This window comes from Triturus cristatus, chromosome 7, assembly GCF_964204655.1.
Source record: "Triturus cristatus chromosome 7, aTriCri1.1, whole genome shotgun sequence".
NCBI lineage: Eukaryota > Metazoa > Chordata > Amphibia > Caudata > Salamandridae > Triturus > Triturus cristatus.
In genome coordinates, this window is record NC_140590.1 from 373,519,388 (window position 1) to 373,591,476 (window position 72,089).

The window sequence follows — 72,089 nt, forward strand, 5'->3', positions numbered from 1 at the left end:
GTCGCATCTCCGTGTCTTGTTTAGCTAGCCACGCCAGCAGCGAACCCGTCTTGTCGCGGTCTTTGTGCATTCGAGTCGCATATGTCCGAAAGTTGTATCGCCGCATATCCGCGCACGCTCCTTGATATTCCGATTTGGCATGGGCAAGCTGCGTTGCCACTGCCACAGATTGGTTGGTGAGTTTTGTGGCGTTAGCAAGCCGTTTCTCGGCTTTATCGAGGGCCTGTTCCAGGGAACGTTTCACCCCGACGCGCTGTTGAATGCAGTCTCCCCTGGCCACCACCTTGAAGCTGTCCCACTCAATCAGGGTGGAGGATGCCGACCCCGCATTTCGGGCAAAGTATTCTCGGATACTACACTCTTGTTCGTGGGTGAAGACCAGATCCGCCAGACAATCGCGTGGGAGGCGCCATGTGGGGACGGGGGGGTGTGGGGGTCTCCATTGAAGACTTAGCACATGTGCATCATGGTCGGATAGGACTCTACCCAGGTAATCCGTGTGACGGACCTGAGGGAGCACCGCTGCCGTGCATAAGAACCGATCCAGCCTGACTCTGAGATTGTGAGGAGCAGAGTAGGAGTACATGCGTGTATGAGGGTAATGCAATCGCCACGCATCTGTGAGTGACCAATGTGCTACCCATGCCTTAAATCTATCGATTTGTCTGTAAGTAGGGGAACGTGGCAGTGGGGGGCTGGAGCGGTCTAAGTCGGGATCCAGGACGCAATTGTAGTCTCCGAGTATCCACGGCACATGCGTGAATTGGGCCAGGATTTTCGTAAGTCTGCCCCAAAACTTATCCTGGTCAACATTCGGAGCATATATGCTTCCCAATAGGACGGCTTGTCCGTCGAGCAGTCCCTCCAACAGGACAAACCTACCCTCCCCGTCTACCACCCGCTGGAGCTCCCAGAACGGAGAACCCGGTCGAACCCAGATCAGCGCGCCGCAGGCAAATGATGAGTATGTTGTAGCGCATTTCGCCTGCACCCTGCCCACCTCCGCTGCATTAAAATGGGTTTCTTGCAATAGGAGTATGGATGTTGCTTGGCGCTTCGCATAGGCATAGATCGCATAGCGCTTGCGGGGGGTGTGAAGACCACGTGCATTTAACGTCTTACACTCGTCCTCTGTGCCATGGGTAGTACGTCTAGTGTGCGGGCCGAGGGAGCTGCCGGTCCGAGTGGTCGTTGTATGGGGACCTAGGGGTTCGCTGCGCCGCTGCCGAATAACGAGCCAGTGATCCCGGCCGCTGGGGCATTTGGTCATGTGGGTGTAGGGTGCCATGACGTGTGGGGTGCGTAAGAACTGGGTAATAAACAAACGGTATGCTGTTGTAGGGGAAACCGTCCCAATGCAGGGGACTCATCGTCCGAGAGACGGTGTGTCCAAACTTCCCCCTGTAACGCCGGGGGAGTGAACCTGTTCTATATGGTGGGGGGTGGCAACCTGAAGCTGCGCGTCCATGCGTCTAGCAGGCATGGAAGAGGATCATTACGCGTCGCTAGGGATGTGCCAGGCTCGATATCTGCAATAGTGGGTGCATATTGACTATTACTCATAAGGATACAAAGTAGGCAGTCTATTGTTCTTGGGTGCATCATGGTGAGGAGGGAGACACCTGTCCATCCAACAGTCCTTCCGCCGTTTGTGGGGTGACCCCAGAGGGCACCACGTAGCCCACCCCTGATGCTGTGTCATCACTGTCATTTTCACCCTCTGAGGAGATTTGTGGAGGGCGATCAATGGAGTCGGTCTGCTGGGTGGATCGGAGATCTATGACCGCCTGTAATGCTTCCCGCCTCTCCTTCATAATCTGCTCCAGATCCGGCGAGTCATGGGTACCAGAGGTTACTTTCATTTCTGTGTGACGAGGCTTCATGGGGTGCCTTTTTGCTCGGAAAGTGTTGTAGGGGGGCCGTTTCTAGGGCGAGTATCGGGCGTCCGTGTGCAGTGTTGTTCCGCCCAATCGTGCGCCGCCTCGGCAGTCGTGAAAAAGACTGAAGAGCCCTTGTAGAGAACCTTGAGGCGAGCTGGATAAAGTAAGGCGTACTGCATGTTGTTGTCCCGCAGTTTCCGCTTTACGTCCAGAAAAGTGGATCGCTGCTGTTGCACCGCTCGAGCGTAGTCTGGGAAAATCATTACCTGCTTGTCCTCTATTCGGAGTGGCGCCGCCTGCCGTGCCGCTCGGAGCACCGCGTCTCGATCTCGAAAGTGCAGGAATTTAGCGAGCGGTGGTCGAGGGGGCGCTCCGGGAATGGGTTTCCGGGCCGGCACCCTGTGGGCTCGTTCGATCGAGAAAAACGCGGTACGGTTCGCCGCTGGGGTAAAGGATTTAATCCAAGAGTCCATATAGTCTATGGGGTTTGTTCCTTCGATCCCCTCCGGCAGCCCCACCACCCGAATATTACAGCGTCTCGAGCGGCCTTCTAAGTCCTGTGCCCTTTCCTCCACTGCAGTCAAGCGAGTGAGGATGCCCTGGATTGTCGACTGTTGCTCTTTCAGTGCGGGCTGCATTTCCTCCAATGTCCGTTCCTCCGCACGTACCCGATCCGCCAGCTTGCGGTGATCATCCCGGAGCAGATTAACTTCCGTCGTCAACGTGCCGAGCCGTTCCTCCATCGAGATCCGGGAGAGTTCAATAGCTGCGAGGACTTTATCTAGTTTGTCCGAGATGGAGAGATCCGACGAGGGCGCGGTATTGGTGGACCAAGTAGAAGTTTTTGGCATCTTTTCCGGAGCAGTCTCCGGCAGCGCACACTGTTGCGTGGACCTTGGTTTCCCCATGGCTGAGTGGTGCCGGGGAGGCGGGCCCCCCCCCGGGTGCGAGAACCGCAGGCCCGGCTGGCCTCGGCGCCGTATCGGGTGTAGGAGGCGGGGATGGGCACACCCGGCGCGAGTGCAGTCCCCCAGCAGAGGGGGGGGAAGTCTCAGATAGGAGCTGGATACTCTTGTTCGCCCAGGGGTCCAAGTGTGGGGCAGTGCACGTTGAGTCAGGCGGAGGAGGGGGGGCCCCACAGGAGCGTCTTGGTCGGCGAATCACCCCTCCACTATGGCGTCTCCGAGCCAAATATACGGCAGGGCACCCCGAAAGCGCCCCAGCGGACCGACAGTGCGCCCCCGTCACGGATATAACTGATCGTTGTCGTCCTCGTAGGTCATGGGCCCCTGTGGAGTGAGCGCAGCGAAGCCACGCCACGTACAGGCGGCCCCGTCCAGGTCAGACTGGCAGCGAAGTTTGGGGTCACAACGGCTCCATCCCCGGGCACGGTCTCCTTTGCCCCCACACCACGCACCTTGCACTCCGTGTACGTGCAGCATCTCGGGGGCAATCCGCTGCGCCTTCCGCCGGGGGGGGGCCGTCACCGCAACGCCCCACAAGGCAGGAGCTCCCGCCGCGGGCCGCCGAGCCGCTCAGGCAGCACCTTTCGCCCCCACCCGGGCAAGTCCAAAAGCTCCCGCCGATGAGCAGCGCCGCCGTTCTACCTCCTTGGTCTCAGTCACAGCAAGCCCCCGGGGCCGTCCAGCGGGGGGGGGATGAGGAGGTGGGGGAGGGGAGGCGGCCAGGCCCGCTCCCGATCCCCGTGTGATGACCACTTGCACAAGGGGGGCCGGCTCGCCCCCGCACCCCAGCCGAGTTTCCGTGGTCCGGGCTCCGCTGCGGGCAGGCGCGGCTCTCTCACGCCCGCCGCTGTCCCCCCGTATCCTCGGCAGGCCGTTCACCGAGCCGCTGGCGCCATCTTAGGTGTCGCGGTGCAGGAGGCTCCCCGCTTCGCGGCTCCGTCCAGAATTGATCTCTCCGGTGTCTGCGAGTCTCCGCTGGCACCGCACCCTCAGCTATGTAGGTTCCGCCGGATCTGTGGCCGGCTAGCAGTCCCTGCGAGACACTCTGGACATCGATATAGGCGCCCGAGACGGGAGCCTCAGCAATTCATGTCCGCCATCGTGGCTGCCGAAGCCACGCCTCCCCACATGGAGTCATGTTATGCAGAAAATCAAATGAATATGAATGTACCACCAAAAATGGGAAGGAGATTACTGGATGCTTTCTGGGGGATCCACCACAGGAGTTACTCAAAAAGGAAGGTGTTCAGGATTTCACTAAACACAGGAAGCTGTTGAATATGCACGAGGCCACCCGGCATGGATTTTAACTAGCTCAGGTTCTTTAATTACTATCCAATAATGTGAGACCGCAGATATGGCAGGCTGGGGTGAGCATCTCAAAGGGGCTGTAATCAGGGAGGGTACTTTACAGTGCAGTGACAGACTGAGCGAAGTACAAGGTGACAAGACTGGGGTGGCCGAAGGAGCCAGCCTACTTGGTACCAAAGGGCTGTGTCAGGCGGCCGGGATGTTCTGCAAATGTAGAGACTTTGTACGAGCCTCCACGAGAACCAGTGATGGGCCAGCAGTCGTTTCCCAGTGATGCGACATCCAAGCAAGTTAAAGGCTGCCCTGACCAGGCTCTCAGCCCGTCAACGTCACTGGTTTTCTGCTCCGATGGGCAGCAGACAAGAGTTTGGGGAGGGTAGCAGCGGAGGGGGGTGTGAAAGGGAGAAGATGAAGGAATTAAGTTAAGTTTGGTGCCACCACTTAAAACATGAAAGAAAACTGTGGGTCTTAAATGCAGAGGGGGGCGGCGTGCGGACAGTCCTACGCTTCTGCATTTTTTTGTATTTGGGGAGGCAGGACCGCAGGCAATTCGGATGGCGGCAGCCTGGTAAGTATTCTTAATTTTAGGAGTCGGAGATAAATAATGGCCGGAGTGTGGTGGGGCAGGTAACGGGACAAGCGTTTAGAGGACTCGGGCGATTCCCTGGGACGACTCTTCCCCTGTACACAAAGCATAAACTTGTCGATAGGCAACTGATGCTTTTCAGCTTGAGGTCAGGTTGAGGATGTTGCACAAGCAACTAGCAGCCCTGAAGATGCAAGAACAACCTTGGGATGTTCAGCCATTGGCAGATGCAGTGACAGAGGGCTGAGTTGATTGAGGAGGGCTCCAAGGTGAAAAAAGGGGGTGCGGGGGAAGAGTCCAGGATATTTAGAGGTGTGGCTCCGATTTGGCCATCCTTGAAGGTGGGTCTAGGATCTCTTGCTGGGTAGATCACGAGGCGAAGTCTGAAAATAACGAGAAGTGAGACTGGTTCAGGACTGATGAGCATTTGGGTATTGCCGTCCTATAGGTCATTCAGCCTACTGCAAAGAACCGTTCTAGGAGGGCAATGTACAGAATTGGAGGGGACAAACAAATCTTCGCTTCCCGCCACTGGGCTGAGGAACTGCTTGCTCACCTGACGTGTACTGGTGTCACTCACTCCTCATCACTTGGTTTCTTGCCTCAGAGTTGCTTTCTCAATTTGAACTATCTTCTCAGCTCCAGTCGGTGCCATCAAGCCTGCTATTGCTAAAGCCTTAATAAAAATAGCGCCCCCTCATATTCCCGTAGGCAGATGAACCCTCCTCCCAGGAGTCTGAAAGATGTGAGCAGATTAGAACACCTCAGATACTAGTAGCAGCCATGAGAGAGGTCTGCTGGCACTGGTTCCCTTGCGAGTCTTCAAAAGGACTGTCAAGTCACCTTTCAATACGACCTCACACCCAAGGCATATCCCATATCTCACAAACCGATGCATAACCAATCAAATAACTAAAAAGCTCATTCAAATATTTGTTAGTATTACAATATAAACCATATAGACCTGCCTTGCTATAAAAGGGAAAATAAAATAGTGAGGGACAGTAAGAATATTGGAATCAAGAGGTAGGATCAAACATCAGAATGCGGGAACAACGCCTTTGTAAAATGGGAACAAGGAGACACAAGAACCAGAGGGGAGTTGAACCCCAGGATAAACAGGAGTACTCAGAGCAAGATTACAACAATGCAGCTATTTTTAAACCTTATAATCAAGCCACAAATGGCAGCTCAAGGCTCATCCAATGAAAAATTGCATACATTCCTAGACCCCCAGCACAATCGACGAAAATGAGAATACCTCTGCAGCTTGATGCGACTGGTGGCCCCATTGCGGCAATACTATACAAAGGCAACCAACATATCAACGCCATTAAAGTTTGGAAAGCAGGTTAAAAGCAGTCTCCAGTGGTGCACCTTTTAACAGAAGGCGGAAGTGGTTCTGCTTAAAGAGACGTAGTAGGTTGAATAAGGGGCTTTCTACAAAGCATAAATTTCAGTATGCAGTAGGATGATCACGGATCAGTATGGACAGATAAACTGAAGCGATATTCTGTAGGGTAAGGAACATCAATATGTTACAAATGTAGTCAGAGGTGCAGAAGGTGCTGTTTGCTTAGAAACTGTGGAGGCAGCTTTGCAAGCAGAAAGAAGATGCACATCTCGGTGGATTAAAAGGAAATTGGATGACTCCGCAGATTTTCGGGAAACACGTTAAAGTGAACACAGGTTGCTCTTGCCAGCAAAGAAGGAAGCAACTATCTACGGTAATACACAACGGATGAGAGAATGAAGGGGCTGTGGGTGGAGAGAGGAGACTGGTAGTTCTAATATCTGGGTAGATCTAGAACTGAGGAGAGGGAAAGCCTTCCAGCGGCAAGATCGGATTAGTACAGGACTCCACAATAAACCTGAAAAGGACGAAAGTGCTGTACATAAAATAAGCAACCCATAAAACTGAAGCTGGAACTACCTTATTTGGTACTGGCCTATTATAAGCTCAGAGCAAGTGAGTGCTATTAAGTTAGCTTCCTCTCCAATCACACGGGGTACTTTTCCGCGTTAAATAGTGGGTTCCATGCTAAGAAAGGTCACACTTTTGAACCGGAGCCTTGTGTCACAAACAGGCAAGGTTAAATCAGAGTAATTTTATGTCTCACTCAGATTAACATAATAGCTCTTCACAAACGACAGATACAAATCATGTTATTTTTTTGTTTTATTATATTCATTAAACTCTATGAAACAGTTTATGCAGTCTTGGTGGCCCTGGTACGCTTCTTCTTAACCACCACAGGCTTCTGGCTTCTCAAGATGGCACTGGCACGACGGAGAGCCGCCTAGAATAAATTAAGAGTGTTACCAAAGAACTGAACATGTTCAATAACTTAGCACACAATTACAGCAAGCAAATATTACAATGTGCAAAAATGTGTACATTACAAAATCAGACGCAGTTTAGAGTGCAGTGCAGAGGAGAGAGTTGGTAAAATACAATCACTGGCTTTAGATGGAAGGGACTGACCCAAACATGTAAAGCCCAGTTCAAGTCCTACCTTAGCTTTACTACACTTTCGAAGAATATTACTATACCCAATTTAAAGGGTGCATAAAGGTGGAGCATTAGGAGTGTCGAAAGGAGTAGGTGTATACCGAACGTTCGAGTAAAAGAAATGCACATCTGCAGTAACTGAAGGCTTCTGGGGGAGGTGGTTGGACGCAGGTGAATCTGCAGCACTACATGCTACAAACGGAAGCTTACAAGGTAAGTAACATTAAGTTTGTATGATGTGTGGCTGTAACTAAACATGCTCTGCATACACAGTAAAAAAGTACACCCGTAAACTGGGGATAGCTGAAGGATGTTGCAGAGGACAAACAGTTCTTAGGACAGCTTGGCCAAATCTTGTTTGCTGCCGTGCCACAGTGCTTTGTGAATGTGTGTAGAGCTGCTTTACATATGCCAGCTATGGGTGTGTTTCCAAGGAAAGCCACAGTAGGTCCATTTTTGAACGTGGAATCAGGGTAGGGAAATTATTTTTAGCCCTAAAGTAGCAGGCTTGGACACATTTGACAATCCATCTAGATATGCCCGCCTTTGAAAGAGCATATCCTGTGTGGCTTGGTCAAATCAAGAAACATCTGCTGAGTTTTGTGAAAGGGTTTGGAACTACAGATCTACACGAGGGGATGCTTGACATCAAGTCTGATTGTGGGTAGAAGACTGAGTTCAATGCTTTGATTAAGATGAAATGAGGATACCCCTTTGGAAAGAATGTGGGGTTTGTACTAAGGACAATTCTGTTATGAACATGAAAGAAAGGTTCTTCCAGGGTGAAGGCCCGGAATTCACTAGCACTAATGTGATGGCGACACAAAGCAACTTTTCAGGAAAGTGTAGAAAGTTCCTTTAAGGGCCTACTTGGTTCTCCCTTATTGTAGCCTAACTGTACGTGGTAGGCCGCATTGCACTATTACAGACACCTTTTATTTTGTGCCATGATGTTTTTGAAATATGCTGCACATGTTCTTGTTATTCAGTTCTTCCTGGGATTCAGTCTAATCATTGCGGACAAGGTCGAACAACTTAGTGCCCTGTTTTTCTGTGCTCGGTCAAGCAACATCTCCTAACGTTTTAGGCAACACAAAGGCACAGCTGCTTTCCAACACTGCACTTGTTATATAAACTGACTTCTCATTTGGAAAGTAGAGGAGAATTCTAGCAGAGGGTAAAGGTCCAGGAAAGAGGGCACCAGCCTTGCGCAACCTTAGCTTGCATCTATGATTCAGACCACATAACTACAAATGCCAAGTATGGCGTTCTGTTGTAATTTCATAGAAAACTGATATAACAGCTCATGAAGGGTAGGATTAGACATACAATTCATCATGGTAGGGCTTTTCTTTGTACACAGTTTGCACGTAACGTTGATTAATTTGCTCAGTTGTAAATGTTCTTATCACAGCACAATTGCTTCATATTAGAGCACACTAGTTTCAATAAATATTGTAAGCTTTCCTTGTGTCTTTCTTTTGTTTAATATGGACATGCATGAGTGAGAAACAAAATGTAACGATCTGTTTCCACTGTTCCCTTGGGGAGCAGAGAGTTGTGTTCTAGGTTGCCAATTCACCTGTTACTCTGGAAAGGTTAGGAGGGCAAGCAAGGCACTGTGAACTGGTCAGATAGGTACTGATGTGGTATGGTGACTTAATCCCTACATTCTGGAGTCCTGTGATCACAGACAGTTCTGTTTACAAACAGAATCCCTGTAACAAAAGAAATTGTAAGGGGCGCAAGTGTAAAGGTTCAAATGGAGAGCCCATTTTTTTAATCTACTTGTTCAAGGGACAAGAAGTTATAGAAATCTACATCTCCTTTAAAAATCACTTGTCCCACCGAACCCTTCATCAATCTTATGGGTTAATAGAGAAACTAAGTTTTTGTTTCGGTGCATGAAGTCTGAAATAAAAACAATGCTTTGCAATAATGCTAAAGTAAAATATGAAAGGTGGTATCATACCTATATACCCCGAAATACAACAAATGAAGCTTTTAAATTTCTCTTTACTTAGTTCCTACTTTCTCTCTGGTTAGGTCTCTCCCACCACGGTGAGCAAACACTAAACCCTGCTGAACACACATACCCTTGCGCAAAGAAACCCTGTAGGCACACCCTGGCAAAGATGCATAATGTCCCCAACACAAAACATCTTGCACAGATATGCAACCCCAGTGTAAACAGAATACACTGTTTAGATTGTTCATTCACTGCAGACAAACCCTCCAGGTGCACACACCCATACACACAATCACCCCATAGATACTATGATAAAAGATGGATATCGCACAGACCTGCATTAGGCCACACAGTACAATGTGTTCAGCAAACACATACCTCAGGAATGCCTATCATCCTGCAAACCCACCTCACAAATGTTGACTGGATCTTGGAATGACATGAGGAAGTAGCTTGTAGTGCTGTTCTGAGAGTGGTCTGGTTTGATGGATTATGACTAAAGATGACCATCAATCCAGACAACTACCCAATTGGTCATGTTCCTTTAAAGTCTTTGGGTCCAGTTTCCAGCTGGGAGGGCTTTCCCCCTTTTTGTGGAAGGTTACTGCACACCAGGTGTTTGCATCAGCATATTTAGAGGTAAATAAGCTGCTTCTAAAGTTTTTTGTGCAGTACATCATAGCTCCAGCTTCTCTTTCTTATAAACCATGTAACAAATGCAGCAAAAAATGTCATAGGCACAGCTACACATCTGTTCAATGTGGGCATCGGTAGAGGGGCAGCTCACTCTGGCCATTTCAGGCGTCATGGTCTGCCCTTGGCCACTGTCTGATCACTTGCATATGGCTCAAGTTAGAGATTGAGAGAGTGAGGTACATAAGCTGCAGCACTGGCAATGCCCATCATGTGTCTGGGGCAGTCTAACTTGATCTAAATTTTCCAGTTCTCCCAAGCCCAGCATATGTTAACCAGACCTTACAGAGGTAGAAGCCTGCCAAAAAAAACCCCGGAATTTCCAAAAACGCACAGGAGCCTTTTTTCAGGAGCCATTTACGATAAATACTTTGATTGTATTCATCTGATCCCTATTTGGCAAGATTGTGGTTATTTAGAATCAATGTAACAACTGCTAGTAAGTGTGAGTTTAAAAACATGTACTGGATATTATCGGGGAAGTAGGGAAGTACCCAGTCTCATGGTATAATTACCAAAATGCAATTTGGTACTAAACGTATACCCTTTGCAGTGATCTGCAATCTTGGATCTACTCTGTTAAACAGTTTGATCCTGGAATAATCACACTCATACTTCTGTCCACTGATCTGACAATATTTGAAAACATTTTCAGACATGCTTATTGTAAAAAATAAAAACCAAACTTATATTACATTCCCAGTACAGGATCCCGGCATGGTTTTCATTCACTAATTCAGGGCGGTTTAATGGCAGGTGCCGTCATTGAATCTCAGTAGTGGATTGTGCTCCCAAATAGCGCTGTGCAGCAGCTCATCCCTCCAAGCCCCCTACAGGCACTTTTACAGATCATGAAGGGCTGAGACATGCTCGTCTCGTGAGGGGTTAAAAGCGGTTAAGAACCAAGAAATGCAGGACAGTGGCCATCACGAGGTGCTTCTGTGCGGGCAGTGGGACAGGAGGCTGGATTGCAGGAAAAAAAACCGCAAAATTGGAGACAGCAGGCCCAGGAGATGACACTGCAAATCTTCGCCACCTGTACACACGGACACTTTCTCATGCGGTTTCCGTCTGTCTCACACATTCGAAACCTTTAACAGACTGTCTCTTTCAGACATGCACTCTTTTGCAGACACTCAAACCTTTTTGTTTCGCACAAACTCATCACTTACATGGTTGCACGTGCTGAGCTGGCTGCAGGAAGGGGTGCAACTGTGGAAGGCTTTAATCATGTCATGATGGAGACGGCCCGCCCAGCAAGAACCGGATTCAATCAATCATGTCATGATGGAGACGGCCAGCCCAGTAAGGGCAGGGCTCAATCAATCATGTCATGATGAAGACGGCCAGCCCAGCAAGGGCAGGGCTCAATCAATCAAGTCATGATGGAGACGGCCAGCCCAGCAAGGGCAGGGCTCAATCAATCATGTCATGATGGAGACGGCCAGCCCAGCAAGGGCAGGGCTCAATCAATCATGTCATGATGGAGACGGCCAGCCCAGCAAGGACCGGATTCTATGGCAGGACCGGAGGCTTCGGATTATGCTAATATCTCTCTTCGCTTTATTACAAATGAAACATCCAGCAGCCAGAAAGATAAAGAAACCTAGTCATCAACAACAAAAAACTACAACTCCCTACAACCAGGGAGATACGCAAGTCCATAGTCCTTCCACTATTTCCAGTAACCGGCAATCATATTCCCGTTTGTCTCCTCTCCTCCTCTTTCTTCGCTGCTTCGCAGCCAATTAAGTGCTCTCCTATTCTTATTCTTTATTGTGGCTATATTTGACAGGTTTCATCTCGCTCCTTACGCGGCTTCATTCCGGTCAGTGTGGTGCGTGCAAAGCCCGCTAGAGGGACTTAGCCCTCTCGTTGCGGCACTCCTCACAGAGGAGTCGCGCTGCGATAGACACGAGCGGTTTGCCTTACCCCTGTCTGCCTCACCTGGACGCCCGAGTATTCAGGTTGTAATTTCCCGCAGATTCTGACCTGTACGCCCCGGCGGGGGTCCGTAATAAGCCTTTCCGTCTGGAATTTGGACGTGCTTCTTCGAGCGTTGTAATAAGCACAAGTCCCGCTTGCACCTTAGTGCGCGATCGCGCACCTGCCAAATATCACGAATCTGGCGGTAAACGCGTAGGGAGGCAGCAAGCCCGGTCAGGTCGTTGAGGGCTACGCGCGTAGGGAGTCTGTGCTGCTCCTATTGTGACCTTTTGGTTGCCCAAACTTTGTGTAGTCTACCAGCCTGCCTTGGCTTTAGTTGGGGTTTCCCTCCCCTGTAAAATTGGCGGTGTTTTCACCTCTGAGTTACTTCCCTTATCCTGAGCCTCAGCTCGGTTTTTGATTGTGGGTGTGCTATTGGTGTAACTATGGCTGATCAGGCTGAATACTATGAAGAAGAGGTCCAGGGTTTTTCACCCTGGGACGATTATTTCTTTGAGGCGGTACACACCTCCATTTATAGAGTAGTCAATGAGGTGGTGGGACCCATGGAGCAACGTCTTTCCCAGAAAATTGTCCAAGAGTGCACTTAGGTGACGGCGCGACGCTCTGATTCCCCGGCCGATCCTTCCTAACAGCTCGGGGAGAAACCTCCACCTCCTAAAAAGCATTGCATCGAAGGTGTAGACGTGGGCGCGTTCAAACGCCTCAGGTCAGCTTTTGGCAATTCGGCAGGGCCATCTGTTCCTCGCCTTTACCGGCAGACGTCCCGCAGGAGCCTGTAGAACCTCCCTCCCCTCTGGACGATTATGGCATGCAAGGGGATACCGATGACTAGGCATGGTCTTCACAGCTGTGGCTCCCGTCGGCGACCCCTTCCACCACCACTTCTGCGGTTCCGTATGATTCGGACATGCTTAATCCCGATGAAATTATGCACCCCGCTCGGCGGCTTGGGTCCCTGGGGATAAGGTGGCTAGTAGGCTTCGGAACCCCTGGAGGAGGCGGCTCGGGGTTGCCTTCGTGCGGAATGCCCGAGGCCCTCGTTGGAGAACAAGATTGCTTTCTTGCCGGAACTAGACCCGAAGATGGACACCTTTTTCGCTAAGTTTGTGAAAGATCCGCGGAAAGGCAATGACAGGTCCTGGCGCTCCTGTCAGGATAAGTTGCTGGACGCCATCGGCCCCATGACTAAAATACTAGATATGGCGGAAGAGGCGAAGGTCTCGGGGTCTCCCATCTCTGCTGAGGTCCTTTCTAATTGGGCCCAGCGTGCAATCATATTTCTGGGCAACGCTAATTGTGCTTTATCTACCGAGCGCCGTCGCTGATCAAACTAGACCCCAAACTAGGGGACTTGGCATCCTCGGAGGCAGGTGCTGTGGCTCAAGGGGGTCTCTTTGGAGACCCCTTTGTTAAGGAGCTTGGTAAGTTTGTGGCAACTTTCACGTCGTTGGACAAAGCGCAGACCAGTATCAAGCGGTTCTTTAACCAGCGGGTTTTCTGTGGGGCCGGGAGAGGCTGGGGCCGCTCTCCCGGCCGAGGCTATCAACAGAACTCCGGAAGGGGGCAAGGCTCCGCTCGTGGTCAGTATAATACCTCCGCAAACTTTAACAACTTCTACCCGACAAGAGGGCAACGTTTGAGGACGCGGGGCTTCAAGACCATCTCTGGTGCCAATTCCTCCGGTAAGTGTACTTCCGGTGTCTCAGGTCCGCATTGGGGGTCGACCAGCGGCTTTTCAGGGCGCTTGGGCGGACATAACTTCAGACGCTTGGGTTCTCCAGACCATTCGAGGCTTTCATATAGTTACAGGGGGAACCTCAGCAGAAGGCTCCTCGCCAGATTTCTTTCGGCGCACTAGATGCTCAGTTCATCGACAAGTGGGCTGTTTGCCGAACAACGCTACATCCCCAGGGGTTCCTCAGCAATATATTTCTGGTGGACAAGGCCTATGGTGGCCGTCGTCCGGTGATCAACCTCAAGGAATTCAACGGATGGTTTGTTTATCGACATTTCAAGATGGAGGGAATCCATCTTCTACGAGACGTCCTTCTGCCGTCCGATTGGATGGTGCGCCTGGACTTGAAGGATGCCTATTTGGTGATCCCTATCCATCCTCCACATAGTCTGTTTCTGCAGTTCTGCTGGAGGGATTTGGTGTACGAGTTCACCGCCCTTCCGTTCGGTCTGTCTTCGGCACCATGGTGTTTCACCAAGGTGCTCCATCCGGCGGTGGAGTTCCTCCGCGCTCAAGGCATTCGCATGATCGTTTACTTGGACGATCTACTACTCATGGCGCAGTGCCCGAGGGTCCTCGCCTCGCAGCTTCAGCAGACAGGTTCTCTTTTACAGGGCTTAGGATTTGTGATCAACGAAGGCAAGTCCATTCTCCAACCTTCCCAAAAGGTGACCTTTCTTGGGTTTGTGATAGATTCCGTCCAAGCAACCTTGAGTCTTCTGTCTCGGAAAATGGCGAACATTCGTCACTAGCTGCACCAAACGATTTCCAAACCTCACATTTCCTTATGGAAACTGGCACTGATAGTAGGCCGCCTTTCTTCGTCTATTCAGGCGATCTTTCCGGGGCCCCTACATTTTCAGACGCTCCAGCACCTCAAGGCGCTCCATTTGAGGAAGGGGAGATCTTACGACCATGTCGTTCTCCTCTCAGAGGAGGCCATGGAAGAGATAACGTGGTGGTTATCCCACATGGAGGCCTGGAACGGACGGCTATTTTCTGTTCAGTTCCAGATCTGCTCATAGAGTCTGATGCCAGCAAGTCAGGCTGGGGTGCGAGGTGCCGGGATTTTTCCACCAGAGGGTTGTGGTCTGCAGACGAGCAGAGTCTCCACATCAACTGTCTGGAACTTTTGGCAGGGTCCTTCGCAGTTCGATGTTGGACCAAGGACAGCGTGCAGTCCTGTGTTCTTCTGAAAATGGACAACGTTTCCGCGGTCCGTTACGTCAATCGCTAAGAGGGCTCCCGATCTCAGGCACTGGCAAATTTGGCAAAAGATTTTTGGAGTCTGTCTGGACCACCACATTTCGGTCACGGAGGAGTATCTTCCGGGCCGGACCAATCAGGTAGCAGACTGGCATTCTCGGAACCTGTACGATTCCAGTCTCTGGAAGTTGGACCCCCAGGTCTTTCAGTGGCTCCAGTCATTATGGGGTCCTTTCTCGGTGGACCTCTTTGCCTCCTGACTGGACAACCAGATACTTCAGTTGGAAGCCGGATCCGATGGAGGCGGCCACGGATGCCTTCCTTCAAAATTGAACGAAAGAGCGGTTATGCGCTCCCTCCGTTTTCAATGATCACAAGATCTGCGGCACAGATTCACCGTCAGGGGGCGGAAGTGACCATGGTAACCCCGTGTTGGAGATCTCAAGTCTGGTTTCTGGTTCTTCTGGAACTTTCTTGGGATTTTCCAATCCTACTCCCCCTGTGTCCTCATCTGCTTCGGAGTCTGGACGGGATGTTACACCATCTGGTCACACAGGGGCGGCTCCGTCTCATGGTGTGGCGGCTTTCCGGCAACGCTGGTCGCTGCCAGGCCATTCGAACCGGCTGCAACCCTCTTGTCTAAGGCGTGAGCAGATAGCACCAGTCTTTGCCGCCGGAACCTCGGTATTCGGGACGATAACTTGGTGCTGAATCTCTTTGTATCTTGGCAGCCCAACAAATATCTGTCATTGAAGGAACTGTCTTCTAAATTGGCTACGCTGTTGCGTTTGCTCTCATGTAGGAGAGTTTCGCATGTCCGAGCTCTGGAAATCTCGGCACGAACTTTTTCGCCTGAAGGGGTCGTTTTTACAATAGGGCGTCATACTAATTCCCACACCCGAACAGTGTCATATCCGGCGTTTCGGGATTCTCCGAAGTTGTGTGTGGTGGATTGCCTCAAGGCTTATGAAGACTTGACTTGGGAACTTCGCCCTCAGGGTGAGCGACAACTCTTGATTGCACTCCGGAAGCCACACAAAGCTGTGTCTTCGCCTACAATTGCCAGATGGGTGCGTTGGGTCATGCAAGAAGTGGGCATTGATACAAAACAGTTTGGTGCTCATTCGGCCAGAGCAGCCATGGCCTCTAGCGCGTTTGCATTGGGAGCGCGCTTGGAGGATCTGATGCGAGCGGCGGATTGGTCCTCGGACTCTACGTTTAAAAGGTTTTATTTTAAACCAGTCCTGGATGTAGCTCAGTTGGTGGTAAGTAAGCTTTGAACTAGCATAATCCGAAGCCTCCGGTCCTGCCATAGAATCGGAATTTGCCAAGCAGAAGTGAGGGTAAGTTGCAATTCTATTAAGGACACAGGCGAGGATTATCCCACCCGGAGCACGATAGTGCGAACCTGCCCGTACAGTAGTAAGTAACCACTTTTGGGTGCTTCTTGCTTTGCCTAAGATGTTGTTCTTGCCTATGCTGTTTTGTGATGCTTTACTCTCGTGGAGATCTCCGCTCCCCTGTTTGTTTTTTCCTTCCAGGAACTGATGGGTCGAAGCAGGACCAGTAATAAATTGGCGTGACTCGCGCCAAGAAAGAGGAGAAGACAAACAGGGGACTATGATTGCCGGTTACTGGAAATAGTGGAAGGACTACTATGGACTTACGTATCTACCTGGTTGTAGGGTGCTGTAGTTTTTTGTTGTTGATGACAATGGTTCTTTATCTTTCTGGCTGCTGGATGTTTCATTTGTAATAAAGCGAAGAGAGATATTAGCATAATCCTCGCCTCCGTGTCCTTAATAGAATTGGAACTTACCCACACTTCTGCTTGGCAAATTCCGATTCAATCCATCATGTCATGATGGAGACAGCCCGCCCTGCAAGGACTGGATTCAATCAATCATGTCATGTCGGAGACAGCCCGCCCAGCAAGGACCGGATTCAATCAATCATGTCATGATGGAGACGGCAAGCCCAGCAAGGACAGGAGGGCTGATACTGCGCCTCTCAATCAATTCTCTTCTTTACTACAGTCTTGTGCAACTTGCTGTGTGTTCCCTCCTTTCTTTCCATGCGCAGCTCAGGAGGCTGAGTAATTAGGGCAAGGGACGGGCTCCCGCTGTCTTCAGCTGAAGGTATTCCGGTGGATCGAAGTCCAGTATCTGCAATATACATTTTGCAGAGCAGGGCTCTGTAGACGTGAGACCTGGGGCCACAAACCACTAAACCCCCCCACCCCTTTGTGATGGTCCCATGACAAAGAATCTAGCAGCCGAGCTGCATGGCATCTTGGGGAGAGGAAACCCTGCACCAGCAGCACAGAGATGCTACAGTGTTTGCTAGGGGCACAGAGGGTACTGTAAACAGCGCAGGTTTATTTAGGGATTTGCAGAATCAAAAACCGTCCAAATCTTCCTTTCACCGACAAATCACCCTTCCATCGCACTCCTCAGGGCACATTGCGAGTTCAATGTGAAAAGGTGTCAGAGGAGGTCGCTGCTTCCTGCCTGGAGAGCTCTCAGCATTTCTGGGTGTGTGTGAAGCGACATTCCCAATGCAACGCTGAACTCCTCTTTGCCGCTGAACTGGCCAAGGATCTCAGGGACCGGAGGACAAGGTAGTGTGATAAGAACACGTACTCTCAGCAGTTAATAAGTTGAATGAATAAAAATACACTATCACACACTTGGAGACCAGCTGGAATTACCTCAGATTCTGCAGCGCTCCTTCATACCTGGTGATCTCTAAGCCAGGCCGCATGAAAGAGCGGCTATTTTCCCTTTACACACGGCACAATGCGGACTGGGAGAAAGCACCCATCAACTGAACCCTGCTTTAGACCACCCCCAATCACTAATTTTTGGGATAGGGCGCTGCTGCCCATGTCCCCACAAATAAATGCCACTGGGACCCACTAGCTGAATTTAGGCACTGCAGAAGCAGCTGGCACAAAGCAAAACCGGATCAAAGAGCAGTAGAAGTGTATTAATAACGAGTCTCTTCAGAGACCTACGGAGCTGAGGCCAGGACACGAGGTGCTGGAATGAGGCCCCCTTCAGGACCCAGCCTACAGGATCTCTCCTTAGTGGTCTGCACAGAGCTGCCTTGTTCTATTCACGATTGGTTGTGTGCTCCAAAGTGCCACAGCTCAAACTGTTTAGTGCAATTTAATGTCTAGGTGTCCATTGCACAAAATAGAGATTAAATCTTGTTCCCAATAAAATGTAATGTTTCACAAGCGTCAGGCTGTATGAATCCCACACCACTGAGACGATATCCTTAACTGCAGGTTTAAGCCGATCTCTGTGCTTAGGAATACAGTATTGGACAAACATCTACAACTTGGCAGCGTAGCATGCCTCTACAGAGGGTCTGCATGGTTCTTTGATAATAGACACTTTTGAGGGAGGTTAAGCTAGCCAAATTATAGGACATCAAAAGCCAGATCGCTATATAGATTCCTGGGGTCAGGGTGCCTGATTGTGCCATAGTTCTGCCTCAGAAGGCCAAGCCGGTTAGGTAGTTTCTCGTTCAGGACCAGCGACCTCTCCAGATGGGTCGAGAACCATGGCTGTCAGGCACACATGGGAGCCACCAGGATGAGTGAGGGATGTTTGCAGAAGCTTCCACGCCACATAGGAGTGGGAGAGGAGGAAAAGCATAGGCATATATCCCCGACCAATCCATCCGGAGCACTGCCCATAGACTGGGGTGTGGGAACCTAGAAGCAAAGCTTTAGCATTTTGGATGGTGGTAAAGAGGTCTGGCTCTGGAAACCACCAAAAGCAGACGTATGGGAGCAGGACTTGTGGACTTGCTGCAGCACTCTTAAGGTGTGCAAAATCGTTGTCCACTCCTAGAAGGCACTACGCTAGTAGGAGTATCTGGTGGTGAAGTGCCAAATGCTTTGTGCCAACGCTGACCGGTGTGGTGAGCGGATTCCGCTTTGCTTTTGAAGAGAATATTTTGCGGGCAGGTTCTGTTTTTTTCAACAGCACTTTGTGCTGAACGGGGTGAAAAAAGCCTTTAGAGCCGGCTAGATGGCAAGGAGTTTAGGGTAATTTATGTGGAAGCCTTTCTGTTGCGGCGATCACATGCCCTGAACGGTCAGTTGCTGAAGATGCGCCCCTAACAGAAAAGCCAGGAATCTGATGGTCATCCATGGAACTGAGGCTATAAGGTGCTTGCTCTGCAACAGATGGTCGCGTTCTACCACTGCAAAGAATGGGTGTTGGCCCATATCAATAGATCCTCTCAGTGGCTCTCTGCTTGTGACCAATGCTGAAAGGCATTGTTGGAGCAGACCCATGTGTAGCCTGGTGTGAACTATGGCTACGCATGAGGCCAACATTCCAAGGCAGCGCATTAATATTCTGACTGCCAGTTGACAATTTGATGGAAAAAGTGTAGGTAGTGTCAATGAGCAGGGAGGATGGGTTATGTGACAGTAGGCGCCTTTCAGATGGAGCCGTCATGAAGTTACCTTGCTGCAGCAGTCGGATGACATCCTGCAGTGACCACATGGAAATGTTAGAGGATGTACATATTGAGGGTCTGATGTTTAGTATTGGCTTAGAGACCTGTCCTTTTTGGGGATGAATAGTACAGGGAGTACATCCCCTTGCTATGGTAATGTGAAGGTACTGTTTCTACTGCCCCTCTTGGGATAAGCCACTGAATCTCTTCCTGGAGGCAGTGCTGGTGTTCTACAGGGAGGGTGTGCACGCTGGCTGGGATGCCTGGTGGGATTGTAATGAGCTCCAGGCAGTATGTATGATAGAGGACCCATAGGTAGGGGCGGACTCCTTCCCAGCATGGGAGAAACCCCTGTAGCCTTTCCAGACACGTGCAGTGTGATTTGGGAGGAAGGAGACCAGAAGGGTTGTGGAAAGCAGGGAGTCACTGAGTGCAGAAGGAAGCTTCACTGGCAGAGCGTCCTTTGGCCATCCCTCTGGTGTTTTTACCTCCAACATCTTGGATACTCCTGTGTTGACTGCTGGTTGTATTGTTGCCAACTCTGGTATGAGGTAGGAGCCTGAGGAAGTAGTCTTACTACCTCCTGTGTACGCCGACCTGCGAAAAGACAATTGGATAAGGCTGTCTGAAAAGCCTCCAAAGTCTTGGCCACATTTGTGTCCTTTTTCAGTTTTTCAAGCATCTGAGCCACACTGCGGTCCAGACAGGTTTTCACTAGCAGATGCTGTTGCACTTCAGGCTTAAAGCCAGAGACATAGCCAGGCGTAATGCCTGACTAGGATTCTAGTATCAACACCTGTGCCTGCAGTGTTCGCTGCATCTAGAGCACAGAGGATGGTGGCATTTGAGATTGCTTTGCCTTCAGTAGCCAGCTCTTACCCCATCTCATACCATTGCGCCCTTTCGTACCTGTAGAGTAGGCCAATGGCAAAGCACCAGTGTGTGGCTAATTGTGCTGCCACCCTCTTGCCCACTGCAACAATTTTTTTACTCTCCTTGTGAAGCGGTGGCGAGACCCCTGTGCCCTGGGATGTTTCTCAGTGTGGACCACCAGGGAGCCAATCTGAACATGGGCGCAGATGTATGGTGGGTAATTAAGTGAGGTTTTTTTTGTTGACCGATGACCCGATCCTTTACTGGGTTGTCTTTCTCTGGCCCCGTTCTGCAGGCCTGTGGCCCCGTCCTGCAGGTGTATAAGAGGGGTGCGCAGTTCCTAACTGAAAGTGTGGGGAAAGGAAGGTCTTTCTCCGTGATGCCCTCACGCACCACGGAGGATGTCATGCTTCATCATTGGGCCTTGCTCCTCGTCGGGCCGGTGCTGAAATGCCCGGCCTCCCGTAAACGGTGCTCTTTGTCGGAGATCTTTTGAAGAAGCAGTTGGGTGCGTGCGGGTGTGACGACTGGGTAGTGCACAGGTGAAATAAAATAGGTCACGAGCAGTCCTACTAGGTTTAGTTTCATTGTATAGGTAGCTCGAGCCAGATTAAAAACAAAATAGGTGCCCTACGTGTATTTAGTGTTCATAGAGGACTGCCAAGGTTAAGTGGGTCAACATGTTTTGTGCTCCTAACGGGTCTTGTAGCACTTCATCAGGACCGAAAGAATACTAAAGTGTAAATGGTGCACTACCGTCTGGTTCTACAATGTTCCTGACTAGTCACCAGACACAGTAGGGGTACCCTAGTAGGCGCAGGGGGTACCCTAGTAGGCTTGCACTGGGGTATTGTAGACCCCTAATACATTAGCCAAGGGCCGACGCGGGAGGCAGAGCACGTCGTTGCTCTAGAGTGCAGGAGGCAGATGCCTTGCGTTCATCCTACCCTTTGCTCCGGGCCCCGTCCTGAAGGTCTCTGGCGCCGTCTTGAAGGTCTATGGCACCGTCTTGAGCATCTTTCAGCACTGGAGAACTAGAGGGTGCATTGTGTTCTGGAAAGTGTCTCAACCAGAAGTCATTGTCTTCCTGCATGACATACATATCTACTTCTGAAAGTAGCCACCCTTTGTATAACATTCAGGCATGAGGTAGGGTAATTAGGTAGGAACAGTTCTGCCGGGTAGAAGTCAGGATCGGTATCACAAAGAGGAGCAAAACCATGGTCATTCCTGGGTTCAGGATCTTAGGGGGCAACATAAGGTTCCTCAAATACAATATGCTACCCTTTCGAAAAGGGAGTGTTGTGACCTCTGGTGAAGCTGGAGTAGGCGGGTTGTACGGTGGAAGCAGTGAGACAGGCGGAGAGAAAGGAGGAAGTAGTACAGCAAGGGGGCTAGTGTCCCTGTCAATTTTTTGTGCCTTGGAAGTCCAAGGCAAGTTGCTCCTCAAAAGACAACTTCCTCTTCCTTGGCAGGATCTCGGTAGCAGCTTGGTGGAAATTTTGCCAGTGTGAAGATGAATAAAAAAAAAATCACTTTTGGCAGCATCCATCTCATCCTGGAGTTAGAGATCAAGCTGCTTAGTCGTCATAGTTAGCAACCAATGTCGCTTTCAGCATTAACATTGGTGTCTTTTGTTGGCGTCCTATTCGATTGCAGATTGCAGAGTTGAGAAGTCAGTCTGCTGAAAGAGGGCCACAACGTATGAGAGGCCTTTGCTGCTGCAGAAGGGAGTGGTGCGAATCCAAAATCTTCAGTCTGTGCATGGCACAATGGTAAAAGTTTGGTATGAATTTTCTGTAGTGAGCGGCACGGGCAAGCTTAATGGACAAACGTGAGGTCTAGGCTGGATCCTCCTCCAAAAGAAAAAAATATTAAAAAAAAGATCTGCACATCTTCAACCACCTCTTTACTCTTCAGCACCCTCTGTTGACTTTCCCAAATGCACTTCCTTGCATCTCACCACATCCAAACATACAATGCACTCACATTTAAGAAATGTATTTTACTTTCGCTTTTGCGCTGTAAATATGTTTCCATCTGTGCACCCTCTTCACACACATTTTCACAAAATTGCAATTACACCTGGAATACATGGCCATTGTTCTGTGTGCCCTGCAGAGAGGCCAACCCACACAGGCACTTTGCTTTGGCTTCAGCGCTCTAAAGCTCCTCAAACACCTGCACATCTCAAAGTATGCACTGAAAAATACAGAAAACATGGGAAAAAAATACAGAAAGAAACCCAACATGATTACATAGCTAACTCTCGAGGAGGGCAAGATGAAGTAAAGCTTGAAAAAAAAAAAGGAACTAAATCGCTGACATGCATTGCCTTAATGTGTTAACACTCACTGTTCACAAATCAATCCATGTTTTGGCATCAATGTTAAAGGCAGGAAGAGCAGGGCCAGTTTTTATGTCATACAGCAGATAACTGTCCATTGTAAGCACATATCTTGTCTTTGCCTTTCAGTCGGATATTTGTATAAACTTCACAAAGGAACAAGAACACTGGCCTCATCTTTTGCATCCATTTCACAGGGGAACAAATGCGGCAGCTCCACTTCTAACAGCGCAAGTCACTGCAGCTAGGGCCTGGGGTGTCACAGTGGGGGGAGGTTAGGGTGGTGAGTAGTCTCAGAACAAAATACATAATAGAAGATTAGCATTCTAACACTTACCATTAGAGGACATGGCACCAAAACACACAGTGCTTGCATCCACTCCTACATGTGATGAATGGGAAAGGGTGGATCTGTCCCTGTGAATGATTTTCAGCTGCTATCATGCAGGGAGGGTGACTCCAACACCTCATACCATGATGCTGCGAGCGTCACTGGGATACAGAGAATACTGCCATAGACTGGCAATGATTCCTTATGAAGGGCTTTAGAATAATAAGCCCTGCGTCGAGGGTCCCAGTTCAGAAAGTTCATATACTGCCTGGCTTCAGTACTCTGATTTAGAGCGAGGCGGGGCAGGCAGCCACGGACAGACAGCCCAGACATAAATGTATTGATTTGTTTAGAGATATAACTATCTCTAAACAAATCCATTTAGCATTTGTACAGGAATGTGAAGGAAATAATTTCAGGGGGATGGGAGGCGCAGCCCCAGAGCCCTAATGGAGAATCCGCCAGAGATAAACTGCTTTATTTCAAGTTTAACATTAATTATTTAACAGAAATATAAGTTGCCACTGAAATACATTTGTGCCACCCTACCAATAAAAGAGCAACAAGGCAGACACCATGACAGTTGACAGTCTAGTCCAGTATAAAAACTACACTAGCAGAATGGCCAAGATTATATGGAAAGAACACCGGCCTAACCTACTCAGCACAAAAAAAACCACAAACATTTGACTTAATTGTAGGATTACCAAAAAACAGGTTACTAGTAATACTGGTTATTTGCTGCACTTAGAAATAGCACAAATATGGTATTGAGAGCTACATACAAAGAATATGTCCCCAACAGAGCAGTAAAACTGATATTTTGTTCAAAATTAAGTGGCATGTCGATGTAAGACTGCAGCAGCAATCCCATTTGCTTTCTAGTCCCTTACTTTTTTCTGAATCTGAAACGGCCTTTCACTGGCACGTTACAAGATGTATTTGAAGTACATTGTCAATGCTCCAACAAAATGTCTTCAGAACTTGCACAAAAGTGCAGTTTTCTAATGGTGTTCAGAAGATTTTAGAGCAGAAGGCCAACAAAGCCTAGAAAGAAATATCGTTAAAAATGTTGCCTGGCATATAGCGCTTCAATTTAAAAAGCATATACCACTAAGACGAAACTATAATAACAAACAATAACTTCTTTGAAGAGTGTGCCAATCAACTTTAGAGCCGTGCCACATGAGCATCGTAGATTAGCCCTAAACCGCAGCTGCATAGGTAAGTAGGTGCTGATGTCTGCACTACAGCAGTCTGGATAATTCAAAGCTTTTGATTACAAGTAAGATGTAAAAAGCTGTTTGAGTAACAAAGTTGCCTCACTACACCAGCATCAGGCTACGAATACAAGTGGAGCAGTTAATTGGAAACAAAGAAAAGTTACCATGCGCAGGTCCTTCCTGTAGTTGTTCTTGCGAATGATGTGACGTAGGCTGCTCAGGGTAGCCCGGGCATTCTTGTTAATGGTGATTTTTTCGTAGGCGGAGACTGGTTTGCGCTGACCTAAGGAAAGAGAATGTATGACAAGTAAAAACGAATTCATGGACAAAAATGGCACAGAGAGGATAGAAAACTGGCATCCTCTACAAAACTAGCTTTAGTCTTTGTATTTCTTTAGTATTCGTAAATTATCCAGGGCAACCCTGTGAATTGTGTAAGATAGTGGTTCTTAACCTGGGACAATGTCTGCTCATGGAATCTGCGACTGGTTGGAAAATTAAATATTAGCATATTTATTAAGTACATATACATACAACGCAAACTGAAAGTTAAACTCAGTAAACGTATAGGAATTCTAAACTGGAAGCTAAGAATTTAGTTTGCATCCTCTTCATTTGTGGAAAAGCGCAAGCAATGCAAATGGACTTTAGTAAGGATGATTGGTGGCCCACATTGAAACAGTACTGGTATACCCTGGAAAAATATCAGGCACTGCTTTGAGGATGTTAAACGTCCTCCATAGTTCACTCATTCCTAACTTAACCTTCACAATGACATTAATGATAATGCAAAACTAAAGATGTTCTACTAATGGCAGCAATACATCAGCCCCACATTTTAGCTCTGCTAGTACATATTCCCAGATTGCACTAAAGCATGAGCAGATACTCTTAAAAATAAACAGTGGCACACCTGCTCGTTTCTTCAGAACCACAATGACTCCTTTTCCATCAGCTGCCGGCTCCACGCCGACTGTTTTCCTGTGGATGAGTCCATTGTAACGGAAAGAGTTCCTGGCCTTCAGATTGTTGGGCTCCTTTAAATGAAGAACAAAATATACATCACTGCATGATAAAACAAGCATATTCTTTGCAATAGGTCTCGCATTTGATAGAATTTAAGCTATTGGCATTGTAAATGACAATGCCTTTTATTTATGTGTTTAGAAAAGCAATACATAAAAGGCATTGCCATTTCTAATGGCGATAGCTCAAATTGCTGCCAAATGCGAGACCCCTACCCTTTCTTTAGACGCAGCTCATCATTCAGGTTACAGTGAGCAGCGTCTATAGAAAGGGGGATGGCCAACATTAAAGTGAAAGCAAGGTATGGGACGCTTTCCCTTAAAAAAAATAAAGAAAGCAAGTTTCTGTAGTGCGACCGCTAAAGTGAAAGCGAACCACGCTGCAAATTAATTAGGTAAAGAAGTACGGCCGCTAAAGTGAAAGGGGACCGCACTGAAAGGTAAATAAATAAGTGCGCCCGCTAAAGTGAAAGCGGAACACGCTGTAAGTTAAATAAAGAAGCGTGGCTGCTAATGTGCAAAGCAGACCGTGCTGCCAGCGGCATGCAGTGAAGTTGTGGGTGGAATAGGGGAACACCATTAAAAGAAATAGAGCTCACCGACTAGATAAAGCAGACCATGTAACACCACAAGTAACAGTCCAGTCGTTTGGGATGTTACAAATGCAGACATGGCGGTACCAAGGAGGGACTAGTACGTCTATTCATGAATGAAAAGTAATGACTTTAAAAGCACTGTAACATGAGCCAATTGTTAAGACTGGTGGAGCCTTTATTCCATACCTCAATACAGTATGCCTCGCAGCGCATGCGCTGCCCAGCCTCGACCTAAAAACTAATGCGGTGTACAGAGGGGCACAGAACTCAGCATGATCATATTCAGCATGTTCACACATGCCATAAAAACTGCTGTCCAAGTCACAATCAAAGGGTAAATCAGCAAGCTTTAGTAGTTAAAAAAAAAAAAAAACAAATACACAGCAAAATTATGTATATGGGTGAATCGGTCATTCAAGCAGACAAGACGTACAAGCAGAAAAAATGCGTAAGGGCAGACCAATCTATTTAACTCAATTTATAAAACTAAAAAATGCCTACTGCTTAAATGGTTGCTCTTGCATCCCATATGTAAAACATTGGTATCGACCTACATCCATAGTTAAACTTACCGTACTGTAAACCTGCTTGTTCCGTTTAATCAGGAAACTGGAGCAATTGCGAACAATCATCCATTGCAGGTGGGCAGACATCTTCACACCTACAAAAAATAAAAATGTCAGATTAACTTCATTTAACACCAGTACAAACACGAGAACTTGGATATTTCATTCATTTAAACTGCTTTAACATGGCAGGTGTCTTAGTGAACAGAACATGAGCACGTGTTGTAACATCCTGCACCTACAATGAACACTGTCATAGTTGGCCTTGTGCACGCAAGTCTCATGCTATACAAGAAGTTATACTATTATACATTTAGGCCTGCAGTTCTTAACCTGGGGTTGGTGGGCCACTGGGGTCTGCAACTCCAACTCGGGGTCACCGATGGTTTAGAAAATAAAGATTACCAGATATATAATGAAAACTCTGTACATAAATAGGGTTGCCTGGGTGACCTCAATTGAAGCACTGGTATTAGCAAATTAAGAGCATGCATTAGGAGCAAATAAAGACAAGGCAATATGCTGGAGTCTACATTGGGCCATCTTTCTGAATTAAAACAAGATTTTGAAAAGCTCCATCTTTCCAGTAAAATACCGATTATAGCATATTGTGTGTGAATTAAATATACCATAATTGTGTACTTGCCCGATGTATTTGTTTATATTTTCCAATTTGCATAAGCGGGGATACCAAGCTTCCAGAAGTGATGCAGTGTAGTACACAGTAGTCAAAAGATTAAGAACTGCTGATTTAGGTGCTTCGAGGCTGAACTGAATGGCACACTTCTTTACAAGTATGTTAATGAGCTATACGATCTTCTGTCACTAAATGGTTAAAAGTGAAAACTAAAATGGGGAAAGGAAAAGTAAAACGTGTTGGGTTTAAGAACCACCATTTCGACCCAATGGTGTCCTCACGACACGCAAGCGATATGGACTATCATTTATAAAATACCCCCGTAATTCCAGTTGTGAAGTACTGAGAAATGCGTTAACATGACCCGTGTCACAATTTATGAGGGGATGATATTACACAATTACAGTTCTCATCTCGTAAAGATAAAGACATCAAAACTCTTACCTGGGGTGCCAGGAAGAGCGTGAAGTCAAATGGAACCCTAAGCTGCATATCAGAATTGTAGGTTTGGGCAAACCTTTTAACCCCCATGGCCAGTATACAAAAGAACTATGGTCATCCCATACACCTGCAATCACTTCCTTGTCTTGCTAGATTAAACTTTAGACAACTGCAATTCATTCTATCAAGAATAGGCAACATGCATGGCAACAAAATTGGAAGACAAGCACAACCTCTCAATCCAACCAGAAGAGAACACATTGGTAGCCACCACACGTAGAAAATATGTCACAGGAGAGACCATTCCTGAGGCTAATACTGTGCGCATAAAAGTGGAGTCAGTGCAGCAAATTAAAATGTCAAAAGTAAAAATGCCCACGATATGCCATACATGCATAGGCCTACCTCCATAACATGGTGGAGGAGTAAGGCATGGGAAGCCTTAAAAGGGGCCCATAGACAGAACTAAAGCTGTGACAAAAGCAACAACCTGAAGTGTCATAACTGTCACTAGGCCAGATTCAGCTTATCAATGTGAAAGAACCATTAACAGTTTAGACTAGCATTCGCCTCAAAAGCCCAAAATTATAAACTGATTGGAAATGTACCTTGCTGTCCAAACTGTTCAGAATGCCAGCACAGGGTTCAGAACAGGGCTTCTTTAGTAATAAACCTATCTAGAAGTAACGTATCGAAACAAGGTAAAAGATGTTATTTGCTGCAGGAAGCTAGAATAGCCCTCGATTTCAAAAGCAGCCTGGCTTTGCGCACACTTGTTTTTGCTCATTCTCCTGTCTTTGGGTAGAGCTGAATTTCCTATGCTTAATCGGTCGCAATCCCGTCAATGTGCAATATAACTGAAAAGCAGGATGTGGATAATAACGTATACCAAAACATACAGGAAAGGGTAGCCTGGCACACCCTCGTCTGCCAAAGTACACTGACTGGAGATGCAGGAAAATCTTAGGTCACACTTAAGACAGCTGTGCACAACAACGCACCAACGTTCTGCCACACTGGGAAGAAAAACTTTTTGGGGACGTGTAGTATTCATTCTTGGAAACAATGTTCCACACTGAAATTTCCATGTGATTATGTTCAAATATAAAAATGTATTTGAATTCTAATGAAAGGTTGTTTCAAAGAGCTTTCTGCGAGTAGTTGTGTCATGTTTCTGAACAGGGTGGGCTTTAGGAGGTTTGAAAAATGGTGCACCCAAGTTTAATGGCAGGAAGCGCTGACAGAATGATTTTGGCTAAGTAATTTTGGAAACTTGATTGGCCACCTTTCTGTTCTTTGCTGCATTTTGGGTGTTAAACTGGTACTAATGAGGTGAAACCTTTTCCCAGATAGTGTCAACGTACAAAAATGACAAAATTAGGTAATATTGTAACAAAGTCTTGCTGCATAATTTAGTCAACACTGCCAGTTAATTCGGTCCACCCCTGCTGCAAAATTCCAGTGGCCCAGACTGTGCCCAATGAAGAGTCCCATCCTTCTGACAACCATAGCCAAAGCCGATAGATCTCGCTATAATAATTTAAGTACCAATCTGTCGGTTTTGCTGTTTGTAAACTATTGCTTAAAAAATGTCAAACAAAATACCATTTCAAAATACAGGTGTAAAAGCAGTCATCTAAAAGTACCTCAAAACTTAATTGAACTCTGGTTTTAATATTCAGAAATGGCATGCTTTTTCATGCGCTTTTCACTCTAAAGCTGAACAATTTAAGAATAAGGAAGTGTGATTGTAATGGGCGACTGTTGCCAAAGCCTAATTTACTTTCCACAGGATTTAAATATTTGGTCCTCTGTGGTAGCCAAGGGAGCATATTCATCCATCACCAAGAAAAATGTCATGCGTAGTACACTTTTTGCTCCAGACGCCACCTGGGAACAGCAGATGACTCCCCAACGCCAGAAAGCATGCGAAAAGAAACATCTCCCATTGAGTCAGAGTGAAAAAAGGTTGGGGCATATTATCAAGCACGGCGTTAAAATTATCGCTGCTTTAGCGGCAGAAAACTGCTGCTAAAGCGGTGATAATGGGCTTAATATGCCCGTGAGAATTCCCAATAGAAGCCCATGTTGAAACCAGAACATGGGCTTCTACTGGAATTCTCAAGGGCATATTATCAAGCCCATTATCGCCGCTTTAGCGGCAGTTTACTGCCGCTAAAGTGGCGATAATTTTTACGCCGTTTCTTGATAATATGCCCCATTGTGCCCTAAATGTATGCTGTGGAAGGCTTCAAATCAACCAATCAAGTGGCCTATACAGAGGTTACAGGGTTGGGACAAACAAGAAAAAGAAAAAACAAGAATCTGTAATAGAATACGTCTCACATTTACGCGAGTCTGAGCTATTGGCATTGTAAATAACATTTTTTTTCCCCTCCCGAGTTTTATATAGCGCGAACTTGACCCAAATCCAATCAGGCATCAGAGTGATTTACATAGCACTAGTTACGTTACATGAGGACACACATTCATTTTTTTGTTAGGCACGGGGAGATTGTGATTTGCCCAGAATCACAGGATGTTCAGCGTCATTACCGAGACTCGAACCGAGGTCGAGCACCCTAGCCATTAGGCCAAATCCTCTCCCCAATGCCTTTTATTTACGTTTTGGTTTTTAAAACAAATAAAAGGCATTGCCATTTACTAGCTTAAAGTCTCGCAAATGCTAAATATATTGCATTACAAATGCTTGAAGGCATTGCTGAGTTGCCCCTTTCTGTCTCCAATGGCCCCTACAGAGCTCCCCGTTTGCTACGAGTTAAACAAGTGGTGGTCACAACTGTGCACAAAAGGCCCTCCTGCAGTAAGAGAAACTCAAAGAAAATAGTACTCACAGACCAAAGACATACCGTGTAACAATCATAATGAAAGGGCCAGTCCTAATGGGAGATTACAAATGAAGACAAGGCGGTACTAAGGAGGGACTAAAAAGCATAATAAATAAGATGCCAGCGTTTAAGGACAATGACCATTATGGGCGGACAGTGGGTAGGGCTTCAAGTACATACAGCAAGCATGGCTTGCAGCGCATGCGCTGCTCAGGCTCGACCTAAAAATGAGGGAGCCAACCAATAGGCATTTCTATGAGTTAACAATTGGGATTCGACAATCTGCTATCTGGAAGGCTAGCCCTAAAAAAATATATATATATTCCAAAAGGACTGATACAAGCTTCCTCCATTGGTATCAAAATCAGTTTCGAACTTCTTGGTAGCAGGATACTGGTAGTTCTATCTACATGCACTAAAAAGCAGACAGCAAGGATGAGGGATATATGTGCATCTTACATAAGGCAATCTTAAGGTCCCATCCTTGGACCTACAGTTTTTTTTTTTTTAACCAAGCGCACTTTGCTTTAGGGAGCATCTATCTGCTAATAAGAAGGTAACCAACACACAAATATATTTCAAATATTAGAATACAAGTCCTCGGTCTAAAACCCACCACCGGCTGACATCTGGCGTGACGGACTATGAGCAGAGAGTGTGTGTGTGTGTTCGGTATTGCAATACGGCGATGGCTTATGTTGTAAAATCAAATACACTGAGGGGAAAACGTGTGTAGCACCAAGTATGCGTCCCTGTGCACGCCACTAAAAAAATACTCTTTGACTCAGCAGCCTAAAAACACACAGGTGTAAACAAAGCAAACAAAAACTATTTTAATAGTTTCTGCTACTACACTACGTGAGAAGGCCCAACCAAATAGAGTGCACGAAGCAGGAGATCGGTGGCCCAACTGAGTCGAGATGAGTGTATCATGGAACAATATCGGGAATGCGTATAATATAACGTCCGGTTTCACAAGATAACAATTTATTCACGGGATTCTGACTGAGAAGCCCAATGGCGACTACACGTTACCTCTCTACTCGTTGGTCAGAGAAAAAGGAAAGGAAGTAGGCGGAGTGAGAGAGGCATTATCACCTCTGTTCCGGTCCACAAGCACATGCGCGAATTAGAGTCGAAGTAAACATGAAAATGGGACTGTCATTAGGCTTGCAAATAGCGCCATACGCTGCCAATGACTATCTACTACACTACTAGAATAGGAACGAACTCAAATTGTGCACAGACACTCGCACATACATGCAGTTTGTTTTAACAATCGACCACATTGGAAGTTGAAAAAAACGACTTGCATTATTTGGTTGTGAAAATAAATGGCCGCCTTTGAAAATGGTTACATTATTAACACGCAAAAAAATACTTTTTCAATGCTTGTCAGAAATATTTCCTAAAATTGGCATACGGTAATCTGTAGTAGTAAATAGTATAGTTTAGTGGACATGCACTGCATTTTAAACGATTCATATGATTTTCTGATACCATCAATGTTGCTTTGAAAATGGTTATCGAGGGTACAATTATTTCTATTCCAAGATGGCCACCAGCTTTACCAGAACAGAAAATAGGTCTGTCTTTTGTCCCTTTTTATGGCATGAAATTAACACAGCAGCCATGTTGAAACAGACATGAAATGCGCATTACTGAATAGAACAGAGTAAGCAGCATGGCCATCGGAGGTTCTTCGATGTACATCATTCTACGACGGAGCAAGGTATAACCAAAAGGCTTTTCGTTTGGGAAACTGCTGAGACTTAGCAGTGTTTGGAGATGAGGACCAAAGGTGTGAAATGGGAAAAAAATGTCTCATGGCGGGTGTTTTTCAAAGTTCTGAGATGGTTTCACGTGTCAGTAGGTCAGCTGGTCTTGTTTCAACATTTTCATTTTTGTTATGACTAGGGAAAAATAATTTTAATTTTTCTTCCAAAGTTTATTTCTATAGCGAGTCTTTTATTAGTAATACGCTGTTATTTACAGAAAATGAGCAGTAGGGGTAGCTGTCATTTGACTTATCTTTTCATTGTGTAGTGTCTGTTCGGTGTAACCATTGCATATTGATCGTCTTTAGGTGGTTTGACGGTTGTCATTTAGTTTGTCGCCGAGACACCATGCTTCGAAATCCTGCCCTTTTTTTGACTAATTAATTGTATTGTCTTGGAAGAAGTAGGCATTTCCAGCTAAAGATTGAGGCAGACTAGCGCGGAGCTCTCAGGTTTCTCAGGACCATGTGTGATTAGCTTATTCCGTTCAGGTTTATTTTTTTGCATTCTGGGGCCTGTGGTCCTGGTTTTATAAAGTGGTAAACAGGACTGACTACAAAGCCCAACGTGTAAGGAAAAATACTAAACTGGATGTGCTACTCGCGCATGACCCGGAGGACTTGAGAGCTCTACTGGTGTTTCCATTTTTAAGTCTTGTCTGAGAAAGTGCATGTGCTGTCACTTTAGGGTGACCAGACGTCCCCGTTTTCCCAGGACGGTCCCCGTTTTTGGGGAAGTATCCCCGTGTCCCGACACTTTTCTCCAAGTGACTCAAATGTCCCTGTTTTCAAACAGTGTCCCCGTTAAACACAGAAATGTCCCTGTTTTTCATTGTTCCGGTTGAGCATGCGCGCGCCTGCTCTCTTTGCACTGTTTACGGCATGTGCCGTCACTGAGGTGAGCGCTGTAGCAAGAAGGGAAATCCTTTGAAGAGAGACATTTTACACGCAGCGCCACCTACGTCATCGTGCCAGCCAAAGTTTCTTCTTTGGATAAAACAATATTTCTTCGTTCTGTAGCTTGTATTCATAGTCATACAAACTTTTCAGTAGCCCTTATGCATACCGTGCAAGGATTAATGCATTGCTCATTGCATGTTTTATTCATAACCAATTGATGCATGCTTTGTGTTCTCCATCTCAAAGCTATGACTTGACCTTTTGACTGACCTTTCAGATCACGGCAAACCGTTTAGCTGGAAAGGACTTAAAAGAGCAGGGTTAACGCCTGTGGGAGAGGCGAGCAGCGCTGCTCGAGCTTTTTGCTCAGGTCTTCACACTATTGCACTATGAGATGATACCAATGGCTAGAGTGCACTATACATACCCCAGTAAGGTAACATGACATCTCAGCAGTAACTACGCAAATGTGGGAGGACAGTGTGGTCGTCCAACCTTTGCCACCCTTAAGACCCTAAAGCAGTAATACCTGGAGAGAAGTTTTTTTTTGTACATTGCTCCATGGCTGCCATTTGGCAATTTAGCATTCCGCAGTTTACCTCCCATGCTTTTCTGTCATGAGCAACTAAGCAACATTGGTGAGTTGTACTTTATGTGGTGCTGACGTGCAGCTATAGAAACGAGCATTGATAAAGCTAGTAAATCTGGCGTTTGCTAGCCTGTGATGTTTTATTGATTTTTGGCAAATATATGCTATAGTCCTTAAAAGTGTAAATGTAATAAAAAGTACTAATGCTGCTGTGTGAAGGAGAGGGTTGCCAATAAAAGACCGCTGATTTGTTGTCTGTAATGCTTCATCTCGGTTTGTGGAGGGAGCTGTAATTGTAGTCCTTTTTCTATGTCTATGACAGCTGTCAAATAGTCCTACTTTTATGTCGATGGTTACTGCAAACCATAGTCCTACTTCTATGTCTATGACCTGTCCCCGTTTTTTGTTTTGAGAATCTGGTCACCCTATGTCACTTGCAAGATATTTTGTTTAACTATAGAAGACCTAAAGCCTTCACATTCCTTATCATTGGTTGGCCTCTTCGTTGCTTTCATTTCCTTGCTTCTTATTGGACAGCTGCAGTTAGGCTTCCTTCTTCTTAATGTGTTTATCCCTCCCCTGGACCATGAATGCATTACTTGTGTCCTTCTACTGCTCCTTTTGCTGGCACACCTATTTTTATTTGCATTTAAGCACTCCACCAGGGGCCTGTTGCCACGATCTTTGCCACTTGCACCAGCGTCTTTGCACCTACCTGCTGTGCCCTGTGGTTCCTGGGGCAGTCTTCCCTGCTTGGCCTCTGCTTCTCCCTCCCGCCGTCGCCGGACAACGCGACCGCCGTGTGGGGGGAGAGCTTTGGGACCACATTTCCCAGGATACCTTGCATCCCGGAAGCGCTGCACTTTCGCGCCCGAAGGCGCTACAAAACAGACCACGCCCTCGGCAGAGCGGGGGCCGTTGCCACGATCTTTGCCACTTGCACCAGCGTCTTTGCACCTACCTGCTGTGCCCTGTGGTTCCTGGGGCAGTCTTCCCTGCTTTGCCTCTGCTTCTCCCTCCCGCCGTCGCCGGACAACGCGACCGCCGTGTGGGGGGAGAGCTTTGGGACCACATTTCCCAGGATACCTTGCATCCCGGAAGCGCTGCACTTTCGCGCCCGAAGGCGCTACAAAACAGACCACGCCCTCGGCAGAGCGGGGGCCGTTGCCACGATCTTTGCCACTTGCACCAGCGTCTTTGCACCTACCTGCTGTGCCCTGTGGTTCCTGGGGCAGTCTTCCCTGCTTGGCCTCTGCTTCTCCCTCCCGCCGTCGCCGGACAACGCGACCGCCGTGTGGGGGGAGAGCACGCCCCCCGCGTCGCGGGACCGCGCGCGGTCTAAGCCCGGGCAAAGGGCGGGCCGTCTGTGGCCGTCAGGGGCCCGAGGAGGTCGGGTCGGGCCACCCCCCTTTGCTGTGCTATCTAGATTTCGTGCTAAAGTTATCCAGGCTCTTGGGTCAAAGACTACTGCCTCCTCACTGTTCCATACGGACTGGTTGAAGACAGCAGACGGTAAAGACTCATCTTCCTTTTAATATAGCGCGAGCTGTACCGTGTAACTTGTCCACCCCGTTTTGCAATCCTTTTACCTCTTCAAAATGGAAACACGCAAAAGCACAGTGGGCACACTAGATGCCTACCTATTGAGAGCAGAATCCTTAATCATACAGGAAATACAAACAACTGAAAGGAGGCTTTCACTAGAACCCTCGACAAGATCAACCAGAACTTTTGATGTTCCAAACCTACCCTCACCGACTAAATCACCCACTCTGATGACTGCCATTGAACTTTCAGGCAATCCCCCTTTAACTCCACCGGATCGAAATGGATCCCTGCTAAAAGTCATCTCTCCACAATTAAAGGGTCCTTTAACACGAGGGAAAGCCAAAACTAAACCGAGTACTGGGAGGGGGGCATATAGAAAAGGCCAGCTTCCCAAAACGGGGAAGACTTCATTACATTTAGCTACTTGTGATATAGGCACACAAACAGAGGAAAAAAACCTACTTCCCCACGACCAATTAGCTACCCTTGGCGAAACGATCGAGTTATTAGTACAAAACAGTGTAAAGGCAATACAATTAGCAGTCAGTCATGACATAGAAGACAAACTTGGCGAAATGATCTCCTTACTTTCTTCGGTTTTTGAAGACAAATTTGTTCAACTTACAAAAACCCTACTTGATGGCATAACTCGACCAAATCCTCCCAATATACCGTTGGTAACGAGCCAATCTAACCTTCAACAAGAACGGAACTCACTTTCCTTAATCAATCATTCTAACAACCCTATTACAAACATTCCTATTATCCCTCCTACAATAAGACCGTCGAATAACCGGGCAACAAAGGGAGCTTCCAGACCAAATACCGAAGTAGAACCACCCGCGAGTTTCCTAGCAAGCCCAAATCATAATAAAAGGGTAGATCCCACAACCTCTACAATCCCAAACAAAGACCGCTTAAACTTACCACCGGCCGCTCGGCCATATGTCCTGGTCCTAACAAACGTTCCTCCTTTACAAAAAGATTCAATAGAAACATGGGTCTCACTAAGGAACAAGGTCACCAACTGGCTCACTAAAAATACCTACTTCCACCCAAGGCACATAAATCAGATCCTGATGGTGAGAAGAGTGGGTTGGATTGGTGACTCTCACACAAAAAAGTCCTGGAGACTGCATAGTCGTAAACTTTAGGTCACCAGGCTTAGTTCGCTCCCTACTTAGGATTAACAGGACAACAATACATGAAACTACATACATCAATCTGGTGTCACTCGACTATTTCTATCTTAGCGAGCAAACAAACGTCCACAGAGGCAACGGGTGCATCCTTACTCAAAACAGATTTGAACAGCTTACCACACTAGAGGAGGTGGACTGACAGATAACATCATTGGATAATTCTGTCCCCCCCAACCGTCACCCTGCCTCTTCCTACATTAACTGGACATTCTGACTTACATCCCGACAAAGACAAGATCTCGGTCCCTCCTCTCTCCACCTATTCAATATCTATAAATCAACTAGGGATCTCACTCAACCCCGATCAGATCAGTACCCCTGAAAACATTCCCCCTGTGACAGTTAGACCTCGCAGGGAGGGCGACATTAGCACCACTGAGGACTCTCTTGCACATAAGCAAAATATCCCCAGGACCTCCTCTAGACGTAAGAAAATAAATTCACCTCTAAACATAACATTCTGGAATATATCAGGCCTTTGTCTAAAGATCCAAAATGAAGAATGGATTAAATTTATTAAAGAAAGCGAAATTATCGCTCTCCAGGAGACATGGGTAACCACTCCTATACACATAAATGGCTTCAAGACCTTTTTTAGCCCAGCCCTCCCTTCAACATCCGGTAGAGCAAAGGGTGGATTAACCATTTACGTCTCAAACCTAATACCAACCTTGGAGGCCCACACTCTTAAAACTGAGCCACAATACCAGATTATACGAGTCACCATAAGTAGAATGCCACCTATTCTAATAGTTAACATCTATAATAACCTTCCGCATACCAGATTTATAGAGGTCATAAAAGAAATCCGTGACTTCCTACAAAAACAACTCACCTTTAGTAAAGGCAATGAACCAATAATAATCTGGGGGGGGGGATTTCAACTTGACATTATGCAAGAGTACTCTAAATGGTAATTGTGGTTACACGGATTACCTACAAAATGATATCTTTCATTTCTCACATTCCCATAAGGGGTCCCTCTTGAACGAGACCATGATCCTCCTCCAGTTGGCCTTTGTAAATGAACTCACCGTCCCCAAAACTCCCTTTGCCCCAACTTTTAACGGTAGAGGATTATCCTCCTGCATTGATTTCATTTTGGCAGGGAACATTCCCCCAAACCTGATCACCGACGTCATCACTCATGACTGTGTATTTAGTGACCACTTTCCACTGTCCGTCACAATTCAAACCACCGCCCCATGAAAAAACGCCGAAACACTATATCACGCCGAGCTTATTTCTATGTCCCGTCTAAACGGCTATGCACTCAAATGGTCCAAAATCAACCCTGCCGCCATTTTAGAAACCATAATTAACGCGCCCCGTCCAGCCTTTGAAGTCTGCTTAACGGAGACGTCTTCTCCTGCAGAGATCGTGGCCAATTATGAAAAAATAATACAAGAGGTAAAGAACGCCCTGACAGTGCACCCTAGGGTGCAAAAAACATCAAAGGATAAACCTAATTTCAGGTGGTTTAACTCAGTATGCTCTAGAGCTTACAAAAACCTTAAAAATACCCTAAAAAAATCCCCAAGAAATACCCTGGAAGTTTCAATGGCTAGGCAAAAATATAACAAAGCAGTAGCATCCAGGAAAAGGGAACTAAAAGAGGAACACTGGACTGCTTTACATGATAGCTGCCAAAATAAAGATTCGGTAACTTTTTGGGAGATCGTAAACTCCTCTTTTCTGACTGGACCAAAAGCCAGTGGTACACTTGAAACGACCATCCCTGAACAAGAGTGGGTTACCCACTTTTCAAAAATATTTTCAATTCCGGTTGGGCAATCTACACACATCCACTGCTCACCAACGGTCCGAACCAACCCACTAACGATAAACTTCAACCTCGCCGAGGTAGAGCTGGCCCTGAACGTTAGCAGATCAGGAAAGGCCCCGGGACCTGATGCGGTCCCTATGGATCTTTACAAATCAAACATCGATCTCTGGGCTCCCCTGCTACTAAACATCTTAGAGGCGTTGGGACATGTAGGACTACCAACTTCTTGGTCAGATTCGATCCTAGTCCCTATATTTAAAAAGGGAAATAGGAATAGTCCCGCGTGCTACAGACCCATATCCCTACTGGATTCTTTTGGAAAAGCAGTAGGTAGAATCCTTTTAGCACGCCTACAAAACTGGGCTGAGACAAACAACATTCTATCTGACCTTCAGTTTGGCTTCAGGGAAGGAAGAGGTACCATAGAACAGGTCCTTAACCTCACCCTCCTGAGAGGGAAGTATGTTCATGCAAAGGGTGGCAGTCTTTACATGGCATACGTTGATCTATCCGCAGCCTTTGACTGCGTAGACCACAATAAGCTTTGGACCGTAATGACTCAACTGGGCATTGATACCAACTTGGTCAACTATATCAGAGAAATTTATTCGAACACCACTACTAGAGTAAGATACGGCTCAGGGGGGCAGTTAACATCATCTTTTGGAATCGAGCGGGGGGTAAGGCAAGGCTGTGTCCTGGCTCCCTTTCTTTTTAATATATACACCAATGGCCTAGAAGTAGCCTTGTTAAAGGGTAGCCAGGACCAACCACACATCAAACTATGCCCAATCCCCGCCCTTCTATATGCGGACGACGCAGTCATACTCGCCCGTACCCCCCTTGAGTTACAACGGGCCCTGGTTAGATATACAAACTTTATGAAACACCTGGACTTAAACATCAATGCCAAAAAGACTTTTATAATGGCATCAGGTAAACAATCACGTAAAATGAAAAATATTTACTTAAACGACACCAAAATAGAACATAGCACCACTTATCCCTATTTGGGAGTCGTAATAGACAACAAAACCACTTGGAAAAGCGCTATAGAGAACAGAAATTTACAACTTTTAAAAGCAACAACGGCCCTGAGAGCGTTCGCCCGGAGGTTGGGCAAAAGAGCATCTAAGGAAATGTTAGACCTTTACAACTCAAAATGCCTTAGTACGGCGATCTACGGGGCCGGGATTTGGGGAAGCGCACGAGTCACTTCAATTCAAAAGACAGAGCACTCTTTTTTAAAATTTCTCCTGGCTGCCCCGTCGTCCACTTCGACTTTTAATATTCATAGCGAATTGGGACTTCCATATATCACAGATGTGATACGCATGCAGCCTATTCTTTTATGGCATCGCATCTGGTCCACATCGGAATTAAAACTCACCCAGGAACTCATTTTTGATTGCATGAAACTGGAGCACGGATTACACATCACTTGGCTTGCTTATGTTAAAAACTTTCTAACGGATTTAGGACTTGATCACCTTTTTACTAACCCTCAAAATATTAACCTAATCCCTAGAAAAAGACTGCGAGACATGTGTTTAAGCCACTTAGCAGACCTGCGCTTGGCACTTGAATTAAACAAAAATTCCGTGCAACTGTCTCTTCCTATCCAAACAACAGATCATATAGAGCCTTACTTGAATTCCACTCTAAGTAACTATGAGAAATTCCTATTGACCAGATTGCGATTGAATATATTTCATCGCCTAATTGCCTTTCCTGTGACAAACGATTGGACACCCCAATTGACGCTTTGCCCCTGTGACGACCTTTCTCCCCAATCGACATTGCATGTAATTATGTTTTGTAAATTTTATGTAGAGCCAAGAAAGTTATACCTGATTCCTTTTCTGAAACATTTGGGCCTAACTCAATGCCGGCCAGCTCTTATGGCCCTCCAAATGCTAGAAACAGAAACATTGGCAAAAAATATCGCTAAGTTCTTAAAATTTTGCGTGCGACATAGAACAAACCTTTAAATGGAGATTTGCCCCCTTTGTTCGTTTTTAACACTCAAAAACAGACAGTCTTTATGAGTCACTTAAACATACCCTACGATGAACTGGGATCAGCCCCCCTACGCATCCTAAAATTGCCAGTGGGGGGTTTGTTTTTTCTGTACCGCCTAAATATTTTTATTGTACTTTTATTACCCTAGTTACTGTCAAACCTTTTTAAAGTCATATCAACATTCCTTATTCGCTGTCTTTGCACTTACTGCCATTTAGTCAGGAAAAATCAATTCACCTTTTTTAATAATGTTATATGTATATTTGTAAAAGTTTTTTCTATATGTAAATGCTTTTATGGTATGTAATTGCCTTACCGAATAAAGCTTTTTCATCATCATCATCACTCCACCAGATTATGGTTTTTGTTCTGCTGGCTCCCTCATGTGCTGTCCCCACCTGTCCTCCCTTGGCCTTGTTGCTAGCGCCACACCTGCTGTCCATGTTGCTCTCCCTCCCACCTTCCCTGTTGTTGATTACCCCCTTCCTGTTAATGTTGTTATTCTCACTGACCAAGCCCTGCCAAATATAATGCTTTGGGGGTTAAACTAATGCAAATGAGGTCATTTTCCCGCATCACCACATGTGTCCACATTGCCATGCATGTTTCAGATGCTTTCCTCGTGCTGCGATGATTGCCGATAGCACTACTAAAGTTCAGCGCTGGGCCCTATAGAGTTTTATTCCAGAAGCTAACTTGGCTTTGTTAGCATTCAGCTGCTGCTCAGAGACCACATAGAGGTATTGTCATGGTAACAGGCTCCCAGGCTCTAACTTTCTCTACCTCAGCACGGTGTGCATCCGATGGAAGAGACACTTTAACCTCACAGACTATCCTGCTGAACACACTCTGTCAGAGTGCTATGGGATCCAGTCTATGGCAGACAGTGCCCAGATCTGTGCCATGCTTTAACAAGCATTGGCATAGCCAATAGGTGTCGCTTTTGGGACCTTATAAGTATTTAGTTATGCAGCACAATATCCTTGGTGCAACAACATCCACTGTTGCATAGCTAAACACTTTGTCCCAAAAGCGAGACCTATTGGCTATGCCAATGCTTGTTTTTTTTTATGGTCGAGTCCGTGTCTAAATGAATGCACTATATACCCGTCATATTTAAATGTATTTAAACGAACTATGATTTAATTGGGGTTGGCTTTCAACAACGATGCTGCTTTCCGGAGAAGATGTGTTCATGGGGAAAGGGGCACATGTGACTGCTGTTGACCAACAGCGTGGAGACATGGCAATGTTGAACCATTAACGAGAACAAATTATAAATGGACAAAACAAAACTTCACATTAAAAGCTATATCATTATTTCGCACAAAACATTGTTAAAATTAATTCCTCAAAAATCTTTTTTTCAAATATGTGTATTTTTCTACAAAATGAAAAGTAAAACGTTTCTGATGACTTTCCCCGAACTCCCCGCGCCGTTATGGCTTCACAGTGATGCGTTTACCTCTGAGAGATGGCCGCCAGAGCTGCAAGTGAACCGGAAGCGTGATGCCTGACAACATGGCTGCCTCCGTAGCGTGAGGTCAGGGTGGAAAAATACTCGTACGCGGTGCCCTGGGCGTCAGGCTGATTGCGGACTCGGAGCCTGCGATGGCTTTACTGCGGGGTACCAAGAGGTTCCTGACTACACCCAGGGGTAACGAACGTTTTGGTTAAGTGTGGTGGGAACACGGGAATACAATTAAGACAGGGAAGGTTGGCTGGCATTTAGCTGTGAGTTGGATGAATAGGTTACTAAATATGTTACTTGTGCAGTTTGTATATGTTTGTTTGAGGTGGTGTAACAGAACAGGAGGAATATGTGGAGCATCGGCGGAAGAAGGAGCATGGTGGGTGGTGAGCTGGCGTGAGGTCTCAAACTGACAATCCCTCACCGCGATCACTGTAAAAGCGAAAGTGATCACGATGACGCACACTAGGGATGCGCGCGCAGCAGCGGGGGGGAGGGGTATGGTGCAGAAGGCTGGCGCAGGATGGCTGGGCAAGAAGGGAGGGGGGAATGCGGGGAGCAGCTGTGTGCTTGCACGCCATCGTCCACTGTAGCTTGTTGCCAGCACAAAAAGGTGGGTAGCACTTTCTAAACCCACCTACTAAATGTCTCGACAGACTAGCACATTCACTGGGTCAGGCGAGACCTAAAAACAGAGGAGAGATAAAGAGAGGCTTGTATTCACCCTATTTTCTTGTTCCTGCAAGCTGTTTTGGGGTTGAATTGACATTTTCTGTCTCTAAAAGCTAATTAAATGTTATAATTGATCCTACTAGATCTGACACGTTTTCTGATAAAATAGGGTTTTGGCTGTGGGTAGTTGTAGCCCTGCCTTTCAGAGACTTGATTTAACAAAAGTTCATAGCTGCATGATATGACATTTTCTGTCTCTAAAAGCTAATTAAATATTATAATTGTTCCTACTAGATCTAGAATGAGTGTGGCATTTCCTATTTATGCCTCAGTACCTCTCTTCGTACTTTTTTTAGTCATTATCTGATTTTTGTTTATTTATTTTCCTCAACTTAATCTATTTGGTCATTATGATCAAATTCCGAATGTTGTAATAAACCTTGCACGTCAAAAATAAAGTTAATATACAATCGCTATGCTATATTTTACTACTAAACAGGCAGCCACAAGTGTAGTTACCTTGGAGACAATAGGGTCATGATTTAAATGGTGCAACAGGTGTAGTAGCACCAGGCCTAAAAGTTAACTTCTCTATGCACATTATATTGCTATATTTCACTACTAAACAGGCAATCGAAATTGCAGTTACTTTGTAGTTAAAAGGGGCTTGATTTGAATGGTGCAGCACGTGCAATGGCACTGGGGTCAAAAGCTCTAGGGATCCGACTAAACCCAGATTATTGCAAAAATTTTAAACTAAACATACAGTCACAAGTGCAGTTACCTTGCAGACAACAGGGTCATGATTTGAATGGTGAAGCAGGTGCAGTGGCACCAGGCCTAAAGTTGTCAGAACTCCTCGAAACACATAATATTACTATATTGTACAACTAAATAGGCAGTCACAAGTGCAGGGATCTAGCAAGCACTAGGGTCATGATTTCAACAGTGCAGCAAGTGCAGTGGCACTGGGACCAAAAGCTCCAGGCACCCCAATAAACACCTAATATTGCTATATTTTATTCCTGAACAGGCAACCACAAGTGCAGTTACCTTCCAGAACAGGGTCATGGTTTGAAAGTTGCAGTAGCACTGGGCCCAAAAGTTGTCATAACTCCTCTAAAAACATAATATTGCTCTATTTGACTACTAAACAGGCAATCACAATTGCAATTAAAAGGGACTTGATTTGAATGATGCAGCAGGTGCAGTGGTACTGGGCCCACAATTTGCCATGACATCCTTGAAACACCCAATACTGCTATATTTTACTACTATACGGGTAGACACAACTGCAGTTATCTTGCAGTAAAAAGGGGCTTGATTTGAATGGTGCAGGAGGTGCAGTGGCACCAGGCAGGGCCAAAAGCTCTAGGGACCCAACTAAATGGAGAATATTGGTAAACTTTACTACTAAACAGGCAGACACAAGTGTAGTTATCTAGTAGGCACTAGTGCCATGATTTGAATGGTGCTGCAGGTGCAGTGGCACTGGGGCCAAAAGTTGCCAGAACTCCTAAAATCACCAAGTACTGCTATAGACAATATGATGTGGGAGTACACCGCTGACCTCTCAGGCAAGGTTTGCCCCTGGCATTCCGGGAAATGCAGTTTCTTCCGATGTTTTCGAGTGTTTCGCCAAGGTTGGAGCAGGTAGTGCTGATCTCTAGACACATGTTTCTGGTTTATTAACCGTCATCAGTAGAGAATACAGCCAATATTTGGGGTTTGCTGAGTAGGCTGCCGATCATTACATCAGGTCCAGTACCACTCACTGGCGCGCAGGTGCTTCATCCACGAGCTTGTCGGCTCAATGACTCACGGGAGTACTTAACTCCTCTAAAAACATAATATTGCTCTATTTGACTACTAAACAGGCAATCATAATTGCAGTTAAAAGGGACTTGATTTGAATGGTGCAGTGGTACTAGGCCCACAATTTGCCATGACATCCTTGAAACACCTGATACTGCTATATTTTACTACTATACGGGCAGACACAATTGCAGTTATCTTGCAGTAAAAAGGGGCTTGATTTGAATGGTGCAGGAGGTGCAGTGGCACCAGGCAGGGCCAAAAGCTGTAGGGTCGCAAATAAATGGAGAATATTGTTAAACCGTACTACTAAACAGGCAGTCACAAGTATAGTTCTCTAGTAGGCACTAGTGCCATGATTTCAATGGTGCTGCAGGTGCAGTGGCACTCGGGACAAAAGTTGCCAGAACTCCTATAAACACCAAGTATTGCTATATTTAACTACTTAATAAGCGTTTACAAGTGTAGTTACCTTGCAGGCACTAGGGTCATAATTTAAATGGTGCAGCAGGTGCAGGGACACCGGGGCCCAAAGCTCTAGGAACCCCTCTAAACACCAAATATTGCAATATTTACTACTAAACAGGCAGTGAAAAGTGTAGTTCAGTCATTTTATAAATGATGTAGAAGGTGCAGTGGCACTGGGGCCAAAAGTTGTCATATCTTCTCTAAACACATAATATTGCTATTACATCAATTCATTATATTATTTCACTCTTTCATTACATTTTTCAAAATGTTGCTCTTACTTACTCGCACTATTCCACTAGTAACAGCACAATATGTCGCCTTTATGTGCATAAACAAGTCATAACACTTTAACAACCTTTCTGTAACTTATATTGTACAACTACTCAGCAAGCTACAATTTACAACAAAAAACAGCTTATTATTAATCACGTATGCGACACCTAATGCATTTACCAATGCTTGTTTATATTTGTAATACCCAAGTCGAACAACAAAGCAGAAATATGGAATTAGAGGAAGGCCAGTCTACATTTCTTCTTCCATTCGTAAAGTCTAATACAATTGTCATGTTATGTACTTCGCTTTAATCTAATCATTGTAATCTAAAAGCAAAGTTAATTTATTGGGGAGCGGTTACAAATGCTAGTGAACTGTATGAGGGCGAGACAAAGTATCAAGGATGTTTGTATGTAAATGTTGCTAGTGGTTCTACGAATATGAGGGGATTGCAAGTTCCGCTTATGTGTTGCATTCCACAGTTCATTTCTTTCCTATATGATAACTATACATTTCCTTAGTTTATGTTTGTCTTCCCTTGCTTCTTGCAAAGAATCATGAAGTGCATTTCAACAACCCTGTCCTGTCTGTTGCAAAGTGGGTGGCACAAACGGTCTAAATGAGGGCTAAGGGCAATATTTGCTTGTAACACGCACAGTTTTGATAAAGCACAACATTTTTCGCAAATTGCATTTCTCTTTTTTATTTTTGTTCATAGGCTTGAAAGTTGAACCATTACCCAGCCAGCAGAATGGGCAAAAACAGAAAGAGGCATGCAGAAAGTGAGTCGCCTATCAACAGGCCACGGAAATCCACGGATAACTTTCTTCCAAAGATAAAGAAAGTGCGTGAGGAGGTGTCTCTGGCATCAGAAGGGATGGAGGATGGCGAAGCGCAAGAACAGACGACGAAAGACAGTAGGGAGCTGGGGAGAAAACTGAAGAAAGAGCGGAAGAAGCAGAGGCGAGAGGGAGTTGTGTGCACCAAACTACCTAACAACTCCTCTGAAGCTTCACTGTCGTCAAAAGAGATGAAAAAGATGGCACAACCGGTGGCTGAGGAAGAGCTGACCTCTGACGAGAAGAGGATATTTGAGAGAAAATTGAAAAAAGAACGTAAAAAGCAGGAGCGATTGCGAGCGGATGGTGGGTGCACCGATGCATCACATGTTCACTCTGGGGCTTCTCTGGAATCAAACGGGGTGAAAAGTGTGGTAAGGCTAAAGACTGAGGAAGACATGACTCCAGAAGAGATGAGGATAATTGAGAGAAAACTGAAAAAAGAACGTAAGAAAGAGGAGAAGCAGTTAATGCGAGAGGGTCATATCGACACAAAGAAAGCAGAGCCGGAGAAGCCCTCGGGCTGTGACCTAGCGCTGCAGTATCTCACCAGCTGGGCCCAGAAGGCACAGAACTGGAAGTTCCAGAAGACCAGGCAGACCTGGCTGCTGCTGCATATGTACGACACGCAGAGGATCTCCAGGGACCACTTCACGGTTCTGCTGGACTACCTAGAGGGCCTGAGGGGCAGTGCCCGTGATCTGACTGTGCGCAAGGCTGAGGCCGTATTGAAGGAAAACGAGGCCAACACAGAAGACAGCTCTGTGCTGGAAGTGACGGAGCGAGCCAGACAAGTCATTCAGCTGCTCTCATGAGGCCTCTTGAACACACACAACTGTTCTACCCAATGTCAACTGTAATAGCAACGTTCGAGAGCTTACACTGTCCAGTGTGAGTCGGCCATCCAGTTCTGTTCATAATTGTGCATTCTGGTACTTGTAGCTTGGCGTGTCTCCAAATGTAGGACTTCAGGTACCGGAATCAAAAGTAAAGTACAGGACTAGCTAAAACCTCCAATACGTGACCTGGTGCAACTCGTGGCCTTTATTTTGGAAGACGAATTTTCACATGTTTGTTGGCTACTTTGCAAATGCTAAAGGTGAATCTTACACTGGCCCCGCCTTTAGGCTTATTAATGAGTTGGTATTCGTCCATACATTTAGCAATTAATGTAGGCCTATGTCGGTGCCACTGTCTTTGAAGGTATGCTTTTGCTAGCCTTTATGCTGTGTGTCTTGTTTTCCCACAGACTGTATTGCAGTGTTTTTCAGCCAGTAACTTTATACAGTCCTCGTCCATAAGTTGCACATTTCAGGTGATGCTTCTGCGAATTATTATGTTATGTTTTTGGTAATCGATGATTCTGTTAAAAAAAAAAAAGAAATCTGGAAGTATTTCCCATAAAATATTCTGTACAGTCATGATATTCTATTATTTTGTTGTCCAGAGTTTATACACCTGTCATATTGTGAGTGATGAATGTCTGGCAAATCTTTGACTATCATTGACTTTAAACACAAACCTCTGCTCCTAATACTCTATTTTTTTTACAGCACAATAAAACTCTCGGTAAAGAAATACACTGAGGACAATAGGTATTTGTAGGTATAATTAAAGTAATCTATTGAAATCCTAATTGCAAAATTTCCTTGAATGGGTTGTATCTGTTCACCCAGATGGCAGCCACTGATATCAGTCTACACATGGGTATGTATTAGCATTCCAACACTAAGCTGTCATTCATCTTTATGTTTATGGGGTGATTTAATGTCTTTCGCCTGCAGACCTCCAGCAACCACCAAGAATGACTTCTCAATACCCTTAAAAGAGTTAGTGATACTTTGAACTTTTTTGAGTAAGACTATTCGCCCCAGATGACGGATTGGAGGAAAATATTTTTCCACAATCAAAAAATAGTAAAGTTTTCCGATAATATATATATATATATACACTCAAACCTGAAAGTTTTGCTGGGTTGTGTCTCATTTAAGAATGAAGTATTTGTTTGTGATTTCATTAATGGTTTTTACTACAAGAATTATGACAAATTTTCTAATTTTTACTAATATATACAGGTGAAAATGTGTTTTCCTCTCTGTATTTTTAAACATGTAAAAATATAGAAAGAATGTCTATGAGTAACATTCCATGCTGTTAATCAGAGAGGAGATGTGGTGTAGTAGCTGAAGTGCTGACTTTGAACCCTAGGGTTGTGAATTCATATCCTGGCTTTGTCACTTGATTGAAAATCTTGTAATTCTTGGCAAATTATTAAATCTCCTTGCTCTTAAAATTTGTAAAAGTGTGAAAAATAATTCAATTATATGAAATGTAATGTCTTTGTGCAATTCACCAACTAATGTTATACCTTTTATTGCTTCCCCCCTCTCCTTACTCTATTATGTAAATTCTCCTTTTGTTCATAGAGCTGCTCTAGGAGAGGGCCTCTTGGAATCACTCCAGACATTCAGAAAGGTTGTGCATGTGGTTGTTGCATCAATTGGCCTTTGCATGTGGCTTTCAAGAAATGAAAGGACTCAATTGGCCAAAGGCAGGTGCATCTCCCACCTCTTCTTAAAATGTTCACTCCCATGGTGTTTTGCTGTCGGGAGCGAGCAGGCTGGCAGATGCATTCCTCCTTGGTCACGTGCTTTCGCTTCACTTTTGCTTGTTATCTGCTAAAGCATTTTATTGCCTTTCAGAATGCACAACGCACCGCCCTGCTTTTCTTTAAAATGCTTTTTTCCCCCTTATCTTTATTTTGTCGTTTGTTTGGCCATCACACTGTCTAGGGTGTGATGGCCCCTCCTTCGTCTTCCGTTTCCCTTTATGGGGCTGTGCATCTGGAAACAATCATCCCGATCGCAACTACAGTGCGACTTTTAGATGTGTTATTTATTTATTTTTTTCTCTTGAGCTCATCGGGGTTTGTCTTCCCTTTGCCTTCACGAAGACGTGTTAAATCATCCCAATCGCATCAACAGTGCAAGTTTTATTTATTTTTTCCTCTTCCAGGTTCGTCTTCCCTGCATTTGTTAAAAATCTATTGCAACCCCTCCCACTCCCCCTTGATTTTTCTGGCGCCCGGCCTCAGGCATGTCAAATCTGCCCAGAGACACCGCTGGTCTGACCTGTGGTAATAGTTCAAGGAAAGGGATGCAGCACTGCGCTTTAGCCGTTGGAGAGGTTGATGGAGCTGACACGCTAGGCCTGTCAGCTCTTTACAGGATGGGTTGCACGCAGTGAGGTTGCGGACAATTTGAGACTTTTAGCTTTTCTTGTTAATCAAGGTTGTAGCGTTGACTTTAGACTGTATGCTACATTAATTCTCTGCCGGCCTTCTGCCTTTCAGCCCACGTTTTATGGCGGAAAAGGACAGCATGGAGGTCTTGTTTTTTTAAAATCTACGGTATTACATTATCATAAATTAAAATCACGTTGCGTATGTTGACAGAACCTTATAAAAATAATTTCCAGACTCATCCGCATTAACGTCTCTCTTCGGCGATAAAGCAGTCTGGTTGCATAGCAGGTTTCTCTGAACCTCCCTTCAGCGGTCAGTACAGTCTAGAGCAGGCCTTCTCACTTCTTTGCAGACTTCGTTTGAAAACAATAGCCATGCAGTGGCTGTTAATCGATTGTACACACTCCGTCTGCACAGTAGTTATGCAATTTGATAAACTTGGATGGAAAAATAAAAGTGTAGATCTTGCATGAATTCCTGCAGACATGTATGTCATGTGTGGTAGCAGCCGGCTGCTTTGAAGGCGGCATGTGCTCTTCTTGAGGTTATAGAGGGTAAAAAACACGCAGCCCCGCCTACATAATTACACTCTACTCAATGCAACATAAATACACTCCACATAATACCACACAGTGCCACATAATTACACGTCACATAATTACTCTGTTCCATGTAACATAAATACACTCCACACAATACCACTGTGCCACATAATTACAAGCCACATAATTACGCTCTACTCAATGCAACATAAATCCACTCCACATAAATACACTCTATGCCACATACCACCAATCAACATAAATGCGCTCTACACCATGACACAATTTCATAAGCATAAATTCACTCAACACCACAGTTCCAGGGCACACAATTCAACTCCACACATTTCCAATACACACTAAATAATTACACACCAAACAACATATTTTAACTCCACAATACACAACATACCTCCAATCCACACCATATAGTGGCACCACCTGAGCACTAAACATCATTCACCACCACCATTTTGCATCAGCGCACCACCTAAGCATCACCTAAACATCACCTAATCATCACGTCAGTCTGCCCTTGGAATCTGGCATATGTTGATTCTCCCCTAGTGTCCGTCCGCTGCTCGTGTTCTAATTAAATTACTATTTTCCAACCTCCACCCCCCGTTATTAATGCCCCGCTCCCCTATAACAAAAAAAATTATAACAAACCAGCATGAGAACAGGCAGGAAGAAGTTGCCAGCAGTGCAAGTACAAAAAAACTAGAAGACATTTTTTATGTTCAAATCTTTTTTTAATCGGGTGGTTCAGTTGTATATAATGTTGTCTTGGTTTGTATAAAGGTAACAAAAATGCTTAACACTTTTTATTATAACTTTTCAACATGATGCACAGCAGCCACAATGCTCTACAACATAGCCAAAAGTTCTGGATAAACACATAAGGTCCCAAAGGCGAGACCTATAGGCTATGCCAATTCTTGTTAAAAATGAAATCTATTCCTCCTTAACACCCAGTCAGTTTATCTCATGGGAATGAATATTCACGCCTAACCTTTAGAATTGTAATAAAAGCCTAACTTGTACTTCTTCCTCTGAGGTAAGCATCCAGAGCAACTGTGATGGCTATATTATGAGAATAACAAGTGAGCTATTGATGTTCTGGAATTCCACTTTGAGTTTTTCTAAATGAGACTTAAAGATAACTAATTCAGGTACCATGGCTTTATCTTTTCTCATATTTTTCGCTAAAATATTATTTTCTTATAGTGTACATATTCTGAAAACATCAACATATGAGGTGGACTTATGATACGAAAAAAATATGTAATCACTAGTATTGTATAACTTTCAGTGCTATTATGTAGGTTTATGTATACAAGTAAAGTTATGTATTTATTGGCGAAACATATATGATGTTCTGAGTCAAGTCAAAGCAAACCTTATTCGGCCAAAGGCCACAAAAGCATACGGAAAATAAAGACATAGATTAAAAATGTTGTCTGGTACAGAATCATAGACCATAATCCATTTTCATTTTTTTTAAAAAAAATCTTTTTTACTTATCAAGATACCTTTATCTAATATCCCACAATTGTCTGAATGGTCAATTACACAAGTACATTACTAATTTCAAACTCCGTTATACACTAATACAGGTAATTCATAATAATGAAACAATGCATAATCATAATACATCAGATCAATAACAAATGAGAGGCGAGAGAGAGAGACAAAAGAGAAAAATCATTGCAATATAAATATGCAATTTATTCTTCATACAAACCCAGGTCAAGAATTACTAATGCACACCATGCAAAAGTAAGAAAATAGCTAACCATTCGGCCAAATCTAGTGCAGCATCACCAGCTGATGAAGTACAAAGTTCTCAGAACAGTCTTGTTTAAGAATTTCAAGGATAGCCAGCCAGAGTAGCTTACAGAGTATTAGCAAGGGCCTCTCTTCTAATAGAAACAGCTACTACCAAATTCTTTCTAACAGTAATAATTATACCCCAAATGTCAAAAGTCCAACACTCTAAAGTTACATTCACAAATTCTTCACAATCTCATTGGCTTCCAGGAAGAGGTGATCATCATCCCATCCTGCTCATCCAAGTTCCTTTAAACAGTCCATTGTTAATACGAAATATGTCATTCTTCCTCAGAAGCAGGAAAAGAATCTTGCAACTTTATCCACGTCCTCGTGCACACTCCATGTCAGCTTCATAGGAGGATAAATATTTAGCACAGAGCGGAAATTGCTAAAGATTACTTTGTGCACAACTAAAGAAACAAATTCAGCATTTCAGAACTCGAAAATACATTCTTTGCAGCCTAAATTCTGAGAAAGAATATCACTCCAGCAAAGTTTTGAGGCCTTCATAGGAACACCATAAACTGCAAATCAACAGTTTTCCTACGGAATACAACACACTCCATTATAAAGGAAATATAAAGAAAATACATAAGGAATTCTTTAAGGCAAAAGATTCATTATTCTGACTAAACTCATAAGCATAATCTAAACAGACATATTAATTATAATTGTGTCTCTCTCATGTTGTAAAGAACAGAAAATAAGCATTTCACAAGAGATTTTTCATGAGCATTATTGTTATTATTATTTCATATTTCTACGTGAAAGTTTTATAATGCAACATTTTATTCAGGTCTCTCTCATATTGTTTTAATTCATATAAAACAAGTACTTGATATTATCCATGCTTTCTGCATGTCTAATGCTACATTCACTACTAAACGTGTTGTGCTTCTGCAAGTTTTTCACGTTAACCGTTAAAAAGTCACCCATGTGAATAGTTTTTCACACCATTAGTCATTTGTTTCCTTAATAACTTATATATGAGCAGACTTGATCAAACAGGATTATTTCGCAAAAATCATGCTTCATCAACTGTCATTTGGTTGAAAAATTCACTCACTTTGCAGGAAGAGAAGGGGAAGTTAAACACCAGTCTCAATGTTGAAAAACAGAATAAACAGCTGTTTGTCAGGAGATATTGCAGGCAATTCACCTCTGTCTTTGAAAGCACATCAAATGCTACAAGACAAAAACAAAAAAAGCCTCTTTGTTGAGCATTCTCCTTTTGAATCCCTGCTAGGTTGTTTTCTGGGTGTTGCATCACCTCCCACACCCCTAGTTCCAGCGCCCCGGTAGATAACCACGTAAACATATGCCAAAAGAGAGGAAGGCATTTTGAAAATATGCATTATGTCTTTTATTGTTAATGTTATTGACACTTATAAAAGCGCACTATCACCCTACGGGTACCCTGGCGCTATTGAAAACGAATGATGTAACCAAAAGTTGCTAGGGGGTTTAGCAAAAAGGTAATTGTCATTTTGTTATAGTGTGTTTTTTTTGCGTGGTGCATTTTAATGTCCCTGTGCACGTCGCCATTTACTTCTCATTTTAGCTTAGCATACTTGATAATGAGATTAAGCGTTTAGAACAGAATGTTTTTATGCATAGCGATATTAATTTTAGTATTTGTTTTCTGGTCATGCTATCTCCTTCAAGTACAAAAGCAGGTTGCAGTAGCGTCTCGCAGTAGAAGTGATGATGGCTCATTACAAAGATTTAAGCCTCGTTTTCAGTAGTATATATCTGAAGGAAATATGCTCCCATCCTCGATGTGCTGTCATAAATTCAGGTTTAAAAGGAAAATATGGTCCTAAAATTTCGTCAAAAACCTCCACCTTTCAGAGTATTTTTTCGTTTGAGATAAATACAGAACAATTGTATCCCTTACGTGGAATACTTATTTTTCTTAGTATGTTTTGTAACAAGAAACGGAAAGCTAGTTTTGAAAAATGTACCTGAAATTATTATGTTAGATATGATATATCTCCAAAGAGGCTTGCATCTAAAACATTAATGATGGGAAGAAATATGCAGGGGCTTAAAACGCTCAGTGGAGCTCTTTGCTCTCACTCCTGCATGTTTATGTCAAGTTCCATACATTATACCTTCTCTCGTCTCATAAATTATGGCTATATATTTTTCTAGCCCTTTTTGAACTGACTCTCTTTGTACGTTTTCCCTATTATCGAATGCACACATAGAACTTTGATGGCGGCTGTGATCTTGGCCGAGTGAGGCGGCGTCTCGTTCCGCTGGACCGTATCGGACCCCTGACCGATGGCGTCTACTCCGAAGAATTAATATGCTGGGAAAATTAAAAAATATAACAAGAAAAGGAAACTATAATTGCTCATGGCCTTTGTCTCTCATCTAGACACTGTTAGACTTGCTCTTTCATCGAGATTGCAGTGGCTCCGGCGGGTTGCTTGGCGTTCGGACCTTTGTGTATCCTGCACGGCGTCCCCAACGCAGCTTTCTCTTTCCAAGACTTGTGTGCTCTCCTTAATTCCCTTTCTGACGTTGGGGATGCGACCGAAAGCTGTTTCTAAAGCAGCGAAACCTCGCAGCTCCACTCGCAATCCGCTGGATGCGGATACGAAAGGCTCCGGGACCTCCCGGAAAGGTCGAGTGCCGATGGCGGACAAAACCTCTCTTCATGATCAGGCAGCTCCAATTGCTATCTCTCCGTTTTCTGGTAAGGGGCAGACACTGCCCGATATTTTCGTTAAGCTTGGAGCCAGGGGAAAGACCGTACCTCTCAGCCCGCCCGCTGCTACTGTTGCTATTCCGGTTTCTGCTACTTATTCCAACACTTCACAAAGCTCCTCCTCGCTGAACGCATTTGCTTCTCTTTCTCATGCTGCGACAAGCCCTGTGCACATAGCGGCTCCTGCGGACCCGTCCGGACCTATAAAATTAAATAATATTCAAAAAGAAATGCTGATTCCAAGTCCTCTTGCTGCTGTACCTGCTTCTGCTCCGGGCCAGTGCATTTTGGGTAATGTAGTACAATCTTCCAATACATATCCACCTGCTGCTACTCTGGGGCTTTCTACAGAATACTCTCATAATGCTGGGGGGTCCGTAGTCAGTGAGTCAACAGAGAAGTTTTACTCCGTATCCGACCATTCACTGTCTGGCGAGGAGGACGACCCCGATTTTCAATGGTCAGACTATGATAGCGATGCGGCTGATTGGCGATCGAGCGAGCCTTCAAAGGATATGGTCGCTGGCACGGTCCGCAAAGCTCCTGGCTCTAAGGCTTCTTTTCAGCAAAGATCACAGGATAACCCTCGAGAGGACCAATCCCAGTCTAATTTGCAGGCACCCCCTAATTACAGCGGAGTGGACCCTTTTGAGACACCAGAAGAAGTCTCTTTGGTGACAATATACCGTACGATAATGCAGCACAGAGAGGCGACCAAGCAAGAGAACTTACGTACACAATCTGTTTGCAGCAAACTGCAAAACTCCCTCCGCCGTGTCATTAAGTCATCTGCTGAGACTACCGCAAGGGTTGCGGAAGCTGAGGAACGAATTTCAGCCCTTGAAGATGCTGTAGTAGCACAAAAAGATCTAGTTACTGAGGTCAAAGAACAGCGTAAAGATATTATATGGAAACTCTCGGACCTCGAGAACCGTGCCAGAAGAAATAATCTGCGCGTTTTGGGGATAGAGGAAAATTTGGAGGGTGATGACGTCCGAAAGTTTATAGTGGAGCTTTTTACAGATGCTTTTCCAGAGGTCACACAATGGAACTGGAACTTAGAGATTCAGAGAGCGCATCGTTTTCCACTTACAAAGAAGAAAAAACCCTTTGCTAGCGCCAATAATTCTTACCCTCGTGCTATTTTGGTCCGCGAACGTATATTTGACTTAGCCAGACCTAATAAAAAGCGATCTGCCAAGGGCTGTCAATTCTTTGTTCGTCCTGATCTCGCCGCAGAGGCAGTCGACCGCCGCTGGCATTTACGACAGCAGATTTGTCTGTTCCAGGCGAAGGGGGCTCAGGCATTCCTGCTTTTTCCGGCAAAGATCAAAGTGATATACAAAGGTCAAACAAAGTTTTTTTTCTCTGAAATAACTGCCAAGGAATTTTTGGACTCAATCTAGTTTTATCTCTTTAGTCATGTTGTGGTATCTCTTTAAAATTTGGGGTAGCTGTTACTCAGAATGGGAGCTTTTTCTTTGTTGGGGGATGATCTGCTTCATATACATGAACTCTTGAAATCTCCTTTCTTTCAATGATATTAGGATCACTCCCCATCTGTTATTCATAAGGGAGAAATTACAGGCCCAGCGGAGCGTGGGGTGACGCTTACTCAACCATCACAAGGACTCTGGTCCTGAGCTCCGAATGGAGGGAGAGGGGTAGGGGGGGAAATGGGTGGTTGGGTGTGTTCAGTAGGGGGTGGGGAGGGCGGGAAGGTGGGTGCACTGGGTGGTGTCGTGGTGGTGGGTTGAAGAGGTGATTGGTTTCATTGATAGTATATTTGGTAGGACGATCTTAAATGTATTCAAGATGTCGATTATTTGTTTATTTTTCAAGATAAACAGTAGCAATATATTCTATAATCTCTCAAATTGTTTGTCAGATATATCTTTCTTTTATTATAATCAATGGTAGGCCCTAGACTGACGTGCGCAACCTGGAATATTTGTGGACTAAACGACCCTAAGAAGCGTAGGATTTTTCATAAGATGCTACAGATGATGCAAGTGGACTTAATCTGCCTGCAGGAAACTCATATTCCCTGGGGCAGTCGTCACCATCTTAAATTTCTGGGTTATGATTTAGTTGCTTCCACGCGACAAACCTCCACTATTAGGGGTGTGGCTATTATTTCAAAAATTGGGGTTGTGCGGGTTAAAAGGCTTAAGCAGGATAATTCAGGCAGATGGTTAATTGTTGAATTGCTGGTTAATAAATCCCTGCTTTCAATATGTTCGATTTATGCATCTAATTTAGATGACCCGCAGACCTTGATGGATTTAAATGTAGAATTAGCTACTTGGCCACACCCGTTAATTTTTTGTGGAGACTTTAATATTAATATTCCCAGTCGGTTAGATATTAGAAAGCATAGTGTTTATGTTGGGCGAAAACCCCAGGTTTATAAAGCACTTCGTACCTTACTCTCTGAACATGGGCTGGTAGACTTATGGCATGTTAATCATCCAACTCATGATGGGTTCACTTTTTATTCAATACCTCATCAAAAGATGGTCCGCATTGATTTTGTTTTTATCTCCTCTGAAGTTTTGGGGTCCACTAAGGTTCAAATCGATCCTCGGACTATATCTGATCACAATCCCATTGTTTTTAGCTTTCCATGGGATCGTCCTGTTAACCAAATCAGATCATGGACCTTTGATAGGAAGCTACTGCTTGATAAACTATATTAGGAACGGATGTCGGTTTGGATTCCAGAGTTTTTTTTAAAATTAATAGCTCCACTGCACCGGTTGGCTTAGTCTGGGACACTTTCAAAGCTGCCTTGCGTGGCGAAACGAAGAGAACTGCATCCTATCGCTGGCAAACTGAACAACAGACTCACAAAAACAGAGTAGCAGCACTCCAACAAGCTGAGTTAGATTTGAGCACTAACATTCGCAGTAGCGAGAACGCAACAATCAGACAGAAAGTGGTTGCCCTCGCCAAGGCTAATCTTTTGGATCCTCTTTATGAGGATATAGCAGTTAAGTATTTTCAGTTTCGATCTTCAATGTATGAGGTGGGTGAAGCTACTGGAAAGGTCTTAGCAAAACGTTTACAACAAAGGGCAATAGCTAGTCAAATTTTAAAGGTTAAGGATCGGTTTGGTATAACTCAAGATTCATTTAGAGGTGTTTTAAACACCTTTGTTGAGTTTTACTCAATCTTATATACCGAGGAATCAAATATACTCGAGCAGCAACAAATCCAGCTGGAGCATTTCTTTAAATCTCTCGACACCCAGATGGTCACTGCTGACCAGAATCTAATTCTCGCAGAACCTATTAGCTGGGAAGAAATTGTGGCTGCTATAAAATCCCTTTCTACCGGTAAAGCAGCGGTGCCCGACCTTATTCATCTTGAATTTTATAAGACTTTTTCACATCTATTTAAGCAGCAGATGCTAGAAGTCTTTCAACTTGCCCAGACGGGGGCTATCCCTGATTCTTGGCGGCAGTCGACAATAGTATTATTTAAAAAGAAGGGTAAGGATGAATTAAATCCTGCATTATATCGGCCTATAGCATTAATAAACACCGACAGTAAAATTTACTCAAGGATCTTGGCGTTTCGACTTGCGCAAATAATCTCTCCCTTAGTTTCTATCCGTCAGCATGGGTTTATCCCTGGCAGGGATACGACCGACCATATTAGGTGGGTTATTGCCCTTCTAGATTGGGCCCAGGTGACAAATTCTCCCCTCGGGGTGATCTGCTGGACGCCGAGAAGGCGTTCGACAGGGTCTCCTGGGGGTATCTATGGGCTGTCCTGCATTGGAAGGGCATAGCGCCCAAATTTATTCTGGCTTTACAATCCCTGTATATATCTCCAATCGCTAAAATCCGTATCTCAGGGAATTAATCAAGTTATTTCTCTATCAACAGGGGCACCAGGCAAGGATGCCCCTGCTCTCCCCTTCTTTTTGCCCTATTTATTGATCCCTTTCTGTCTTTGATAGAAAAATCTCAAAATATCTCTCCAATTATAGCCCACGGCATTGAATATAAGGCACTGGCATATGCCGACGATATAGTGGTATTAACAGACAATCTCGCTGGTTCCTTTCCGGCATTGGAGACTCTAGCAGCTCAATTTGGCTCAATTTCGGGCTATAAGCTAAACATTGCAAAAACACAAATCCTACAAACATCGGCTATGCCAACATCTTTGGTTCCTATCAGTACACAAGCAACATATCTAGGTATTCAGATTTCGGTCGAAGTTGATCAGATCCCTGATTTGAATTACTTACCTGTTATTGATTTGCTTCACAACAAGTTAGAACGGCTGAACCATCTTCACCTTTCTTTATTTGGGCGCTGCAACGTCCTTAAAATGCTTGTCCTCCCAAAATTTTTATATTTTTTTAGATCTATTCCATTATTAATTTCTAACTCTATCTTAATAAAAGCACAAAGGATCTGTCAAAGGTTTTTATGGGCATACCGTAAGCCAAGAAGGGCCACCAAATGGAACTGCCTTCCGCAGGAACGTGGGGGCTGGTCAGTTCCGAATTTAGTTAATTACTATTTGGCAGCTATGATCCAGCAATTCGCCTTTCCACTATCAGGGGAGACTGCGGAGTTATCACTGCACTTGGCGCCATCAATATATTCAATCGCATTAGGAGATGCCACAAAAGGGATATTAACACGCATCCTTGAGCCAAGTTATTTAAAAAAAAACGAGATTCAAGGTGGCATGGGCTTTATTTACGATCTGGCAAAAAGTCCGCCGTCTCTTTTCTATTCCTAAGCTCAACTATTATACACCATTAAATGCCTCTGGATTACTTCCAGTAATATTTCAAGAGGGTGTAGTCTCCATCTGGGCTTCTCAGGGCCTGAGGGATATTGGAGACCTCGCTGACTCTGGCCTGTTGGCCTCTTTTTTGTTTTTGAAACATAAATTTCAATTACAGTCTAATCATTTTTTTAAATATTTACAAATTAGAAGTTTTTTTTGATAAAAAACTTTTATCGAATCAAATTCTTTTTGACAAAATTATGATTTTTGAATTGGTCAAAAGGAAAGCAAAAATTGGTACTTTATACCAAACTCTCTTGTCTCAACTCCCAGATGATTTACTTGATTATAATAACAAATGGGCGATCAAATTCGGAGTATCCTCCATTGATTTAAAACTTCCATTGAAGTTAGCCAGGACTGTTTTGGTTTCCGGTACTCTCCGCACTCAAAGCTACATGGCCATGTTTAACCTTTATTATACTCCTGCAAAACTCGTCAGATGGGGGACCGCTATTGGGGGCAAAAGTTCATCATGTCCAAGATGTAAATTTCCATCCGCCGATTCTTTTCATATGTTTTATGATTGTCCTGAGCTGTCGCTTTTTATCAATCAAATTGAAATTTTTCTCACACAGATCACTCAGTCTTCAATTAAAATTTCTGCAGAAATGGTAATTACTGGTTATCAATACTCCATGACCTCTGAGAGACCAAGACATATACACTCTTTCCTGTTTATTGCAATGGCAATGGTTAGACTCTGTATCACCTCCCTCTGGATAAATTCCGAGCCCCCTACTTTCTTTCATTGGCAGGCTAGGATGTTGGCATGGTTTAAATTAGAAATTGCTGTACAAAAGTTTAAAGGAAGGAGACGACGTCTAATTGCCTCTAAGAACTGGGCCCCTTTTCAAGATTGGTTAGCAAATTAATAATGTATCTTAGCTCATGTATTGTCTCTGTGTATATACCTTCATATGTTCTTGTTTTCAATCCTTTATCTACAATGTATTCTTGTTTTGTAAATTTTTATGGAAATTGTTTGTATGAATATTTCTATCATCAATCCCTCCCCCACCACCACGGGGGAATGTAATTTCAAAACTAAAATAAAATAAAAAAAAAAATAAAAAAATAAGGGAACCTCTTTGATACCTTCACAGATAATTACATTTAACAATTGCGGTATTGAATCTGAAAAGAAAGTTCCATAATCCATTTTCAAATGACAATTCTGAAATAAAATATTTAAAAGAGCCAAGTCAGATAGACTAAATACGGTCTAAAACGTTGAAAAATAGCTCTTCCTGATGTGAAATGCAGATTTTTCAAATTTAAAACTGCAGAACAGATTTCAGGTGAGCCTAAAGACTGCATTAAAATTACACCAACCTCGCCCTGCTAAATCTCGATGCGAAGCTCTACTCTGCCATCCTTGCGACACGGCTCAACGACCTTATGCCCCACCTTATCCATCCCGACCAGTCGGGCTTTATCAGGAATCGGCAGGCCCATGACAACACCCGTCGCATAACCCATTTAATAGAGAAGGCTAACAAACGACAAATTCCTGCTGTCCTGGTGGGCCTAGACGCTGAAAAGGCATTCGACAGGGTGGACTGGATGTTTCTTTTTAACACCGTTAAAGGATTCGGTTTTGCGGATGAATTTCTTACTATGCTCCGGGCCAACTACGTCCAACCATGCTCTCGAGTGCAAGTCAACGGGACGCAATCAGCCCCTTTTCCTCGAACTAGGGGGACCCGTCAGGGGTGCCCCCTCTCGCCCCTGTTATTCGCCCTTAGCATTGAACCCTTGGCACTGGCTATCAGGGCTAACCCAGAGATACGGGGAATCCCCTTTAGTGGTGACACACACAAGATTACGCTTTTTGCGGATGATGTCCTTTTGTCCCTCTCCGAGCTGGCTCGGTCTTTTCCACCCCTACAAATGGAGCTGGAGCGCTTTGAGGTCGTGGCGGGCTTTAAGATCAATCTGGGTAAGTCCTCCATACTTAATCTCACTTTGCCACAGGCCGAGGTGCGTGCCCTACAAGCTCATACCCCTTTTCAGTGGGCCACCTCTTCTATACAATACCTAGGGGTCCAGTTGACGGCCAGAGTAGAGGATCTCTTTATGGCTAACTTTCCTCCCGCTCTCGCCCGCATTCAGGCTGATCTGGCCAGATGGAAACCGCTTTTCCTTTCCTGGCTGGGTCGTGTACACGCTATTAAAATGACCCTCCTCCCCAAGCTACTGTACCTCTTTCAGGCCCTACCCATAGAATTAGAACTGGATTTTCTTCGCAAAATTAAATCCACGATCCTCCATTTTATCTGGCAGGGAGGGCGAGCCCGTTTCTCTTTCACCATTTTACGCCGACCGCGATCGGCGGGTGGGGTGGGCCTACCCGATTTGGCGTTGTACTATAAGGCTGCCCAGCTTAGAGTGTTGGTGGAGTGGTCCAAGCCGGACTCTGAAAAACACTGGTTGCATATGGACCGATGTGTGGCGGGTAGGACCATCTGGGATTTTGTATGGCGGCCCAAGAAAGATAGACCCCTGAATGTATACCTTAGCACCCCTACACGCACCACCCTGAGGGTATGGGATTCGTTAGCGGGCGATGAGAGGTGGGCTTCGTTTCCTTCCCCATTCACGCCTCTTCATTTTAACCCGGCCTTTCCTCCAGCCATGCACGAGGGACCCTTCGATGCTTGGAGGGAGGGTGGTTGCTTGGCCTTGACTCATCTTTTTCACAATGCAGAACCCCTGCATTTGAGAACTGTAAGCGTGACTATGGTCTGGAGAACACAGAGCGATACCACTACACGCAGCTGCTACACTGGGCTCTCACTCTGCGGGTGCGAGAGGCAGCCACTCGCCACCCCCACGAGTTTTTAATCCTTCCTTGCAAAAGCTACCACTATGAAAGGGGCAATCACTTTCATATATTCTCATCTAATATCCACTGCGATTTCTCTGCGTCCAAGGTACATGGGCATGTGGGAGGGCCTGCTGCAGCGTGACATCTCGGAGGGGTAATAGTCGCGTTTATGGACCGACATTTCGAGGCTCAACCACTCCACAGAACTCCGAGAAGCCCATCTCAAAACCATGATAGACTGGTACCTCCATCCTTCCAAACTTAAACAGATTTTTCCCAACACTTCGGATAGGTGCTGCTGGGGGTGCAGGTTCCTCGGCGACTTCCAACACATATGGTGGGACTGCCCTGTTCTACGCCCCTTCTGGGCAGAAATATTAGCGCGCATTAAGGAAATGTTAGGCTACCCTATCCCGACCTCCATGGCTGAAACCCTACTGGGGCTTCGTGACCCGACACTCGAACACCAGACCCGAGCAGACAAGGCAATCATGTGGCTCTGTATCGGAGCGGCCAAGGTGACCATAGCGGCCGCTTGGAAGCAGAGAGAGGCACCTGCAATCTCCCTCTGGCACTCTCGTCTGTGGAGGCTACTCAGCCTCGAGAGAATGGCCGATATCTTCCGGGATGATTATAAGAACGTTGAATATAAATGGAGCCCGCTGGTTGCTTTTCTTTCACGTGGCTTGCCCATGGCCGTTTGTCCTCCTTCTATTAGAGCATTGCATCTCTTTCAATTCTGACCTGCCTAAGCCTATTTCCACTTGAATACACCGCGTGACTGAGCCGCCGCCATCATGGGTGGGGAGGGGGGGGGGGGGGGGGTTTGTTCTTTTTGGAATCGGTTTTTTATGTTCTTTTTTTTTTTTTTTTTACGGGTTCTTCCTCGCTGCATCATGCTCCTTCCCGCTGGAAGGGTCTATTTGAAACCCATCACAAAAGAAAGGTGGGTGGATTGGAGAACTATGTGCCCTACCTGTCTATTCTGGAAGCTAGATCCTGGTTGCTCCCTTATGTTATTAGAAAACTGTACCCCTTATATTTGCATTTCCTACACATTAAGGGTCGGGATACTGGCTGGGCAACAGGTTATGGCTGTACCCCCTCTTTCGATTTCTAAAGCAGAAACTCATTGTGTTGAGTGAGGTGATGGGTATTCTTTTGAGCTGTACTGGAAAATATTTTCAATAAAAATACGTTTGACAAAAAAATTACACCAACCTTATGCCACCTCAGATTGACCTTGCACAGCAATGGCACCAAAAAACGGTGTATTGGCTCTTGATACAATGGGCTAAACAAAAATAAATGAACTGTGCTTTTGATCAAGAAGTTGTTGCACACACAAAGGGATATATCCTGCAGCTGTGACCCCGGAATTTAAAAAGCAAATTTAAAGTGCGTTGTCTAAACAAAGTCAGCCAGTGACGATATGTAGGGAAAACAAACAACCTTAAGCAAGGCTCTCAACCACGAGTTGTTGAAACTGTGGCATAGTTTACAATTGGTTTTTTGGCCTGAGCGGCGGTCAGGCGATACAATACTCTAAAAACAGTTCTTTAACGCGCACTTTGTGATTGGGGCCAATTGTTTGGGGGAATTTATAAAGATCGAGGAGTCCCAATCTATCAAAGGTGACCTTCAAATACCTTAGCCATTGTATCTAATCAACCTCATCTAGTGACATGCCGTCTGAGATGCAAGATCTAATCAGACCAGCCTCTGGGGATGACCATATTTTAACCCACAATAATAAAGGAGCTAACCCAAGCTCCTGATGGAATATTAAGGTAGCTGGCCCCCTGGGACTGAAAGAAATCTACACAAAAATGTATTTTCTATGCCTTGTAGAATATCCACCTTATTGTACCCCCGCTGAGATGCACTTGCTCCTGTATCGATCCAGCATTTCTGGGACTAGTTTATTTTCATAACTTGCGGGCAAATCTAAAAATGGCATCAATGTTCTGGTTAAAATTACTTTTTGTCGATTTCACTCGTAGGCGTTTATACCTTATATTCATTTGAAGAAGACCACAGTGATACATTTTGTTATAGGTAAGCGGGTCGTGCTTTGGTTTGGTGACTTTTTGCATTTTTATCGTTTGGCAACCTTATAATCATGTTGCCTTGTGGTTACTTTGGCAGAATTGGTGTGGAGTCCGCTGGTTGCGGTTGTCAGGCATTCTGTTTTCACATTCTAGCCTACAGGTATGGTTGTTCACGCAGTATCACCAGTTTTTAACCTCACTGGGCACTTTTTTAGTGTTTTGATTTAGGCTGAGTTGACCTCACGGGTGGATTTAAGTTTTGTTTCATCACAGACACCATTGAGCATGGTTATGTAAAGGCAGTGTTTTCAGTAATTTCATTCAGTTTCACTTCTCTGACCGTTTGACCCTATGTGTCAGTCCTTACATGTAATTGTGACATTCATTGTACATATCGAATTTGTAATTCATATATTGACATGTTACAGATTCCCCCGATGAAGGGCTCGTTTTAAAGCCCAAAATGCATTGGGATTTATGAAGTTTGTTACTGCATGCTGAATACAAGCTACTCCTTTTGTTTATTCTTGGATTTCATTCACGAGGATTCTGAATTAAAGCAGATCCCAACGTATTCCTGTTTCTGGAAAATTCATTTGGAACTTTTGGATTCAATGGAATATTGTTTTGTTTACTGTTGTGACATTGTATCATATTGAGTATTTTCTTAACAATTTTGTGATTACGTTTGGTACACTATAATGTGACACAACTGTAGTGCACTGAGTTAACCTGGATACATTTCCAGGTATTTGGTTCTCATTTTCTGGTTAAAAGTCTGGCATCTAAGTGTTAAAAGCGGGGTCCAGCTCAGTGACTGGTTAAACAAAATCCCTAGATAATTAAACTTATAATATCGGGTACCATGCCTACATTTGTTCTCCTATTTTTCGCTAATCTATGATTTTCTTTTAGTGTACATATTTTGAAAACGTAAATGTGAGGTAGACTTCTGATACGAAAAAATATGTAATCAGCTGGTATTGTATAACTTTCAGTACTACTATGTAGGTTTATGTATGAAAGAAAAGTTGTGTATTCATTGACTAAACATACATGATGTTCTGATTCATATTATGGCTGTTATGTAATCTCCTAAGGTACTCTAAACAACAAAGTTTTGACGACTGTATATTTTTGTTTTGCTAGATGTTTTTTATATCACAGTGTCTGTTATTGATATGGTCTCTTGGCGCTGATGGCTGTTTCAAAAGGCACACTGTCTGCCTCTTGTGGGTGTTCTCCAGGGGGAAAGCTTCATAAGTGGGTCGGGATTTCTGACTTCGTCCAAACTGAGTAACTTTGCTCAGTGAACAGCTTGTTTGGTTCAGTGCTTAATTTGTAAAATAACTGAATAAATAATGTATGTGCAGGGGCCTAAAGTTGTTTTTTAGCAGTCTGCCATTGGCTCTAACATATGTATGGGTTGCCAAATGCCAGGGTGGCTAATTTCTACGGCTGCTTACTCTGGAATCCACCTCCGGGGTCTTTCTTTTACCACTCCACCCACTAGTCTCACTAGCTAACTTGCAGGTTATTTTTGATCCCTGCTTTCTTTCTTTCTCACTGTTTTCCTATCTTTCTCCTCCTCCTTTCTCTGTGTTTTGCATTTGTCTCTCTTACTCTGCGTCACAGTCTGCCAATAAAAACATATATAGTCCTGATTGGCAAAATGAGTTTTAATCTCCACAACACGCAACCACTAACACAAATTAAGCACTGGGTGGGACATTATTAGGTTCCCTATTTAACTTTTCTCTGGGGTTGATGGAATGCGAGGGAGTTTCCTAGTGCCACTACATCCTAAAATACCTCATCTTCTTGTCCTGATGTCTGCATCTTGTGTTCAGTGTTTGCATCTCCTTTCCTCCATGCGTGTGCCCCACTATCTCATTGCTAATTATCTATTTGTCTGTATTTATCTCTGCACCAGTGACCTTACTTCACTGTTTGAATCTTCCAGTTTCTATGTCTATGGTTCTCTGTCTCTGTTGTATGTATCGGTATGAGAAATCTGAAAAGGGAAGTGATCTTTCCATGCATGTTGAAAAAGGAAGGGAGGGTCGGCCTCTTCGGGAAACAGGTTAGAAGATGGTTCATTAATGAGTAGGAAATTGATTTTGGAGATGGAAATCCATAGTTAGTAGATCATTTAAAATCGTTGACTAAGAGAATGTTGTGACAATTCAAGGCAGTGATTTAAATCTCAAAGAAAGACTAAAAGGAAAAGAAATAATGAAAAGAGTTTCCTGATCAAGGTGACCAAATAATCATGGCATAGAATTTAATTTGCACATCCATGTTTTTGGAGACGAAAATCCTCATTTTTGGGGCAGATTTATTGATATTCTATCATTATAAATAAATGCTAATCCACTCTCACACAAGTCCATGTGATTATAGTGAAAGATTTTAACGTTTGGTTGACACAGTCATCAAATACCTTTGTTTGTAAACAGCCATAAGCAATGCTTTAGTTAAAAAGACTATTTGTGAATGATTATCTTGGATAGGGAACGTCAACATACAAGAGTACTATAAATACAATTGGAAAAGGGTGGTAATAGTTTACAAAATAAAGGTGAAAGATCTTTGTAACAGACAATTTGAGGAAAAACCTCTGGAAAAACAGATGAAACGGCAAATGCAGAAATAACCAAAGCAATAAAAGCAAAATGGATAGAAAAGAGGTTTGAACTTTCAGGTTATAAATTCAGTCTCTTTCTTTTAACTACTCCGCCTTCCTTGTCCGCTATATGATCCGCTTACCTAATGGCCTCCATGGTTCCTCTGTTCATTTACTCTGGGCTCAATTAAAGCTCATATTTGGTCAGATGGTCAGTTGGTTGCTGCATTTAAAGTATAGTTACAAGTTTTAGAAATGGAGATTTTAAGCATTTCTTTAATATTCTCCAGCTGTCCATGTATGTAGAACTGGGCAATAACCCACAACATATGTCTGTAATCCTTTTTAGGTCGAAGCCTACCAGACAGCAGAGCTGCCTGGTTTGCCAAAGACATCCTGGGGACTTTCAGAAACCTTCTCTAGGAATGTATTACGCCCATTGCTTACTATTGGCTTTGTTGTTTGTAACTTACATTTGCTTGATTGCTATCTGCTGGCTTTATCTGTTTTTGTCTTTCCAGCTGGAGTTTGTCCCTCCTGAGGCTCAAACCTTATTTACAGTTTCCTTTCACCAGTGCTTGATTTCTGTAAACAGGTCTTTGAATCTTGTTCATATTTGCAGTGCATTCAAAGACCGAGGTCAAATGTCAGGCTCTGTCTTCCGAGGGAGCACGGTGTTTACTTTTCTTTCTCCGACTTTAAAGTGAGAGGATTTATGTGACGATCATGCTGGCTAGTGAGGGTGTGCTGAAGGAAGGCTGTACGATGTTGTTTTTTTTCCCTAGCTCCTGAAAAAATTTAAATATCTGTAAATTAAATGTGCAGATATTTTATCAGAATTTGAAAAGCATAATTAAGCAAGTTGGGGGGGGCTAGAGAGCCCGAAGCGAGATGGCCGCACATCAGTGCAGCTCTGCTGGTCGGGGCCACTATCCATTTAAAATCCTGTTATTCTTCCAGTCATCCTAGCACGAGAGTTGGTATTCTATACCCCTGCCGCACATGAAATTGTTCGTGTTGGTGCGATCGCTGCTGCCTAACCACCTGTACTTGCAATTGCTTGTCCCAGCGGCAGCATGGCGGTAATGGCGGAATGCTGAGGACCTGTCGGGTGACCAGCGGTTTGTGACGGCATCTGGACGTGTCTCCAGGGTATTGAGGAAGACTGCTCTGTCTGCCTGTCATCGCGTCAGGTGTGCTTTGCTGCCCTGAATCGAAGGTGTGTATTGCGGCGAATTTGCGGACCTGCCGCTGCGCGGCCTGGGGCTCTGAGAGTGAGTGGAGGCCCTGCCGTCACGCTCCACGGGGGCCGGCTGGTGGTGATGCGGCAGGCAGAGTTCATCTTCGTCCTAGCTCCGATCTCTACTTAGCGGCGCGGCGTATGACAGGACGCGCTGACTAACTGCCTGTCACCGCTGTCCTGGAGACGGAACCGGTGTGGAGAGGAGTTGCGGGCCGCGCCGGTGAGTATTATCGGCAGCGCATTCTGGACAAGTGTGGCGAGACAGCTGCGGGACATATGCTGCCGATTTAGCCTTCGTTTGGGGAATAAAGTGGTGTGAATTGGTTTGGCCCGCTGCGGTACATGCATTTGCAGCGTAGATAGCTTGACTGAGCCCTGCCGCTTTGCACCTGCGATATAGCATTGGTAGGCCTCAGAGCGCTGATATTGGCGCGAACTGCACCTCTGCGGGGAGACAAAGGCCAGCAGCTAGCTCACGGAGAGTGTGTCGGCCCAGGTGCATACTGCAGAGGGTGGAGAGTGTTTTGAGCATAGTGACTACCACCGATACTGTGCACAGACAGTACAACTCCTCATTTTCCATTGAGCTACACGTTATGGTGCAGCTGAGCGGAATGAGTTGGAAATTTAGAGTGCAGTTGACGAGGGGCAGCCTCCAGACGCAGTGAGGTGCAGGTGCTGGTGGCGCAACCACCCTTGGGCAAGTTGTGTGACTGTGGAGAGGTGCGACAGTGGAGTTGTGCTTTGGAGCACTAGACAAGACAACAGCTACATCTTTGACACCAGCAATTGCGGGGTTCACTGTTGGGATTTACCTTACTAACGCTCAGGTAGAGCGGTTTGCATTGTGATTGGATACTGTTCTGGTGATTGATGATGGGCAAACCAGAAAAGCAACAGCAGGCCAAATTATCGTTTGAGGCTAAGCAGCCAAAGAAGTTACAGATGCATGCTGCCTCGGATACCGAAACTGACCTGGAGGCAGGCAGCAGCGCCAAACTAGAACGCATGATGATTGCCATGCAACAAAGTCTACAAACGATTGATAGTAAAATTGATCACTTAAATTTGCGCATGGACAATATGTCGGCTAAGTTGGACAAACATGGCATGTGTTTAACGGAGGCGGAGCAGCGCATCTCATCCACGGAGGACAGGGTAGAGACACTCACAGACTCCTATAGCCAGATGGGTAAATTGCTTGCGGTCATCCAAGCTAAGAACGAAGACTTGGAGGCTCGGTCTCGGCGCAATGTTATGTCATGTTATAAAATTATTTATAAAGCGCTCTTACACCCACAGGTTTCATGGCGCTGGTGCATAGGGAACGGCAGAAGTATGATGATGGGGGATTACTGAGAGAATAGATACCTCCGCAATAACCTCCGCATTACGGGTGTGCCGGAGACCACAAATACAGGTAAAATGGAGCTCTACGTGGAGGAGATGCTGAAAACCTTGCTGGGAGCGAAACACTTTTCAAGTGTACTGGTAGTGGAAAGAGCACATCGCTCTCTTGCGCCCAAGCCTATCCCGGGGGCGCCGCCACGTCCCATCATTGCCAGGCTACTCAATTATCGCGACAGGGATGTTGCACTTTGCCAGGCGCGGGAAAAAGGCAAAACCACGTACCAGATGATGGGGGTTGCGCTGTTTCCGGATTTCACAACAGCGGTACAGCAGGCGCGACGGGAATTCCAACAAGTGAAGAAACTCCAGGAGTTGAAGCTGCAATACGCGATGTTGTATCCCGCGCGTCTGCGGATACAGCATGGGAGCAGAGCCAAGATCTTCACATCCCCCAAAGTCACAATGCAATTTGTGCGACAGCTGGAGCGGCGAATCTTCTAGACTGGCTGGTGATGATGCTGATACTGAGGATTAACGCATATCTCCGTCCCTCTGTTTGGACTGGTAATGTGGTTTATATTTCGTTCACCTTCTACAAGAGACTGAGATGAGCTCTATCTCTTTAAGATGCTATACGTTAGATGCATAGTACATGTAGGGGGGTTCCAGATTACTTATTGAAGGGATTGGGGTGTTGTGCACTTGGGGTGTTGAACTACATGCATTCTAGGAAACCGAGTATATGGCTTGTTCTGACAGTGGTGGATGAGGTGATGGACCTACGTTTGAGACTGTATAAGAACTACGGCTCTTGCACACCAAGAGGTGTGGCTAATAACAGTGTAAATTGTGGTGAAGGTGCTCCAAATACAGTTATGTTTTGATCACATGATTGGATTGTTGCAATAACGCAGCTGAACTTACATGTACACTATACAAAGTTTGTACCTTAATGGAATACTGAGCCTCAGTCAAAGTTTACTGCTATTCCTTACTGAATGTCACTGCCACTTGTTGGTGCTATTAATGTGCGGGGTGTATGTGGGTACTGTTGTTTTTTGAAATATGGAATCAAAGTAGGCTGGGAGAACACATAAGTATTGCCCCGGCCCCCCCCCCTTATCATATTGAGGGGGGTCGATGGGCATCTGGCGACCTCTGTGAGGGTACAACCCACACGGTTCATGATTTGGGTTGTGTACTGTGGGCAGACTAGCTGCATGCATAGGGTTCAATATGTTTTCTTGGTTAATTTCTTGGAGGGTCCTTAGCATATTTGGGATGCTGAAGTGGGAGGGGGGTGAGGTTGGGATTGGCACTGGATACATCAGTACAACAGACGGAATACGATGGGTACAGCTAACTGGTATGATCAATATTGTTACAGGAGTGGTGGCGAGTGTGCCAGTCAGAGTTGAGCAAGGCAGGCACTAGACGTGGCGAAATAACCTGGATAACATGGAACGTCAGGGGTCTTAATAATCCCCAAAAAAACGAGACCAGTACTAGCTTACTTGGACCGACATAATGTCCAGGTGGCACTCCTGCAGAAGACCCATCTTACCAAGCACACAGAGGCAGCGGTGGCCATTCGATGAGCGGGGGTAAGATTGATGTCTTCCTACTCTTCGTATGCGAGAGGGGTTATGATTTTGATCAGGAAAACTATTCCCTTTGAATGTTTACATGTGGATGTGGATGAGGATGAGCATGGTCGATTATGTGGTGGTGCAGGAGAAATTATGTGGTAAATTGTTAACTATTGTTAATGTTATGGACCTAATGTAGATGACCCTGTCTTTTCCGAAATGTTGTGGGAGAGAATACACCGGTTACCACCTGCCGTGCTTATTTGTGGAGGCGATTTTAGTGTTGTATTGGACCCCTCACTAGACTGCCACACTATTGCAGAGTACCCAGTAAAGAAAGCCGCTCAGGCTGTTAGAGATGGCATGACGGACTTACATTTATTGGATGTTTGGAGGTTGAGACATCCGGCAGTGTTGGAAGGTACCTGCCACTCATATGTACATCAGTCGTCGTCGCGTCTTGATTTTTGGCTGACCACGGTGGATGTAAACTCCTGGATCACCACAATTAGGCACTTGCCGCGCATGTTGTCTGATCACTCCCAGGTCTTGCTTAGCTTGTTAATGCCTACGCATGCTATGCCGCCGTTTCATTGGAGATTGCAGCCCTCTGCGCTGAAAGATCAAGTGTTCTGTGAGGGAGTACGAGAGGCCATTGAGAATTATTTCACTGAAAATGTTGGGTCGGTTCAAAGTCTTGGCAAACTGTGGGAGGTGTTCAAGGTGACGATCTGTGGTGTGTGCATAGGGTTGCAAGCTGGGGTGCTTAGATCTTTGAGGGGCTCCATGAAGAAGTTAGAACAGGAACTGGAGCAACTTGAACGCACCAATGAAAGCACGCCAAGTGACGTCAAACTGGCTACCATTAAAGAAAAGATCACTGAATATAATGATCTAGCAGATCAAGAGGTGAGGCGTTGGATGGCCAAATATTATGGGGAGGGGGTAGGCCTGGGAGAGCGTTGGCCTCCAGAATTGCTGAACCCTGGGTTAGCAGCCATACAGTGAAAGCTATTACAAGGGATGGTACGGTTAGTTGTGACACGCCAGGTATTCTTCACTCCTTTGTGCAATACTATCAGACCATGTATGACATTAGGTAAACGGCAACATAAGAAGAAATAGCGCAATATTTAGAAGATATTGCTTTGTTATGGCTATCGCGTAGGCAGCAAGATTTCCTAATGCACCCGCTGACCATAGATGAACTTCGTGATGCCATAACGGCCCTGCCCAATGGAAAGGCTACCGGTACAGATGGATTGCCGGCAGAATTTTATAAGGAGTATATTGATCTCCTGGTCCCTCGCCTTCATGAGATGTACGAAGAAGCCTATGAGCAGCAGCAGCTTCCAGAAACACTCCGTGAAGCGCTGATTATAACCCTACTGAAACCAAGGAAACCTCCAGACAGTTGCGAATCGTATAGACCGCTATCCCTGATGAATACAGATGTAAAGATATTAGCAAAGGTCCTGGCAAACCGCCTGTGGTTGCTGCTGCCTGACATGGTGCTCCCTGATCAGTCAGGGTTTATCCCGGCTCGCTCTACTGCACAAAATTTGAGAACGCTCTTTGCAGTGTTGCATCTTCTCGAGCCATCCTTGCCAGCCATGGCGGTCCTCCTGGAAGCCGCTAAGGCATTTGATTCTATCTCGTGGAGGTATATGTTTGCAGTGTTACACCGTATGGGGGTGCCATACATCTG

At 45.1% G+C, this 72,089-nt stretch overlaps 2 protein-coding genes across 4 annotated transcripts; one reads left to right on the plus strand and one right to left on the minus strand.

Annotated features, from left to right (window-relative positions):
• Positions 1 to 6,908: 6,908 nt before the first annotated feature.
• On the minus strand, positions 6,909 to 31,317 carry RPL28 (ribosomal protein L28). Of its 2 annotated transcripts, none has more exons than XM_085616544.1 (5): positions 31,210 to 31,317; positions 26,254 to 26,342; positions 24,974 to 25,097; positions 24,225 to 24,343; positions 6,909 to 7,042 (listed from the first exon to the last, which is right to left on the minus strand). In XM_085616544.1, the coding sequence occupies exons 2-5, from the start codon at positions 26,332 to 26,334 to the stop codon at positions 6,953 to 6,955; spliced, it is 414 nt and encodes a 137-aa protein (XP_085472670.1). In that variant the 5' UTR covers positions 26,335 to 26,342; positions 31,210 to 31,317; the 3' UTR covers positions 6,909 to 6,952. The 2 variants fall into 2 exon arrangements, with proteins under 2 accessions (XP_085472670.1, XP_085472671.1); XM_085616545.1 differs by lacking the exon at positions 31,210 to 31,317 and adding an exon at positions 26,894 to 27,413.
• Positions 31,318 to 31,791: 474 nt separating this feature from the next.
• On the plus strand, positions 31,792 to 47,835 carry CHLSN (cholesin). 2 transcript variants are annotated; one of them, XM_085616546.1, is made up of 2 exons: positions 31,792 to 31,906; positions 45,422 to 47,835. In XM_085616546.1, the coding sequence occupies exon 2, from the start codon at positions 45,455 to 45,457 to the stop codon at positions 46,355 to 46,357; it is 903 nt and encodes a 300-aa protein (XP_085472672.1). In that variant the 5' UTR covers positions 31,792 to 31,906; positions 45,422 to 45,454; the 3' UTR covers positions 46,358 to 47,835. The 2 variants fall into 2 exon arrangements, with proteins under 2 accessions (XP_085472672.1, XP_085472673.1); XM_085616547.1 differs by having other exon boundaries at positions 31,817 to 31,975.
• The last annotated feature ends 24,254 nt before the right edge of the window (positions 47,836 to 72,089 follow it).

What these genes read in the sequence shown, in the direction of transcription:
- CHLSN (XM_085616546.1), top strand. Translation starts at nt 45,455, where the DNA reads ATGGGCAAAAACAGAAAGAGGCATGCAGAAAGTGAGTCGCCTATCAAC.
- RPL28 (XM_085616544.1), bottom strand. Translation starts at nt 26,334, where the DNA reads ATGTCTGCCCACCTGCAATGGATGATTGTTCGCAATTGCTCCAGTTTC. An exon ending in ACAAGCAGGTTTACAGTACG is followed by an intron (nt 25,098 to 26,253) that starts GTAAGTTTAACT and finishes CTTCATTTAAAG; the next exon opens with GAGCCCAACAATCTGAAGGC. An exon ending in GGTTCTGAAGAAACGAGCAG is followed by an intron (nt 24,344 to 24,973) that starts GTGTGCCACTGT and finishes CTCTTTCCTTAG; the next exon opens with GTCAGCGCAAACCAGTCTCC.